The sequence below is a fragment of the Haliotis rubra genome, unplaced genomic scaffold (assembly GCF_003918875.1).
Source record: "Haliotis rubra isolate DU_JTF1 unplaced genomic scaffold, ASM391887v1 Scf155, whole genome shotgun sequence".
NCBI lineage: Eukaryota > Metazoa > Mollusca > Gastropoda > Lepetellida > Haliotidae > Haliotis > Haliotis rubra.
This window is the reverse complement of record NW_025765503.1, coordinates 1,537,441-1,609,529: the sequence shown is the minus strand read 5'-3', so window position 1 is coordinate 1,609,529 and position 72,089 is coordinate 1,537,441. Positions and strand designations below refer to the sequence as shown.

The 72,089-nt window shown below is 37.0% G+C and overlaps 10 protein-coding genes and 1 long non-coding RNA gene across 12 annotated transcripts in view; 3 read left to right on the top strand and 8 right to left on the bottom strand.

The window, feature by feature from the left end:
- Positions 1-4,264, bottom strand: part of LOC124270802 — an 8,642-nt gene extending 4,378 nt beyond the window's left edge. The window contains exons 1-2 of the mRNA XM_046705844.1: positions 3,949-4,264; positions 187-491 (exon numbers count right to left, since the gene is read on the bottom strand). Coding sequence (XP_046561800.1) covers positions 187-491; positions 3,949-4,264 — 621 coding nt within the window. The remainder of the gene's footprint in view (positions 1-186; positions 492-3,948) is intronic.
- Positions 4,265-9,042: 4,778 nt separating this feature from the next.
- Positions 9,043-9,507, bottom strand: LOC124270801 (keratin-associated protein 19-2-like). The gene has a single exon (XM_046705843.1). It carries the CDS (start codon positions 9,505-9,507, stop codon positions 9,043-9,045), a length of 465 nt encoding a protein of 154 aa, XP_046561799.1.
- Positions 9,508-16,157: 6,650 nt separating this feature from the next.
- Positions 16,158-17,077, bottom strand: LOC124270800 (keratin-associated protein 19-2-like). Its single transcript, XM_046705841.1, has 2 exons — positions 17,072-17,077; positions 16,158-16,763 (listed from the first exon to the last, which is right to left on the bottom strand). Exons 1-2 carry the CDS (start codon positions 17,075-17,077, stop codon positions 16,158-16,160), a joined length of 612 nt encoding a protein of 203 aa, XP_046561797.1.
- A 4,218-nt stretch (positions 17,078-21,295) lies between these two features.
- On the top strand, positions 21,296-22,147 carry LOC124270799 (keratin-associated protein 6-2-like). The gene is made up of 2 exons (XM_046705840.1): positions 21,296-21,301; positions 21,578-22,147. Exons 1-2 carry the CDS (start codon positions 21,296-21,298, stop codon positions 22,145-22,147), a joined length of 576 nt encoding a protein of 191 aa, XP_046561796.1.
- A 3,628-nt stretch (positions 22,148-25,775) lies between these two features.
- LOC124270798 (heterogeneous nuclear ribonucleoprotein A2 homolog 1-like) lies at positions 25,776-27,125 on the bottom strand. Its single transcript, XM_046705839.1, has 2 exons — positions 27,027-27,125; positions 25,776-26,279 (listed from the first exon to the last, which is right to left on the bottom strand). Exons 1-2 carry the CDS (start codon positions 27,123-27,125, stop codon positions 25,776-25,778), a joined length of 603 nt encoding a protein of 200 aa, XP_046561795.1.
- A 5,229-nt stretch (positions 27,126-32,354) lies between these two features.
- Positions 32,355-39,894, bottom strand: LOC124270797 (glycine-rich cell wall structural protein 2-like). The gene is made up of 3 exons (XM_046705838.1): positions 39,889-39,894; positions 38,959-39,342; positions 32,355-32,882 (listed from the first exon to the last, which is right to left on the bottom strand). The coding sequence occupies exons 1-3, from the start codon at positions 39,892-39,894 to the stop codon at positions 32,355-32,357; spliced, it is 918 nt and encodes a 305-aa protein (XP_046561794.1).
- A 4,000-nt stretch (positions 39,895-43,894) lies between these two features.
- LOC124270837 lies at positions 43,895-47,603 on the top strand. The gene is made up of 3 exons (XR_006896885.1): positions 43,895-46,155; positions 46,276-46,366; positions 47,498-47,603. It is a non-coding gene; the product is annotated as an uncharacterized LOC124270837 (long non-coding RNA).
- A 1,713-nt stretch (positions 47,604-49,316) lies between these two features.
- On the bottom strand, positions 49,317-51,378 carry LOC124270836 (actin cytoskeleton-regulatory complex protein pan1-like). Its single transcript, XM_046705893.1, has 2 exons — positions 50,211-51,378; positions 49,317-49,834 (listed from the first exon to the last, which is right to left on the bottom strand). Exons 1-2 carry the CDS (start codon positions 50,731-50,733, stop codon positions 49,824-49,826), a joined length of 534 nt encoding a protein of 177 aa, XP_046561849.1. The 5' UTR covers positions 50,734-51,378; the 3' UTR covers positions 49,317-49,823.
- LOC124270834 (zinc finger and BTB domain-containing protein 47-like) lies at positions 51,378-56,617 on the top strand. The gene is made up of 3 exons (XM_046705892.1): positions 51,378-51,469; positions 51,623-55,953; positions 56,140-56,617. The coding sequence occupies exon 2, from the start codon at positions 51,677-51,679 to the stop codon at positions 52,628-52,630; it is 954 nt and encodes a 317-aa protein (XP_046561848.1). The 5' UTR covers positions 51,378-51,469; positions 51,623-51,676; the 3' UTR covers positions 52,631-55,953; positions 56,140-56,617.
- Positions 56,618-61,805: 5,188 nt separating this feature from the next.
- LOC124270833 lies at positions 61,806-64,808 on the bottom strand. Of its 2 annotated transcripts, none has more exons than XM_046705890.1 (2): positions 63,907-64,808; positions 61,806-63,788 (listed from the first exon to the last, which is right to left on the bottom strand). In XM_046705890.1, exon 2 carries the CDS (start codon positions 62,995-62,997, stop codon positions 61,870-61,872), a length of 1,128 nt encoding a protein of 375 aa, XP_046561846.1. In that variant the 5' UTR covers positions 62,998-63,788; positions 63,907-64,808; the 3' UTR covers positions 61,806-61,869. The 2 variants fall into 2 exon arrangements, with proteins under 2 accessions (XP_046561846.1, XP_046561847.1); XM_046705891.1 differs by having other exon boundaries at positions 62,099-63,788.
- A 4,001-nt stretch (positions 64,809-68,809) lies between these two features.
- LOC124270796 (keratin-associated protein 19-2-like) lies at positions 68,810-70,024 on the bottom strand. Its single transcript, XM_046705837.1, has 2 exons — positions 70,019-70,024; positions 68,810-69,313 (listed from the first exon to the last, which is right to left on the bottom strand). The coding sequence occupies exons 1-2, from the start codon at positions 70,022-70,024 to the stop codon at positions 68,810-68,812; spliced, it is 510 nt and encodes a 169-aa protein (XP_046561793.1).
- Between the last annotated feature and the right edge of the window lie 2,065 nt (positions 70,025-72,089).

Here is a 72,089-nt window from a genome sequence, read left to right as displayed (position 1 = left end):
GCTGTGTTGTCCGTGCTAGTCGCCTCTACCCTGGCGCAACTTCCCCGTCGATCCGGATCTTTCGGTATTGCTGGAAACGGCTATGGCTACAATCCATACAACAGCTATAACGAATATGGCTATCATAAAGGCGTTGGCAACGTTGGTGTTGATGTTAAAGGTTATGGTTACAACTACAGTCCCTACAACTACAACAGCTATGGCTACGGTAAAGGTGTTGGGAACGTTGCTGGACATGGAGCTGGTCTTGTAGGACACGGACCTTTCGTCGGACACGATCGCTTCGTTGCTGGACACGGCCTTTAGTGACATGATGGCAGTTTCGCTGGTCATGGTCCATTTGGTGGCCAAGGTGTCTACGGGCATGAGGGTTTCGTTGCTGGACATGAACCTTTCGTCGGACGAGGAGCTGCTGGTCGCGGTGTTTATGGACATGGAGAACCGTTTGTGGGACAAGGATTTTCTGTTTCTTTTGTCGGCAAAGCCAGTCCCTACAATCACCATTAGATGCTGTGCTAGAGATGCATGATGTATGACTGTGTTTTATAGGGGATTTCCTCACCCTTTTATCGTTAAATTATCTCAAAGAATAAACACACATGTACCTGACAATATATATTGTTGTATTTACTTACGAATCTTTGAGTGAAATGGATTTAACTAAGCGTTGAACAGTGATATCACTGTTGGTCAACTTTTGATTGGAAAGAAAATCGGAATTGATGCTGACTTTGTTTAAACGTTTAACTTCGAGTAACACGGTTTCGATAAAACAAGAACGCCTAACATACGCACTTGCAAACCCCCTAACACGAACTCAACATAGAACATAACACATAACACGTAACAAAGAAACGAACAGAGGGGAAATCTGTCTCTGTCGTCTCTCAGAGTTGCGTCCACGTGGTGTGGACTGAAGACTGAAGACAGCGTTTGTACATACTGATCTAGCGGTTTATCCCGGCTGTTCCGACAATTGCATTTGTATATGAAGAAACGTTGTAACCAGATCCCCTTCTAATACGGTTCCGTTTACGCCAATATTTAAAGGGAACCTGCATGATAGGTTTTCAATTGGAGCTGAAGAAGTGAATGGCGTATGCTAACTAATGGCAAATGTAGCTTTACTGAGCGGTTTGTATATCAGCTTATGAAGCAGATGTTGAATCCACATAATTAAAAACTTAGGATATAGTATCGGGTGCTTGCAACTGAGCCACCAATATGAATGTAATCAAGCTAGGAAATGTCAGAAATTATGCAAAACCGTTCATAGATTGCTCCTCAATAAAAGCATTCAATAGAACATTTACATGTATCTGTGTCGATATTACACCTGCGTCTCTTTCAGGTAGTTTTGCCTTTGCGCTTGAAACTAAATATTTGAACTTACTACCCTACCGTAAAATCAGTATAGATATTTACAGTCTTTAACTTTCTCCTGTTTAGTTCATTGAATTATTGAAAGAAATAATTATTGAATACAATTGATGTGGAATCATGCAGGGTTTATTGCATTGCTAATGGGGTGTTTGTGAGGACATTCAACACTTCTTCATTATTCCTTGGATAACGGAAAGTACATGTAGACGAAAATTTAAAATTCGTCTTAATGGCGATCATGTTAAAGGAAATCGTGATAAAATCGTCAAAGTTTGCTCGTAGATTATTTATGTTCCTGAATTATTACATTTTTTTAAAACTAGTGGTTATTTATAAATATTGATCACTTAATTGTTGTGAGACTCGCGTTGCTCCAGTGATCATAGCAGTGTCATTGTCTTTGTGTGACAACAACGCTTCTCCATGCCTGTGGCAGTGTAATTCAAATAGTGGCAGTATAAAATATCTTTGCAGTGGTAACAGCAATATAGTCAATGGTAATAATACTCACCTTCAAGTGACTGTGGTCAAGCTTTAGAAACATTTTCATTAATGTTATACTTTCATTTTTAAGACTGGGTATCAAATTTTCTGAAACCTGGCATTGAATGCAGACACTGATGTACATGAATGACACTGTGATAGGTGTCTTTAATATACAAGTTAAATATATTTGGCTTTAATAGTATTCCTGACACAGAGAACACAGATATATAAGTGCGTCTACGCGCCGGCATGTGAGTGTGTGCGCGCGCGTGTATGTGCAAAATTTATGCCTTCTCCAAATTAAAATATAAACAGGAACAGGAACCATTGTTATATGCCAAAAGTGTATTACTGCAGTGGTGATAGGGCACACTTTCGTACCATGTAACGGTCTGTGTAATAGCACATTAGGGAAACTTAAATGAACAGTCAGCTGATTGATACTCTTTTCTATCATATTCAACCATGGTTTCTCACACGTTTCTCAAACCATTCATAGATTACCCCTGATTATTGCATTAATATATTATGTTGTCGAAACTTTGAACTTACCAGCTAGTTTAAATGTTTCAATCCAACAGTAAATCAGTATAGTTAATACAACCGTTAACTTTCTCCTGTCAGGCTCGCTGACTTGGTTGAGACATCTTCTCGTATCCCAGTTGCGTAGATCGACACTCATGCTGTTGATCACTGGATTGTCTAGTCCAGACTCGATTATCTACGGACCACCGCTATGTAGCTGACATTTCCGATAATGACATTATTTCGCATTTGTAGAAAAAGAAAGGTCATAACATATCTGTGATCGTATGACAGGATTTAGTTTGTGTGATTGCTTGCTGTTTAACGCCGCACTTCGACATCGATCTACGCATTTAAGACACGATGACATGTGTCAACCGGGTCAGCCAGCCTGTCCACCAGATCCCGTCATTCGAATTGGTTCTAACCCGGATCTGCACGGTTATCTCTTATGACAAGATCTCACCATATGTACATATGATATCTGAATGTAATGCAATTTACTGTAGATCCATAAAACCGTTTTATTTCGGTTCTGTTGATACATACATACATGCATGCATGCATACATACATACATACATACATACATACATACATACATACATACATACATACATACATACATACATACATACATACATACATACATACATACATACATACATACATACATACATACATACATACATACATACATACATACATACATACATACATACATACATACATACATACATACATACATACATACATACATACATACATACATACATACATACATACATACATACATACTAACACTTGTATAGCGCCGATATCCAGCTCAGCTCAGCTGCTCAAAGGCGCTTTGTTTTTCCCTCGTTCACTGGATGTCAATCTTAACGGCACATCGTATTATCAATCTCAACTCCCTGGGGATCATACAACTCTTGCAGCCACTAGGCGCACTGAGTTATTGTGGCATTCCCATCCTTACGAGGTACCCATTCACAGCTGGGTGGACTGGGACACATAGTCACAGTACTTTGTCCAAGTCTACTGCACGTTGCTGTACCCGCAACTGGGCGTTTGCGCGTATTCATGTGGCACCATCTGGTTGATCCAAGTATATGAAGGTTAAGGGGTAAGCATGTCCTGCGATTAATGAAATCTATTGAAATTATCGTCAGAATAAACCATGACATGATAACCATATACGGTAATTTAAGAAAGTCGTTAATCAAACAGTATAAATCCGGCTCTTTGAATGAAAACAATACATGTTGTCTACATTTTATCTATTTATTGACAATAAATCATTACAGTATAAAAACATTCACACTTAAAGTATTTTAGCGCATATATCTAATGGTAGTAAGAGGGACTAGCTTTGCTAACAACCCTATGACCAACGAAGGGTCAACCATGTCCATAAACACCGTTTCCGACGAAAGATCATGTCCAGCAAAGCTGCCATCATGTCCTTAAAGGCCGTGTCCAGCAATGTAGGGACCGTGTCCAACGAAAGGTCCGTGTCCTACAAGACCAGCACCGTGACCAGCAACACCTTTACCGTAGCCATTGTTGTTGTAGTTGTAGGGGTTGTAGTCGTTACCGTAAGCTTTTCCAGCACCAACGTTACCAACGCCTTTACCGTAGCCATAGCCGTTGTACCCATAGTTGTTGTTGTAGGGGTTGTAGCCATAGCCTGTACCAACAACACCAGCGTTGCCAACACCTATACCGTTACCGTATCCATTGTAGCCATAGTTATTGTATGGATTGTAACCATAGCCTTTACCAGCAATACGTCCATTGTTGAAGCCAACGCCGAAAGTTCCAGCTCCTTTACCAAGGAGAGGTAACTGTGCCATGGCAGAGCAGACCATGGCGGACAACACAGCGACGGTGAACTGACAACAAAGATAAGTCGAAAATACGATCACTCTGTTATGAAAATAGGAAAAATATTTTAAAATCATGTTCATGTTCCCAATAAAAGTATACATGTAAATGTGTCAGAATAAAACTATGATGAATGGATAATGTAAACAATGAAATCCTTAACCAGATTATAACACAGAACTAAAAGTTGGTGCAGGTATGATCGTAAATCTATCTCACAATTTGTATGTTGACAACCTGTTTACACAGACATAACAGGCCTTTCAGAGTCACCAATCCCCTCCAAATGAACGTTGAAATGTGATGGAAACAAAATGGAACGTTACCTTCATGATGAACAGAATTGACTAGACGGTACACCAGTGATGGGATGACTGATACTATCACTATGAAGTTGTCTTCATATATACTTATCTTCAGGGGTCACGTGGTCACTTCCAACACCATTATGTTATATGTGCACCACGTGACTGTGTCATTAGACGACCTCATGGAGAGTTACGGACATCGTTACTCACCCAGTCAGTTGGAATTGGACTTTGTTTAATGTAAGCAAATTGGGGATTTCACTTTAAAAACCAGGAATGTTATTATTCGATTAACTGGATAAAATATAAATATCTGATTGTAAACAAAGTTTGAAGTATGAACAGTTTCAATGCAACTCTCTCTATACTATCATATTGTCACATGGTCAACCTTTAGTTAACCAATAGCTTCTGTTAGAGCAATTACAAAGCAGCCAGTTGATTATTGAGGTAATGTGAGGGATGTTGTCAATGTTCCAATTATTTCAAGGCACTATGTACTTACCAAATACAATACTATTCGCTGCCATATTAATGTTTTTTCATGATAGATAGACCGCAAAAACATATGTGGTCACAACTGTCAACGACTAATGCAAATCTCAGTCAGATATGTCTTTCACGCTATTAAATTTGCTTTTCGAATAAGGAGCTTTGAAACCAAAAACTGTATATATTTCAAGTTGTTTTTGCATTCGTATGTTTCAATATGGAAGTATGTTTTCACTACAATGGCATGTTTCGGGGAAAAATTGAGGTATGAATGTCTATGCTCTTTGTTTCACAATCACGTTCTTTAATACATGCACTAGTGAGCACAAGTAATCCCACTTGAAACTCTGTTTCTCATAAACTTAATATCGCTTCGGCTGTGAACTCATCAATCACCACTGTTACCGTATATTTGGGATAAAGGGAATGAAGTTCATGTAATCATTGCGACAATCATTGAAACTGTCGAACTTAAACAATTTCTATTTCCCCACATGGCGCTAATGAGGCTAAACGACCGGTCTAACTGTCGCACAGGAATTGCTGCATTTTAATTTCTAAATAGATTAAATTGACATCAAATGAATATTTTACATCTGAATTGTATTGTTTTAATTACATTAGTGTATCTAATAATATTCGGTGTACAAAACGTGTTTTTGTTCATTTCGCTACTTATATTATACTGAATTTGTATGGATACATTTCTACTATTGACCATCGTGTGTATGAACTGTACATCTGATCAATATCACACGCGTAACAAAGGAGGTAAGAGGTAACATATATAAGTCTTATTTTCATCTTTGACAGTTGTAGAAACTGAAGGAAACAGTTCATTTATCAATCTGAGTGATCCACATTAGATCGTGATGCTTTTGAGGTTGTTTAAATGCGTTTGAACTTCGTATTGAGGTTTACTGTGTCAAATCTACCTAAACATCTGTGGTGTAATTTATATTATAATCTTTAACTTTCTCCTTTACGTTCATTGATCTACATTCAATTTGTGAGAATCCGTGACTGGAAGGACTAATAAATGCAAACGATGCAAACAGTTGTGTGGAGTCTTGCAGGGTTATGGCCAATGCTAGGGGCGTGTTGGGCAATGAAGACCTTCAACACTTCAGGTCAGGTTCCAGTCGTTACTAGGATATCGGAAAATAAAATTCAAATTAACACTAAGAAGTCATCTTAATGGTGATTACATTATACACAGTGATTTTATATCGCTAGTGTGTGTTCGTAAATCGTTTATTTTCGGGGATTATTTCAATGTATGTCTATATAACGTACGGCGTATCATAAATATTCATCAGTTTAACGTTATGAGTGAGACTGACTTATTCCCGACAGACAAGCCCTACTATCCTTCAACACCCGTGTGACGCAACAAAGCAGATCCTATGTCATGTCCATTTACCAATACATCATGGATTAACCTGCTCATATCACATAAAAAACCTTAACACAGATATGTGTTTGATCATTCCCTTAATTTCGAATCTGGTGGGCATCATAATTACCTAAATTTAGGCTTTGGAGACGGATATTATGAATATTCTATTGCACTAGGTAAGGGAAGACACATTCTCGATGATCTGATTGATTGTTCGTGTTTGTCGTTGATGCTAATAATCGATTCGTTGTTTTCTACACAGCTTCGTGATATGGATTTGTATGATGCTTGACGATGTCTTTTACAATGAACTATACTGATGTCCAGGCCATTGATATTACTGTATAAAACTGTCCATACGTTGCGCAAGACTACTATTATAATGACTAGTACTTTCCAGGTGCTGCTGCATTCATTTGGCGTGCATCATATCTGTGCAATAGAGCACATAACTATGGATGCGTGCGTGTATGTATAAAATAGGAACGGGAAATCAAATTCATATTTATAGGAAATCTCCGCTTTAACCTGCACATTGTTTTCATCAGTATTTGCTGGTGAATGAAAATCGAATAATACGTGACACTCACACAGGGGAAGATATGCAATGATATCTACTTTGTCAAACCCGCAATAGCACATTAGGGAAACTTTAATGAACTGTCAGCTGAATGATACACTTTTCTATCATATTCAACCATGGTTTCTCACACGTTTTATTTTATCATTTGAAACCACCCATAGATTACCCCTGATTTTTGCATTAACATATTATATTGTCGAAACTGCAGGTAATTGTACATTTATATGTATCTCTTTTAATACGAACCATTGCTTCCCATGTAAGGTTGTGTTGCTTTTGCGGTTCAAACTAAGCATTTGAACTTACCAGCAAGTTGAACTGTTTTAACCCAACTGTAAATCAGTATGTTGTTCACAGTCATAAACTTCCTCCTGTTTAGTTCATCGATCTTTATTTTGTGAGTATAAATCCATTAAAGGAAGAATAATTAAATGCAGTAGATGTTGATTCAGGCGTATGGACCAATGCCGGGTTAATGACATTGCCAAGCGGGATGTTTGTGAAGACATTCAACACTTCTTCAGTTCCTTGGATAACGGAAAGTAGACGTAAGATGAAGCCTTAGAATTTGTCTTAGTCATTTGTCAGTAAAGAAAATCGTGATAAACCGTCATAGTGTGGTTGTTAATTATTTATGTTCCTTAGTTATTACAATTTGGATCTATTAGCCTTTTTAAAACTAGTGGTTAGCTATAAATAATCGTCACTTTAACATTGTGAGACTCGTAGAATCGCTTTGCTTCAGCAATCATTGCAGTGTCATTATTTTTGCGCGTGACAACAACGCCTCGATATGCCTATGGCAGTGCAATTAACATGAATGGTGGTATAAAATAGATTGGCAGTTGTAATATCATTATAGTGAGTGTCAATAATATTGGAAGAGTGGCCTCCCTTGAGAGATGGGACGAGACCTCGATAAAAACGGACAAGAACATATGGGCGGCTCTCGAAATAACTCTTTTTGTTCTATCACGAACATGCTATTTTGTGCATAAGGAGTACCCTGAATATGAACTGAACAGTTCTGGGATTTCTATACTATATCACAATGTTTTCGTGAACGTAATTGTACTTCTAATACATTCCACACATGTAACTGTTATGCAGCGCTCCAGTGATTGCGGTAAGATGAGACAGGCTCATATTTTACTGATTCGTCACTGCATTCGTTTGGCATTACGTTATCCCACCAATGTCACGACAGGGGACATAAGAACAGATTTTCACATATATTGTACCTCAAAGGGAATAGAATTCCTGCAAAGTGGTGTGAAGAACTATTAAGAGACTTCAGCTCGCCATGATAGGATAACAACTTCTAAAAAACATCATGACTAGTTTATGTGAGAGTAAAAGTCATATGGCATTGCCAACTATGTTACTGAATGTAGGCCTACTGTGTTGTTATAGTTTGTGCATGCCACCATTTGAGTCCCAGGATACGATCATTAACACTTATAAATATCAGTTTGACCCTCCTACCTTAACATAGCAGTGTCGGGTATAATATTTCAATTGATGTCCTTTCTTTGCATTTGTACAAAAGGAAATGTGTCATAAAAAGTATCTTGTTACAGGAGCTCACCATATGTACAGATGCTTATTGATTGTAACACAATTCAGCAATTTTAGTTTCCTTTACTGTACTGGAGAACTTAAATCCATATATATGTGGATTATCAGAATAAAACATAACCGATATATAACCATAGATGGTAATCTAAGAAACTCGTTAATCATATATTGTTTTTGGTCTAGGTACACAGTATTTAACAGAACAAAAACACCCACGAATCCAGCTGTTTGAATAAACACAATACATAGATATTTGGGGTTCATTTTATTTATTCATTAATTACAAATCAATACAGCACAAAAGCATTCACACTTGAGACATTTCAGAACACATATCTAGTAGTAATAATAGGGATTGGCTTTGCTAACAACAGAAGCAGCAACTCCATAGACAACGAAGGGTCAACCATGTCCATAAACACCGTTTCCGACGAAAGGTCCATGTCCAGCAAAGCTGCCATCATGTCCGTAAAGGCCGTGTCCAGCAATGAAGGGACCGTGTCCAACAAATGGTCCGTGTCCTACAAGACCAGCTCCGTGACCAGCAAGACCTTTACCGTAGCCATTGTTGTTGTAGTTGTAGGGGTTATAGACGTTACCGTAAGCTTTTCCGGCACCAACGTTGCCAACGCCTTTACCATAGCCATAGCCGTTGTACCCATAGTTGTTGTTGTAGGGGTTGTAGCCATAGCCTGTACCAGCAACGCCAACGTTGCCAACACCTTTACCGTATCCACTGTAGCCATAGTTATTGTATGGGTTGTAGCCATAGCCTTTTCCAGCAAAACGTCCATTGTTGAAGCCAACGCCGAAAGTTCCAGCTCCTTTACCTAGGAGATGCACCTGCGCCATGGCAGAGCAGACCATGGCGGACAACACAGCGACGGCGAACTGAAAACAAAGATAAGTTGAAAATACGATAACTCTGTCATGAAAATAGGAAAGATATTTTAAAATCATGTTCATGTTCCCAATAAAAGTATACATGTAAATGTGTCAGAATAAAACTATGATGAATGGATAATGTGAACAATGAACGCCTTAACGAGATTATACCACAGATCTAAAGGTTGGTGCACGTATGATCGTAAATCTATCTCACAATTTGTATGTTGACAACCTGTTTACACGAACATAACAAACCTTTCAGAGTCACCAATCCCCACCAAATGAACGTTGAAACGTGATGGAAACAAAATGGAACGTTACCTTCATGATGAACAGAATTGATTAGACGATACACCAGTGATGGGATGACTGATACTATCACTATGAGGTTGTCTTCATATATACTTATCTTCAGGGGTCACGTGGTCACTTTCAACACCATTATATCTGTTATATGTGCACCACGTGACTGTGTCATTAGCCGACCGCATGGAGAGTTACGAACATCATTACTCACCCAGTCAGTGGGAATTGGACTTTGTTTAATGTAAGCAAATTTAGGATTTCACTTAAAAATTCTGGAATGTTATTATTCGATCAACTGGATAAAATATAAATATCTGATTGTAAACAAAGTTTGAAGTATGAACAGTTTCAATGCAACTCTCTCTATATTATCATATTGTCACATGGTTAACCATTAGTTAACCAATAGCTTCTATTAGAGCAATTACAAAGCAGCCAGTTGATTATTGAGGTAATGTGAGGGATGTTGTCAATGTTCCAATTATTTCAAGGCACTATGTACTTACCAAATACAATACTATTCGCTGCCATATTTATGTTTTTTTCATAATTGATAGAGAGCAAAAGCATATGTGGTCACAACTTTCAACGACTAATGCAAATATGCAGATATGTCTGTCACGCTATTAAATTTGATTTTCGAATAAGGAGCTTTGAAACCAAAAACTGTATATATTTCAAGCTGTTTTTGCATTCGTATGTTTCAATATGAAAGTATGTTTTTATTACAATGGCATGTTTCGGGGAAAAATTGAGGTATGACTGTCTATGCTCTTTGTTTCACATCCGCGTTCTTTAATACATGCACTAGTGAGCAGAAGTAATCCCACTTGAAACTCTGTTTCTCATAAACTTAATATCGCTTCGGCTGTGAACTCACAAATGACCACTGCTACCGTATATTTGGGATACAGTGAATGAGGTTCATGTAATCATTGTGACAATCATTGAAACTGTCGAACTTAAACAATTTCTATTTATCCCCACATGACGCTAATGAGGCGTAACGTCCGGTCTAACTGTCGCACAGGAATTGCTGCATTTTGATTTCTAAATAGATTAAAATGACATTAAATGAATATTTTAGGTATAAATTGTATTGTTTTAATTACATTAGTGTATCTAATAATATTCTGTGTAAAAAAACTGTGTTTGCTCATTTTGCTACTTATATCATACTGAATTTGTATCTATAGATACATTTCTGCTATTGACCATCGTGTGTATGTACTGTACATCTGATCAATAGCACATGCGTAACAAAAGAGGTAAGAGGCAACATATATAAGTCTCATTCTAATCTTTGACAGTTGTAGAAACTGAAGGAAACAGTTCATATATCAATATGAGTGATCCACATTACATCGTGATGCTTTGAGGTTGTATAAATGCGTTTGAACTTCGTATTGAGGTTTACTGTGTCAAATCTACCTAAACATCAGTGATGTAGTTTATATTTTAATCTCTAACTTTCTCCTTTACGTGCATTGATCTACATTAAATTTGTGAGAATCCGTGACTGGAAGGACTAATAAATGCAAACGATGCAAACAGTTGTGTGGAGTCTTGCAGGGTTATGGCCATTGCTAGGGGCGTGTTGGGCAATGAAGACCTTCAACACTTCAGGTCAGGTTCCAGTCGTTACTAGGATATCTGAAAATAAAATTCAAATTAACACTAATTATATAAGAAGTCATCTTAATGTTGATTACATTAAACACAGTGATTTTATATTGCCAGTGTCTGTTCGTAAATCGTGTATTTTCGGGGATTATTTTAATGTGTGTCTATATAACATACGGCGTATCATACATATTCATCATATTAACGTTATGAGTGAGACTGACTTATTCCCGACAGATAAGCCCTACTATCCTTCAACACCCATGTGACGTAACAAAGCATGTCACGTCCATTTACCAGTACATCATGGATTAACCGATGAACTTGTTTTCATCGCTATGTGGCTGTGATATTGCCGATGCGATGAAATTTTTTAACTCACGGATTAACCTGCTCATATCACATAAAAAACCTCAACACAGATATGTGTTTGATCATTCCCTTAACTTTGAATCTAGTGGGCATCAGGATTACCTAAAATTAGGCTTTGAAGTCAGGCATGATGAATATTCTATTGCACTAGGCCAGGTGACCACGAGGGGAGACACATTCTGGATGATCTGATTGATTGTTTGTGGTTGTCGTTGATGCTGATATCGATTCGTTGTTTTCTACACAGCTTCGTGATAGGGATTTGTATGATGCTTGACGATGATTTTTACAATGAACTATACTGATGTCGAGGCCATTGATATTACTGTATAAAACTGTCCATACGTTGCACAAGGCTACTATTATAATGACTAGTACTTTCCAGGTGCTGCTGCATTCATTTGGCGTGCATCATATCTGTGCAATAGAGCACACATCTATGCAAGCATGCGTGTGTATGTGTAAAATAGGAACGAGAAATCAAATTCATATTTATAGGAAATCTCCGCTTTAACCTGACTATTGTTTTCATCAGTGTTTGCTGATGAATCAATATCCAATAATACGTGACACTCACACAGGGGAAGACATGCGATGATATCTACTTTGTCAAACTCGCAATAGACTGACTGACTGAGTTTGGTTTTACGCTGCTTTTAACAATATTCCAGCAACATCACGGCGGGGGACACCATGTACCCATGTGGGGATTCGAACCCGGGTCTTCGGCGTGACGAGCAAACGCTTTAACCACTAGGCTACCCCATCGCCCCAAGACCGCAATAGAACATTGGGGACACTTTAATGAACTGTCAGCTATTTCCATCATATTCAACCATGCTTTCTACAACTTTTCATTTTATCAGTTAAAATCATTCATAGATTACCCCTGATTATTGCATTAATATATTATACTGTCGAAATTGCAGGAAACGGTACATTTACATGTATCTGTATCAATACGACTCACGCGTTCCATGTGAGTCTGTGTTGCTTTTGTGGTTCAAACAAATCATTTGAACTTACCAGCTAGTTGAATTGTTTCAACCCAACCGTAAAACAGTATAGTTATTTGCAGTCTTTAACTTTCTTCTGTTTAGTTCCTCGATCTTTATTTTGAGAGTATACATTAAAGAAAGACTAATTAAATGCAATAGATGTGGAATCAGGCGTACAGACACATGCCGAGTCAATGACCTTGGCTGTGGAGTGTCAACACTTCTTCTGTTCTTTGGATAACGTGAAGTAGACGTGAAATGAGGCTTTAGAAGTCGACTTAGTGGCGGTTTGAGATTTAGAGAATGAGATGGATGTAATCACTGTGGCAATCTTATAAACCGTTATATTTCTCCCCAGATGAGGCTAATGTCCCCAGAAATGTCACCGATTGAACACCTCTGCGATGCCATGGATCGGCGTGTTCGACAGCGACCACACCCACCAGCCAACAGACAAGAGCTCATCCAGACCCTTCAAGAAGAATGGCAACGTATACCACGTGACGTCAACAGACGACTAATTGTTTTCTGTGCGTCGGAGGGTTCTTGCGTGTATTGAGGCACGGGGAGGTCAGACACGTTACTACTGGTCCGTGTTTTAGAACTTGAGGGATTTTCCGTGTGCTCTAGCCCTTGTGCAGTTTTTAAACATTCGATTGTGACACCCCACCTCAATATGAGCTGCTGTGACAACATTATTAGACGGTGTATGAGTATCATTTCCAGTTTTCTTTACGTTGACATTGTGATCTGTTCAATCAATTTTCTTCCATGCATCTATCTTATGTAGTTTTCACTCCAGGTCTATTTCAATCTGTTGTGATGTTGTTTATTTTATTTTACGTCTGTTTATGCACTGCCACAGGCATTTCGAGGCGTTGTTGTCACACCCAAAGATAATGACACTGCAATCATCGCTGAAGCAATGCGATTCTACGAGTCCCACAACGTTACAGTGATGAGTATTTATAGCTAGCCACTGAAAAGGCTAATAGATCCAAATTGTAATAATTCAGGAGCACAAATAATTAACAACAAATACTTTGAGGGTTTTATCACGATTTTCTTTAATGTGATTGCCACTGAGACGAATTCTAAGGCCTCATTTTACGTCTACTTCACGTTATCCAAGGAACTGAAGACGTGTTGAATGTCTTCCACCAACACCCCACTGGCAATGTCATTAACCCTGCTTGGGTCCATACGCCTGATTCCACATCCATTGCATTTAATGGGTTTATACTCACAAAATTAAGGTCGATGAACTAACAAGAGAAAGTGAAAGACTGTAAATAACTATACTGATTTACGGTTAGGTTGAAAACGTTCAACTAGCAGGTAATTTAAAATGCTTAGTTTGAACCGAATCTATGAATGGTTTTATCAGATAAAATAAAACATGTGAGGAACCATGGTTGAATATGATAGAAAAGAGTATCATTCAGCTGACAGTTTATTAAAGTGTCCCTAATGTGCTATTGCGATTGGCAAAGTAGATATCATCACATATCATCCCACGTGTGAGTGTGACGTATTATTCGATATTGATTCACAAGCAAATGCTGATGGAAACAATAGACAGGTTAAAGCGGAGATTTCATATAGATATGGGGTTGATTTGTCGTTCCTATTTTACATGCACGCGCACGCGCACGCATGCATGCATGCATGCATGCATGCATAGATGTGTGCTCTATTTCACAGATATTATGCAAGAAAATGAATGCAGCAGCACCTGGAAAGTGACTAGCATAGGCGTAGGAACAGTTTAAAAGTTGGGGGGGGCAAGATTTCGAAATTGATAACGGGGGTGGGGTGTGGGGTGGAGAGAGGGATATATGAAAAGGACAGACGAGTTCACTTGCTTTGCAATTTCTCCACAAAGAGTGTCCCAGCCCTTGTCTGCAGCTTTAGAATACTTCACAAGAAGGTCTTTATAACAACTTATTCTCTTTATATTTGGTCTTAAATATCTGAAAAATAAGAAATTGGAGTCACTGTAATTTTTTTCTTTATGATAATCATATTTTGGGTGCTGACAAATAGAACAATAGGGTACTGAAAAACAATAGTTTTATACTATAAATATATTATAATTACATTCAATAACAAGGCAGAAGTGAGCACAGCTCACATACCCCCGCTTATAGTCTGATCGCCTTCAATACCATTATTGAATACCAAAATAATATTTTAGGAAATCTTTCAATTTTGGCATCATGCAATTGAAAGCCAAAACCCATAATGGCAGCATAAGGGTAAGTTCCATGCCAAATTTGAAGTTTGTAAGTGGTATAGTTTTTGAGTTATGCTCAGAGAAACCATTCCGGACGCACGGACACACGGGCGGACGGGCTGAGCGCTATATACCAGCGACTACGTCGTAGCGGGGGTATAATAATGCAGCCATTCTTATTTCATACATGAATTCGGCTTTCAGATAAAACCAGCTCTCTCACTGCCAATGTATGAGTTTGAAATCGTGTCTTATTGTTATTGTTTACATTTTCAATAAATAAATCAAACAGCACCTATTATACTTAAAATATGGCTATTACTGTAAACTAAATGTTACTGTATAGACTACACTGTAATGTCAATGTATGTTGTCAACTTACCGCTGATTCGAATCCATGTTTGCTGTTAATAACAGCCTGACTGCCTCTACTTTCACTTTTGAGTGACATGAATTAAAAAATTTGGATTCTATCATTAGCGGAATTTTTTTTTTTGATCATGTTATTTTTTTCGACGTTACCAGAGGCTTGAATTCGTGTTTAATTCTCTATTATGGTCCCTACAAAAATTTCCAGCTTGAAAAATGGGGCCCATATTTTTCTAGCTGCCCCCCCCCCCAGTTCCTACGCCTATGACTAGTCATTACAATAATTGTATTGCATTTGTACAAAATTAAATGTGTCATTAAAAGGTATCTTGTTACAGGAGCCCATCATATGTACAAATTATTATTGATTGTAGCATCATACACTATTATTTTAGCTTCCTTTACTGTACTTGTGTGGGGATTATCATGAGAATAAAACATGACCGATATCTAATCGTAGATAGTAATCTAAGAAACTCGTTAATGAAAGATTGTTTTGGGGCCAGGTGCACAACATTTAACAGAACAAACACACCCACGAATCCGGTTGTTGGAATGAACACAATACATGGATAGTTTGGGTTCATTTTATTTATTAATTGAGAACAAATCAATACAGTATAAATACATTCACACTTGAGGCATTTCAGCACATATATCTAAAGGTAGTAATAGGGACTGGTTTTGCTAACAACTGAAACAGCAACTCTATCACCACCGAAGGGTCAACCATGTCCATAAACACCGTTTCCGACGAAAGGTCCATGTCCAGCAATGTTGCCATCATGTCCGTAGAGGCCGTGTCCAGCAATGAAGGGACCGTGTCCAACGAAAGGTCCGTGTCCTACAAGACCAGCTCCCTGACCAGCAACACCTTTACCGTAGCCATTGTTGTTGTAGTTGTAAGGGTTGTAGTCGTTTCCGTAAGCTTTTCCAGCACCAACGTTACCAACGCCTTTACCGTAGCCATTGCCGTTGTACCCATAGTTGTTGTTGTAGGGGTTGTAGCCATAGCCTGTACCAACAACACCAACGTTGTCAACACCTTTACCGTATCCACTGTAGCCATAGTTGTTGTAGGGGTTGTAGTCATAGCCTTTACCAACAACAGCAACGTTGCCAACACCTTTACCAACAACACCAACGTTGCCAACACCTTTACCGTTACCGTATCCACTGTAGCCATAGTTATTGTAGGGGTTGTAGCCATAGCCTTTACCGGCAATATGTCCATTGTTAAAGCCAACGCCCAAAGTTCCAACTCCTTTACCAAGGAGAGGCACTTGGGCCATGGCAGAGCAGACCATGACGGACAACACAACGACGACGACCTGAAAAAAAGAATAAGTTGAATCTAAGATACCTCTGTCATGAAAATACGAAACATATTATATAATCAGGCACATATGAAGCTGCCAATAAATGTACGTTTTCATAATGAAACCATGATTTAAACAATCAACGACTTAACGGGGTTATACCACAGAACTGATACACATATGATAATACATCTGTCTCATAATGTGTATGCTGACAACCTGTTTTCACGGACAAAGCATAATATCTTTCAGAGTCAGCAATCCCCACCAAAAGAACGCTATAAACGTGATGAAAACAAAATGCAGATCGTTTACATTACCTTCATGATGAACAGACTTGACTAGCCAATACACCAGTGATGAGATGACTGATTCTATCACTATGAGTTTGCCTACATATATACCTATCTTCAGAGGTCACGTGGTCACTTTCCACAACATTATGTGCACCACGTGACCGTGTCATTAGACGACTGCAAGGACATCATATTCATCCAATCAGAAGGAATCGGATTTTATTCAATGCAAGCAAAACGAGGATTTCACTTTGAAAATACTAGTATCGTATGAACTGCATAAGTTATTAATCTGATTGTAATCAATGCGTTAACAGTTCCAATGCAACTCTCTATATATTATCATATTATCACTTGGTCAACCACATTTAGTTAACAATTTCTGGTAGAGGAACAGACAACAGCCATGCAACAGCAGCCTGTGAAATAGGCAGTTAGGAAATATGAGGTCATCATGTTCAACGGCTTATGCAAATCTGTCAGATCTGTCTGTTACACTATTAAATTTGAATTTCGAAAAAGAGCTTTAAAACCAAAAACCTTTGTTTTCAAAGTTGCTTTTGCATTCGTATGTTTCAATATATGTAGGATATAATGAATGTAAAGATAAAGCACAAGTGAACCAAAGTGCTTTCCACACTGTTTCTAATGCACTTCAGGTAAAACATGAGGTTTGACTTTTTATGTTCTTTGTTTCACATTCACGTTCTTTAATAAATGTACTAGCGAGCACAAGTGGTTCTCACTCGAAGCTCTGTTTCTCATAAACTTAATTTCGCTTCGGCTGTGAACTCATCAATCACCAGTGTTACCATATATTTGGGATACAGGGAATGAAGTGGATGTAATCATCGTGGCAATATTCTAAACCGTCGAACTTTAAGAATTAAATTTATCCCCACGCGAAGCTAATGAGGCGTAACGACCGGCCTAAGCGTCACACATAAATCGCAACATTTTAAATTCTAAATTGATCAAATTAATATTATATTAACAGTTTGCTTATGTTTTGATTCGTGCCTAATTACATTACAATATTAAATAATATTCTGTAAAAGAAACTTGTTTGTGTTCATTTCGCTGGTAATATTACAATGAGAGTTTACATGTGAATATGCCTCATTGACCATCGTGTGTATGTACTGTACGTCTGATCAACATCACGCGCTTAACAAAGGAGATGAGAGGTAAATATATAAGTCTCATTCTAATCTTTGACAGGTGTAGAAAATGTAAAACAGTTCATTTATCAGTCTGAATAGGAGCTAAGCGATTCACATGAGGTGGGGTCGCTTATGAGGGTATGATTATGCATTTGAACGTAGTAACGAGTTTACCTGTGTCAAGTCTACTTTTAACTGAGCTGCTTAATGTATAGTTTAACTTTTAACCTTTTCCTATACGTTCCTTGATCTATATTATGTGAGTGAGTATTTATGAATGGTAGGACCAATTAGATGCATCCGATGCCGATTCAGGTGTATGGAGTCTTGCTGGGTTATTGGCTCTCTCCAGGGCTTGTTTGGTAACAGAGACATTAAATACTTCTCCAGTTCAATCTGTTGCTGGGATATCGGTAAATAAAATTAAAATGGATGCTTTGACTTCGTCTCAGTGGTGATCACATTAAATAAAACCGTAGTTTTATGTATGCTCTTTGATCGCTCAAATGTGTCTCTGTGTAACTGTTAATTAATCGTTTATCATTTTAAGGTTGTGTGACTCACTTTATCCCGACAGACAAGTCAAATCATTTTCAGCACCAGTGTGAAATATTCGGATTGTACCTGGAACAATACAAGTTCAAGTGCACATCATATAAAATGTAAAACACGTTTGCACTCATTTGGCTTGTTATGAGCTAACTTCTTAGCAAGGTGTGAAATGGAATAATCATTTTCTAAATTCACCCAAATCTGTATCCAATCATATAACATGGTTCTCAAATAATGACACCCCAAAGTGAAATTTCAAAACATAATGGTTGACCTCACTGTATTCATATTTCTGTTTTGACATAATACAGATGAATATGTTTTTCGTTTTGTTTAATGTTGTTTTTTTTATAAATGCGACGTTTAAGTAAACAACCATTGAACCGGTGACAACGTCAGTCGAACGAAAATGATTCCTCTTAGGTTCTAATTTTGTAAGACCTGTATTTGTGCAGGACGAACGAACAAATCAAATCCTGAAGGAAACTGTATGGAGTTTCCTAACATCGAGATGAATACCATTCATTCGCATTCACATTGTGTGTACGCATTTTGAGAGTTTTCAGTTGTTTGTCTGTGTCCATGAAAATTACCTCAGATGTGCGTTCAATTCATGTCAGCCAATAGTCTTGCATTTGGCAAATACATACTGCCTTGAAATCATTGAGAACATTGACAACGCCGCTCACTTGACCTCATTAGCCATTGGTTTTTTTTGTTGTAGCCTTTTTAGTTTCACTACTACAAGTTTTTTTTGTTTCTAAGAAACACTCTTAAATCATTCCAAAACGTCTGTACATATTCACAAGAGATGAAAACATGGACAATATCTTCAGGTTCTGTTTTGCAAAATGTACCAATATATTTATCTGCTAATTTCATTTTCATTAATTCGCTCTTGGTATATATAATCTTATGAATAAACCTGAACTGGAAATCAAATACCTTAGTATCACGTGTACAGTTTCTATAGTTAGTGAAAATATTACTACATGGTAAAGGGATAATAATCAAGCTTTCCCATTTACCAATCACCTCGGATAAAACATCAGTTTTTGTCAATTTGTCATAAAACATTCTACAACCTTTGGAAGCTACAATAAGACAATGTACAGCATCATTGTTTACTAGATGTTGGTTTACGAATTTATGATTACCAACAGCATCTCTCCAGAACACTGGAATTTTTTTTATCACCCAGTTATAGTCTAAGAATGTTCCCCTTACTGGATTTCTGGTCTTGAAATCATCAAACGACAATAGACCACTAGAGTTACAGAGGTCCTTTATGTCTGTGATTCCATTATCAAACCAGTCCTTTATAAATAGGGATGGATCCGAAAGCTGATGATTGAAACAGAGCGGTTCTGCAAGTACTTGGAAATGTCATTCTGATCAGTTATAAAAAGACCTCTATATCTCTTCCATGCTTGCAGGGCATCTTTCCAAAATGGATTGTCCACATTACAATATTGATCTATTTTAGCCCCAATACTCGCAATTTGTCCGATTGGAACATTACATGGGTTGTTATAACTTACATTCTTAAAACATCTCTTTATGGCGGAAATTGTTAATGCATCAATAAAGGACTTTATATCAATCATTCTAATTGCGACAAACAAAAAAAGGTATGGTGAGTTAGGGTCCCCCTGCCTGCAGCCTCTATTGTTTGGAAAGAATTCAGATAGATGCCCATTTTGTATAATACAGGAGGTAGCATTTTTAGTGAGGATTGAGATCCATCTCATGATATGTGGGCCAAATCCAAGTTTTTGTAACACCTTATTTACAAATGATTTTGAAACAGTATCAAATGCTTTTTCGAAATCAATCAACAATAGAAGGCCTGTTTTATTTTGTTTACTGGTTTCAAACAATACATCATGTAGTAATCTGATATTTTCACTAATACATCTCCCTGGAATAAAGCCTGTTTGGTTTTCATGAATTAAATAGTCCAGTGAACGTTTCAATCTATTTGTGATACAGGTACTTATTATCTTATAAATAGAGTTTAGTAGTGGTATGAGGCACCAGTTCTTTAGGTATTTTCAGTTTTTCCCTTGTTTGGGTATGCAGGTGATAACTCCCCTATTGATCGTCAAAGTTAGGTAATCATTCACGAAAGCTCGGTTTACATATCGAATAATGTGAACTTATTGCGGCTGACCAAATGATAATTGGACAATCCGAGAGATAAATATAGATTGAAACTGTTAATACTTTAAACACTAATTACATTCAGATGAATATTTTATTCAGTTGATGCAATAACACCATTCCATATTTCTGAAGTCAAATCTTCATTTTGCGTAGATTCAACAAATCAGTATCATGCCGATTGATTGGGTGAATGATGATGTTCGTAACTCTTCATGCAGTCGTCCCATGATACGGTCACGTGGTGCACATATAACGGCATGGTGAACGACCACGTGACCCTTGAAGATAAGTATATATGGAGACCACCTTATTGTGATAGTATCACTCATCTCATCACTGGTGTGCCGTCTAGTCAAGTTTTATCATCATGAAGGTAATATAAACGATATGTTGTTCTATCACGTTTAAAGTGTTTTGGGATTGAATTTGGTGTTTTGTCAGTGAAAACAGATTGTGGGTATACAAATTAAGTTCTGCGGTATAACTGCGTTAAGTCGTTCATTGTTTATTTTTTATCCATCCATCCATCAATCAATCCATCGATCCTGGTGTGATCCTGACATCATACTGTTATTGGGAACATCTTATGAACATGATTTCCGTATTTTCATAACTGAGTTATTTTAGTTTGAACTTATTCTGTTTTCAGTTCGTCGTGTCTGTTTTGTCCGTGATGGCCTGCTCTGCCATGGCCCAGGTGCCTCTCCTTGGTAAAGGAGTTGGGAGTTTCGGTGTTGGCTTCAACAATATTGCTGGTAAAGGCAATGGCTACAACCCATACAATAACTATGGCTATGGCGGACACGGTTACGGTAAAGGCGTTGGCAAAGTTGGCGTCGTTGGTACAGGCTATGGCTACAACCCCTACAACAACAACTATGGGTACAACGGCTATGGTTACGGTAAAGGCGTTGGCAACGTTGGCGTCGTTGGTACAGGCTATGGCTACAACCCCTACAACGGCTATGGCTACGGTAAAGGTGTTGGCAAGGTTGGTGCTAGAAAGGCTTACGGTAACGACTACAACCCCTACAACTACAACAACGTCTACGGTAAAGGTGTTGGCACATTCGTAACTGGACACGGAGCTGGTCTTGTAGGACACGGACCTTTCGTTGGACACGGTCCCTTCATTGCTGGACACGGACTTTACGGACATGATGGCAGCATTGCTGGACATGGACCTTTTGTCGGAAACGGTGTTTATGGACATGGTTGACTCTTCGTTGGTCATGGAGTTGCTGGTTCATTCGTCAACAAAGCCAGTCCCTATTACTACCACTACAGACATATGGTTGAATGCCTCGTGTTTGAATGTTTTTGTACTGTGTTGACTTGTTCTTTATTTCAATAAACTGGATAAAATGAATACATTTTATATTGTATTGTGTTCATTCAAACAACCGTATTCCACATTAACTATATTGTGTGCGAAATGATCTGGATTTACGTATTGTGCAATTGGAGTCGAGGGGACGTTCAGGTTGAAGCTGAAGGAAAATCAATGTTTTGCTAAATTACGAGAGTTTTAGTAGATCATCATCTACTATTAACACGAAGATCGCATATTTTCCCCTGATAATCTTAATATATCTGCTGTCCTTTCGTAGCGATACACATAGTTTCTCCTTTAGAAACACACATGTAAGTAATATCTAATCATGAGAACAGCTGATTCAGTATTTACAAGAACATATGTGAAACTCCTAAGACGAACGCACGCACACACGAACGCACGCACACGCATGCATGCTCTCTCGCACATACAACGTTTTCAGGGATAAACTGACATTTGACATTGAGTGATCACGCGGTTAGTGCTTGCGGTATAAATAGACATGATACTGTCAATGATATTTTCTGTAACATTTGCGTTTTTAGGTAAACTGGAACCATGAATATACAATGTCGTATAAAAAGTGTTCCAATGTAAAATATGTAACATAACTATCCATGTTTGTGGAAGCCGCGGTGGCAAAGTGAGGTGGTGAACTGACTTTGTGTGCTGGCGATTAGCTATAGGTACCTGACTCTTACTGTGTGAGTTCGAATCCCGAATGGGTCTCAACCAGCTAAAATACAAAATAATCTGTTCTTCACAGGGGAAGTGTAATCCCCAATATAACATATGTTACAAACAGTACCATCTTTGTTACCGATACACATTAGAGTATCCTTTGAATCCAAGTCAGTGTTATAACAGGGAATAAGCTCATGCGGGGATAAGGTACGCCATGCCAATTCAACTCCCATTCCATCACTATGTACTTTCACTCTTTTGAATATTTCAGCCATACCGTGACTAGAAACGTTTTGCATACATAATATATGCATGTTGATATAAATTCCATCATCAAAGGACTGTAAAATAACTAGACTATCACATATAATGTGTAAAGCTAGTATGAACCATAAAATATGTCTTTATATCTTACAATACAACATGAAACCGGGCTATAAATCGGCAGCAATTAAAAGGGAGATCACTTTACCGGGGATAATTTTGAAGAAATAGTAAAATTTCGTTAATGGCATTATGTGGTGACTATTTTTTAAAACTTAATTCAATTTGAAACATTGACACCCGCTCTTTATAACTTACATATTTAAATAATGTTAAGATTTTCAAATATAATTATACAAATCCCAACACGATTCATAAATTTAGTGGGACAGTATCTTTATTTTGTATTTTGTCACTGTCATCTTACTGAAATATCATGCATGATGGAACCTGCTCGTATCCGTATCACACCAAAAACAGTCAATAAATATGTTTTGTTTTCCCCTTTTTACGTGTGTTTTTTTTTGGATTGGTGGGTGGGTGGAGGTGTTTGGGGGTGGGGGTGTCATCAGGGTTATCTAAAACAAGGTCATCAATTCGGGTATGATTAAAATGATTTGCAAGGGAAGGCAAATTCTCGACCTGATTGATGTCGGCATTGCTTTTGCTCATAATCCATAAATGATATGGCTGGCTTACGTTCTAACAGACCACCGTTTTACTGCCAATTTACAAAAAAAAGTATAACCGATTACGATTACAATCCAAGTGGTTTCCCTGAACGTTTGACAAGTAAGTGTACTGTCTCGATCATTTTCTGAATCGTGTTCTGATTTCTTTTAAACTTGAGATTCATATTTGAAGTCAATGGTAAGAATGTTTAAAATTATGTTACTATATAAGTCATAAGGATATTATACCTAATACATAATAATGCAATTAGGTTTTTAAAAATGTTAAAACTTAAAGACGTTTAAGATAACGGTTTAAGATAGTCTAGTTATTTGACAATCCTTTGATGACAAGAATTTACAACAACATGTATTGCTTGCGCTACGTTTCATGTCACAGTGTGTCTGAAATACTGCCGATATGACTCACTCACTCACTCAAAAAATTGAAAGTAAATAATGATGGACCGGGCGTGAAACTGGTATGGCGTATCTAATCATATCACCCCTGGATGGGCTAATTCTCTTTTACAACGCTGACTCGGATTTAAGGTATACTCTATGGTATGGTAACACGTGATATATTTGGGATTACACTTTCTCAGTAAAGTACAGATTGTAGTACTTTTGGGGGTTCCATCTGATTCAGGCACCTAATCGCCAGCACAAAAAGTCAGTGGTCTACCCAACTCAACCACCACAGCTTGCACAAAAAAAGAAGTCTGGCATTTGGTAGTCTAGACAGCATTGAGTACTGTATGCAACCCCATGAATGCGCAATGTGGTTTAGAAAAGGGTCAAATGTAAAATATGTTACATTTGAAATTCCTCACTTTCTCACTTTTTCATATTTTCGAGGAAGCCGCGGTGGCTAAGTGAGTAAGCTGCTGACTTTGTGTGCAGGCGGTTAGGTGACCTTCCTGGGAGGGACTCAACCCCAAAAGTACTACAATATGTTATATTTGACCACTGTGTGTTTGCAGAAGGGAATACAGAAGAAACCAAATGCTATAGGAAATATCAATATCATGCCCAGTTATATCACAATCACTAACCAACTTGGAAACTGTAAACGGTGTATATATGCATTGCTATAGCAACAGCTTGATTGCCTTATGACACAATTTAGTGAATGTGAACGCAAATAGCACTTTGTTACAGAATGCTATGGTCTTATATTCACTGCACGAACTCTTTGAGTAGCATATCAACTGTCAGTTTATCTCAGATACAGTTGTGTGTGAGTGCAGGCGTGCGTGCGTGCGCGCGTGTGTATGTGTGTGTGTGGGTGTGTGTGTGTGTGTGAGGAGGCGGATCTTAGGACAGGAGTTTCACCTATGTTCTTGTAGATACTGAATCAGTGGTTTGCTTGCCTGGATATTACATACACGTGAGGGGGCGGTGGGGTAGTCTAGTGGTTAAAGCGTTGGCTCGTCACGCCGAAGGCCCGGGTTCGATTCTCCGCTTGGGTACAATGTGTGAAGCCAATTTCTGGTGCCCCCCGCCGCGATATTGCTGGAATATTGCTAAAAGCGGCGTTAAGCTAACCTCACTCACTCAATCACTGTAAGGAGAAGACTTGTGATCTTCTTGTTAATCGAAGATGATTATCTACTACAAATCATTGATTTTCGTTTACCTTCAATCTGAATGTTCCCAATTGCAAAAGACGTAAATTCGAGATCAATACGGACACAGTATAGTTGACGTGGAATACGATTGTTTGAATGAATACAATACACAACGTACATTTATCCATTTTATTGATAAGGAGAACACATCAATACAGTATAAAACATTCACACATAAGGCATGTACGCATATGTCTAGCGGTAGTAATACGGACTAGCTTTCTTGACGAATGAACCAGCAACTCCATGACCAACAAAGGGTCAACCATGTCCATAAACACCGTTTCCGACGAAAGGTCCATGTCCAGCAATGCGGCCATCATGTCCGTAAAGGCCGTGTCCAGCAATGAAGGGACTGTGTCCAGTAACGAAAGGTCCGTATCCTACAAGACCAGCTCCGTGACCAGCAACACCTTTACCGTAGCCATTGTTGTTGTAGTTGTAGGGGTTGTAGTCGTTACTGTAAACCTTTCCGGCACCAACGTTGCCAACACCTTTACCGTAGGCATAGCCGTTGTGGCCATAGTCGTAGGGGTTGTAGCCATAGCCTGTACCAGCAACTCCAACGTTGCCAACGCCTTTACCGTTACCGTTACCGTATCCGTATCCGTTGTAGCCATAGTTATTGTATGGGTTGTAGCCATAGCCTTTACCAGCAATGTGTCCATTGTTGAAGCCAACACCGAAATTCCCAACTCCTTTACCAAGGAGAGACACTTGGGCCATGGCAGAGCAGACCATGGCGGACAACACAGCGACGACGAACTGTAAACAGAAAATAAGGGGAAACTGAAATATGAAAATAGAGAAACTTTATTTACTGTTTTGATTTAATGTTTACAATAGTAATGCTGTATGACCGATGTTCGACAGACATCCCTGAATGCAGTTTTTGTGTTTGCATCATTTTGAAAGATTCGAAACTAGCACATCTTCATGCACATGAAAAAAGTAATGTGCCTCTTGAAACAAATTGTTAGCAGTCCGAATAAGCCGTGTGAGAATTGTCAATTAAAAAAAAAAAAGATAATAATTGTACAAATTGTATGAAAAAAGAGCTGTAGACCATGTACTCATGTACTTAAATAACGTTTAAAAACCCTCTTCGTCAACCTTTTATTGCTATAATCGCTTCTACTTTCACGTTCATTGATACATCCATCGCAGATAAAGTACGAAACTGTCCGGACTTTCCTTTTCGTTGGATACTCTTATTCATTAAAAGTTACTCTAATTTATCATATCAGATTTGCAATGTCCACAGTTTTATGACACATGTCATACTGGGGACAAATAACACGTGTCCGTTCATAACAATAAGGCCGCTGTTTCACATGGCATTCATTGAGTAAAGAAGTTCACGACTTACGTATGATTGTATATGTATCTCATAATTCGGAGATTCAACCCTGTTTTCCCCACCTTAAGAGTCCTCCTAAATCTCAACAAATTACACTTAAGAAAATAAAATACACATGCAGATCGTTTATATTACCTTCATGATGAACAGACTTGACTAGACGACACACCAGTGATGGGATGACTGATACTGTTTCTATAAGGTGGCACCCATTTATACTGATTCTCAGTGGTCACGTGGGCACTCGCCATGCCGTTACATCGTTAAATGCATACCACCTGACCGTATCATGTGGCAACCGCTTGAATAATTGCCTACATCTTTATTTGTACGATCACTCGGAATTGAATGTAAGGGCATCATTTTTTTAATGTGTTTCACGTAGCTACCAAATTCTGAATATGGGTCGGTCGGTCGGTCAGTCGGTCGGGAAAAAAAAGAAAGACAAAATTATCCGAATAATGCACTTGATTCTCATTTATTATAATTCTTATTACAATTTACTTGGACTTGCAACTGATTAAAACATTTCAGCTAGATAAATATTTTGTATGACCAGGCGGTACGTTTTGGGTTCGAGTCGGGGGTGTTGGAATGAAAAAAAACATCGTTTTTGTGGGGCGTCGGCAATACAATTAGAAGGGTCGGTCGGGAGATGAGAAACACAAAACTTAGAAATGCTGCCCTAAGCAAAACAATTTCATAAAAACGATGTATCAATCTCTTGGATTATCACGTTGTCATTTAGTCAGTCACTTCCCAAAGAAGGGTAAAACACGTTCCACACAAATGAAATCCTGTTTACTATTGCTGTCATGTGAGCGGTGTTATCAATGTAAAAAGTATGTCAAGACACATTGTGTATTCGAATTTAATTGTCTAATAGAAAAAAAAAAGAGCACGTCAGTGCAAAAAATACCCAATATTGACTATCCTCAGAAAAACAAATTCTGTAAATGGGTAAATGGAAATTGTATTAACTATACCACTGAAAATTAGGTGTTCAGGTGTATGCATGTCCTGCCCTACAAAATGTAAATGTAGCACCCCCCATTCACAAAATTTCCCGAAAAATGGAAGTATAAAAGTAATGTTGTTTGACAATGGCAATTTTTTTTACCAGGGACAGTGTTAAAGTACTGTTTTTGTTTCGTGCTTGTTCAAATAGAGACGAGACTTTACTTTGTGTGTAGATTAAATATATGTTATGAAATTTTCAGCTGTTGGTCAAGAAATGTTACAATTTTGAAAGCGTTGAATATATTTTACTTTAAGCAAATACCGACGTTTGATGTATAATGCATGGCAGTGTGTACTGTCGCTCATATAGGATGATAATAAGGCTGTGCCACACGTATGCTAATGAACAGGTCACAAATAAACGAATAATTTACTTTGGTCACTATCGATAACATTATCATTTTACATTCACATTTTATGCAAGTAATATTTCGACTTCATATATTACTTTTGCATTGTTATGTGAAGGAAATAGCAAAACGTCTCTTGAAAAGTGTTTAAGTTTGTTCGATTTATGCTGTTTATGTTACCTGTGCCTTAGTATTAAAGCATATCTTCAAAATAGGTTTCCAATGCATTTCATGATGAGTGCAATGGGCAGAAAACACTCACCTTAACCTTAATTTCTTTCACGTTAACTTCTCTCAGTTCAAAAGCGTTTATAGATTAAAGCGTTGCATTAAGTGCTTTATGTAATTCTAGAAACTGAATGAAACAATCAGTTTAAGTATCACTTTTATGTAATGCAACCCATGTGATCCATATGAGATCCTATTTCCTATTACGCATTTGAACGTACTGCCTCAAGTCTACTTTCAAGTTAGTGAAGTAAATTACGATCTCAGCTTTTCTTTTCCTCTGTCGTGTCGATTGACCCATATAATATGAGTAAGAATCCATGAATGGAAGATAATTAAATTCAGGTTCAGGGGTATGGAGTCTTGCTGGGTTGTTTACTTTGCCAAGCTCTTGGGTTTTTAACATTGCTAAGAGCGTGTTGGGCAATGGATATATTAAACACCTCTCTCGTTCCTTCCGTTACTGGGATATTGGAATGTAAAATTAAAATGTACGCTTTGAATTCATCTAAATGGTGCTTACAACAAATAAAACCCTGGTTATATGTCGTCGATGTATGCTCGTAAATAAATTACATTCGAAGATTATTTCCAATTTGAGCCTCTATAAAACTGATGGTAGGTCATAAATATTTATTACTTTCACGTTGTGAGACTCGTCGAAACGTACTGCTCGAGTGATCTTTGTGACGTGATTATCTTAATGTGTGAAACGCCCACAATCCATTCATTTCATCCTCACAGATCTGGTACAGGAAAATCACCATCAACATTCATGTGAATCTATTTGCATGCTCTTTCTATTTATTTGAATTTCTTTGAACTTGCTCGTGTCACTGCCAGAGCATTTTCACTAATATTTAGTTTTTCCATTTCTTAAATTTTGGATTTCATTCAGATGAAAATCATCTATAATCAAGTCTCCATGCCTGGTAGTGGAGAATATGAATGGCATCGGGATAGGTATCCAACATAGAAGGAACACTCTCTATTGTCATTTTGTCCTGACTATGTGTCCTAGTGTGAATTACCACTGACCCATTGTCAACTATGATTTAGATATTCTTCACTCAGTCGTTCACTTGAATTTAGGATAAGTGAATATACAATAGTTTGCATTGTGAATATCCCGAACATGATGTGAATAGTGCTGGCATTTATATTATATTGTACTTGACGATGTTCTTTGGTATTTGGTGATAAGTCCGAGCTTGTACATGTACTATTATCAAATACTCCACTGCTTGTTGTAAGATGAGATAACCAGTCGATGGCTAAACAGTGATGCAGTATCTGGGTACAAAGTTAAAATCTTTAGACAATTAAAATTATACCCTTATGTGCGTAAACGCAAAAGAATATTCACTCTTGACTATTCTCAGAATTCATTTGTGGTCAAGAACAAAATAAATGTAGGTGTGAAACTTGTGTGAATGAACCACTAAAAAACAGTCATGGTGGCATCTGTCATTCACACTACGTGCCTTAAACGCAGTTAAATAGTGTAGATAAATAGATCAGGCAGTTGGGGGTTTGTCAACTAAGACATAATTTCTATTTGTAATAATTTCTTGTGCGAAAATGTCCTTGCCATCAGACTGTTCTGTTTATAAAAAATATATTTTACGACGCTTTTAGCAATGCTCCAACATTGTTACGATCCAGAGAAAAGGGAATTACCCATTATACCCATTAGAGGAATCGTACCCAGCCCTTCGGCGTGACAAGTGACTTCGGTTTTAACCACAAAGCTATCCCACTCTCCACACTAACAGACACAATGACATCAACCTTTCTCGTTTGTATTTTGAAAGTGATTTCTACTCGTTCTAAGCCGTTTCCGAGCTCTAAATCGGGCAGAAAGTAAAAAAGTATTTGAGCATGTATTTTTCCTGAAGGCAGAGCATTTGGATATGTTAATTTCACTCAACACAATATTTCCAATTAACTTAATTTCATCGGCTCATTCATCGGCATTGTTGCATTTGAGGCGGTTATGAATGCTTCTCGTCAACAAACTGAAGCCACGAACAACGAGTACAATAAAGCGATTCACGCCGGACCTAAAGGAGGAAGACAGGGAATGAGGTAGACTCAATCACTACATGTATCGCTATCGTATTCACCATCGCATATAAATCTGATACCTCTGAGGTTAATGAGGCGTAGCGGCGGCTTTTCCCGAATCGCAACATATCTGAAAGCGTTTTCTCTTTCTGTCTAACTTAGAATTCAGCAATATTCCCAGAATACTTTTAAATGATCAAAATGTCGTAAATTATAACCTAACTCTAAACTTGCCCCTGTTGAGTTCATCGATCTAAACTGTATGAATAAACATTCTATGAATGGAGGGACTAATTAGATGGATCCGATGCGCATTCCGCTGGATGGAGGCTGTTGACTTTTCCAAGGGCATGTTGGGCAGTGGACACATTCATACTTCTCCGTTTCTATCAGTTATTTCAATATGTGTTTCTCTAAGCAACTGAAGGTTAACCGCAAATTCTCGACCTGATTGATTGTCTGTCGTCATTGCTTTTGCTCATGATTTTTAGATGACATTAGATGGCTGATATTCTTACAGACCAATGTTATATTACCAATATCCCCGACTGTGATTATAATTCCTTAGACAAATAAGTATACCGTCTTAATCATTATATGAAACTTCTGGATTTTGTGTAGAAATTGATATTCATGTTTGACGTCAATCGTAAAGATTATGTTATATAAATAAGTAGCAAGGATCGGGTATCAAAATGAGATTCACTATCTATTCAAAAGATTGACATTGCATAATAATGGATTGGAAGTTGAATAGCTATGGCATATGTGATGATATCACCCCTGGATGAGCTGATTGACTTTTGTCGTGAAAACCTTTGAAAGATTGACTCAGATTTAAAGAACATCCTATTGTGTCTGTGTGTAACAAACATAGTAAAATGTTTGGTTTACAGTACAAATAAAAATGCTATAAAAATATCAATATGATGTTAAATTATACAACAATCACTGAACGTGTACCCACTCCCAGCATGGACTAGTTTGGCATGTATGAGTTGATACGTTTTTGAAGGAATTTGTTTTAAATATTCAAGCAATATAATGACATGACACACAAGGAAAGACATCCACACACGTATCCTCACACGAATCCAAACCTTGATTTCGCGAAAAGCGAATGGTTTCAGCACAAGACTACTTCAGCACACCTCGGTAGAATAACAACTTTGAAACTGTAAAAGCTGTATCTATGTTTTTATGCAGCAACAACAACATGTCTGGCTTATGTATAAAACACATTAAGTAAGTGTAACACAATCAACGCTTGTTACTGAATGTTGTGGTCATATATTCATTTTTATTTGAGTAAGATATGAGCATACAATCATCAACTTTCAGTTTGCATCCGACAATTAAAAGTGTGTGCAAGTGCGTGCGTGGCTATGTGTCTGCGGAGGCTTCATGTAGGAGTTATATGTACTTATCAACACGGAATCAGTGATTTTAGCAAATAATTGTTAGCTTTATTTAATCAGCCTGTTACTGTTTTCATTGCTAGATACTACATACAAGTGTGTGTAGGTTAAGGGGTAAATATGTGATGCTATGAATTCCAACAGATACATTAAAACTATCATGAGAAAATGCGTGATCTGCGTTAATTGTTGATGATGAGCTGCTAAAACTGATAGAACGCCAGTTACGTGTAGTCCAGATCAGAACGGACAAGATATAGTTGACATGGAATACGGCTATTGGAATGAATACAATACGATGGTGTGCTAGATACATTTTATCCATTTTATAGATGTAAAGAACAAATCAATGCAGTATAAAAAAACATTCACACATAAGGCATTTGAGCATATGTCTCTAGTGGTAGTAATACGGACTGGCTTTGTTGACGAATGAACCAGCAACTCTATGACCAACGAAGGGTCCACCATGTCCATAAACACCGTTTCCGGCAACGTTGTTTCCAACGAAAGATCCATGTCCAGCATTGAAGGGACCGTGTCCAACGAAGGTTCCATGTCCAACAAGACCAGCTCCGTGACCAGCAACACCTTTACCGTAGCCTTTGTTGTTGTAGTTGTAGGGGTTATAGTCATTACCGTAATCCTTTCCGACACCAACGTTGCCAACGCCTTTACCGTAGCCATAGCCGTTGTACCCATAGTTGTTGTTGTAGGGGTTGTAGCCATAGCCTGCCCCAGCAACACCAACGTTGCCAACACCTTTACCGTTACCGTATCCACTGTAGCCATAGTTATTGTATGGGTTGTAGCCATAGCCTTTACCAGCGATATGTCCAACACCGAAACTTCCAGCACCTTTTCCAAGGAGATGCACCTGGGCCATGGCAGAGCAGACCATGACGGACACCACAGCAACGAGGAACTGAAAACAAAGAATAAGTAAAGACTAAAATAGCCGCTAGTTGGGAAAATGCAGAAAATTGTGTTTACATGATGCTTCCAATAGTAACGCTATTTGACTGATGTTGGATTAAACCATGGCAGACAGATAGCCTAGAATGCAAGCTCTTGGTGGATGCAACATTTGAAAAGATTCGAAACTGGCATCTGTTAATCTGCACTACACATAACAATATATGCGTCTCTGTGAACAAATTGTTAGTAATTCGAGTCTCAGTGGGAATCGCGTGATTAAATACAAAAATATATAACAACTCTATAATCTATATGAGCAAAGACCTATAGACCACCTACATGTACTTCATTTTGGAAAACGCTATTCATCAACTTTTTCCATTTGTACGGCTATAACAGCTTCTAGGTACCCATTCATTCATACATTTATTGCAGAAGAACAACACTGTACTTCCTTTTCATTTAAAAAACCTCTTAATACTCTCATTTATCATATCCGATTTTCATTGTCCATAGTTCTAAGACACACGTCGTTATGTCATTTTGCGTCTGTCCACATGACCTTGCATTAAGTAATTAATTAAACCGCGATCGACTTAACGATATTTCACCACTGAGCTGTATGTTTCTAAATGTGTCGCAGGTTCAAGCATTGCTTTCATCAACAAATGAGTCATTTTCAAAGTCGTTAAATTCCAAAGACGTACTCTCCACATAGCATGAAAACAAACCATGCAGATCGTTTATATTACCTTCATGATGAACAGACTTGACTAGACGATACACCAGTGATGAAGATGATACTACAACACTAAGGTGGCCTCTATATATACTTATCTTCAGAGATCACGTGGGCACTTTCCATGCCGTCATATGTGTACCACGTGACAGTATTTTCAACAATTACATACACCATTATTCATACAATCAATCGGACTATAACTTGATAGATTTAAGCAGACATGGATTTCACCACTGGAATACGAAACGTTATATGTGTAACACGTGACCGTTTCATGTGACGATTGCTTGAACAATTATGTTCACATTTATATATGCGCAATGACTTAACGAATGAAGGCAAAACGTGGATTTCACCACTAAAATAACAAAAACGTTATTGTTTTAACAGTTTCAACACATTAATATCCCGAATTATCATATTGTCGTTTTGGCCAGTCACTCAAAGTAAACACATTATCTACATCAGATGATAAAACACACCCCACGCAGCTCCAAAACTGTTTACCATTGAAACCATATGAGCGGTGTCAATGTTCCAATTATTTCAGGAGAGTATGTGTTTGTCAAATATAAGACAATTCACTGAAATGAATTTGATACACGCTTGTAGTGTTTCTCTGTTACAAGTACCAACATGAAAATAACAAATCTGAAAACGCGTAAGCAAACGAAGCACAATCAAATGAAATTGTGAATGAAAATGAATGCCACTTACTTTGATTAAATAATTTTCCGTAATGGAAACCTGGTCGTAATTTATTTGTTGTTTGTTAATGCATTCATGATGAACTAGTGCAATGTGACGCAATGGCTTTTCAAATTGCTCCCTAGAGAGATCATTGAAATATTATTTCAATAGACGTTTTCATATGTTCAAAATTGTTGAAGCAAGCGTCATTACGTATTTTCTACAGACATTACATTTTTAATAATGAGCCCGATCTGTCACTTGACATGAAACAGAGTTAAGAGACACTTGTATCAATACATATACACCGTTATTATTTTTAAAGTGATATATGAAGACATTGTTGACAAAGTATGTTATCAAACATGACCTATTGTGTAATTGTTCACAAGGGAAAGGGCTACAATATTGTCTTTGTTTAGCTTCTGTTTTTTGCTTGTTCACATAGAGACCAAACCTTTTTTTGTGTGTAGATTTAATAGATGCCATGATATTGTCAGCCCTTGCACAAGTGATGGTAAAGCTTTGTAAATATTGCATGCATTTTACTTTAAACAATTACATGTTCAAGTGTTTAGTGCATAATTCATGGCGGTGTATACTGTCGCGCATATAGAATTAAGGCTGATATGTCGGCTGTGCTACACATATAACAATGAACAGGATCACGAATAAACGAATAAATTACATTATTCCTTTACATTCGATTTCTATGCATGCTATATATTCATATGTTAAGGCAAAAGTAAACCAAATGATTTTACAGTGTTTCTGATAAACTCAATTTCCGTTCTGCTGTCAACTCCTCAGTCGCCACTGTCACCCAATTCATGCGTTTATGCATGGTTCTTGAGAACAGATTGAAGGTTAACGTAATTCACGAATACAATAAAGTCATTCACAACCAAATGAGTTTATGGATGCAGGGAATGAGGTGGATGCAATCACTTTGGTAATCTCTTAAAAGTTAAAACATTTAATTTATCCCCACAGGTCTAATGAAGTTTAGCTACGGGCCTAGCTGTTGAACCCGAATGGCATGGAATGAATATTAACTTATCTATATTTTTATTAATATGTTAATTACGATAAGCATTCAAATATCTAAAACAGATTTTTTTTCAAAACACACCATTACAAAAGGAAGCTAATTATGAGATGATGTGCCAAATATATTTGCATCATTTTGTTTGTTGTAAGTGTGAACTGAAGCTGTTGTAATTTCTTTATGTAAGAAAACAAATCCCGACACTCACACAATATATTACTTTCGCATCATTGCATATAAAGGAAATAACATGTAGACTATGTTTATTGAACTGTTTATTAATTCAACTTACAGTCCAGTCTTGAAAAGCGTTTTACATTTGATGGAAGGTTTATACTGTTCATGTTGCAACTTTGAAAACAGTTACACGTTCTTTAGTATAAAAGTATGTCTTCCGAATTGGTTAAGTGCATTAAGTGGTTTTAATTGCAGAAACTGAAGGAAACAGTCAGTTTATGTGTCACTTTCAACACGGCCCATGTGGTCCATATGAGATTTTGTTTCCTTGGGGTTTGTAATTACGCATTTACCCGAACCAGCGAGTTTAACTGTCTCATGCCTACTTGAAGTTAGTGAAATAATTTACGAGCTAAGGTTTTCTTTTCCTCTGTCGAGTCCATTGACCCGTATCATATGAGTAAAAATCCATGAATGGAAGGACCCATTAAAAGCAGCCAATGAATATTCAGGGGTATGGCGTCTTGCTGTTTTATTGTCTTTGCCAATGGGCAATGGATATATTAAGCACTTCTACGTCCCTTCTTTTGCTCTGATACCGGAAAGGGAAAATATAGGCTTTGAAGTCATCTTAGTGGTCATTGAATATAACACTTTTTGTGAAACTCTTAAGTACGTATTGCTCAAGTGATCACTGTGAAGCGATGACCCACAAACCCTTCATTTCATCCCCACAAATCCAGATGAGGAAATTCACATTCAACTTTCATGCGGATCCTTGTGCATGTTCTTTCTGAGTGCCTGTTTGCCAACATTTGTTTGAACCTGCGCGTGTCAGTGCAAATTATTTTCACTACTATCATGTTTTTCCATTTCCTTAATTTCGGATTTTACTCTAAGCTGCATACTGATGTTAATGAATGGCACCAGAATAGGTATGCATCAGAGAAAGCCAACTCTCTTTTGTTATTTTGACCCTAATCATGTATCCTGGTGTGAATAACCACTGATCCATCTCGATTTCCCTCTCAAGAATACGGCTTAATTAGTCTACATTTTCCTCGCAGATTCAGGACTGATGTATAGAATCCTGCTTGGTTATTGTCTTTGCCAAGGGCGTGCTGTGCAATGGTCATGTTAAACACCTCTCACGTTCCGTTCACGCGTCACACCACTCTTGCTCAGAAGTTGTTTGATCAAGGTTTCAACATTCAAGGCCTCAGTAAAGCTTTCAAAAAGTTGTGGAGGACATTTCGAAATTTGATGTCTGGTGCAATTCCCTATTCTTGTTCCATGCGTTCCCAGGTACGGTATTTCAGATGAACAATTGCCTAGACTTTGCATATGTTTATGACGGGTGCCACTGGTGGGGCAGGATACGCTCACCTTTTCGCGAACACCTGATATCATCACTATTTCATAGTGAATCATACACCCTGTCATCGTATCGCATGGTGACAATCACTGGATTGTCTAATCCAGAGTCAGTTGGTTTACAAACAGCATCGCACAGCTGTAATATTGCTGAAACAAATATATGCTCATGATATAGTTGCAATTGTACAATCGACTATGCTTTCAGCAGATAATTTTTACGAATGTGGAAAGGTTGTATTTTTGTTGCTTTGTCTTCATCTTAGTGGTAAAAACACGTAGCATAAACCACTGATTTTATATCGTCGATGTATGCTCGTACATAATTTACATTCAGGGTTGATTTTAATTTAGACATCCATTAAACTGATGCTAAGGGAAGGCCTAAGTCTAAGTGTGAATTACCACTGATCCTTCAGTGTGAATTCCAACTTCTAGAATGCCGATCAAACAATTAATGATGTGAATAGTTTTGACTATCCTCAGATTTCATTTGGGGTCAAGAACAAAACAGCTGTGAATCAACCACAGAAAATCAGTGATTATACTGGGTACTCCCGATTAGTGTGTAAACATGCCCAGTAGCACCCGCTTCTTGCCTTAAATCTCACTTAAATAATAGTGAAGATAAATAGACCAGGCAGATGTGTGTTTTTCAGCTAAATCTCAAATTGTTATTGTAATATTTTATCGTATGAAAATATCATTGTCATCAGTTTATTCTATTTATAGAAAGATATTTTATGACCCTTTTAGCAATAATCCAGCAATGTTACGACCGGGAATAACACATTATCCCAATAGAGCAATGGAGCCAAGCTCCTCGGCGTGATAAGTGAAATTTTTAACCACTAGGTTATCCCATGCCCCTCTCACAGACGCAGTGGCATCTATCTTTCCTTGTCATATTTTGAAATTCATTTCTAATGTTAGCTGTTTCCGAATCTCTAAATCGGTACGAAAGTGAAACAATATATGAACATTCCTACATAACACCGTTATATTAAATATTAAAAATGTGTAAACAAAATCGTTCCGTCAGTGGTTTACTTGAACGCAGATTTAAAGTATACTCTGTTGTTCCGGTGTGCAAGACACATGGTTCCGTTTTACAAAACAAAGCAAATACTACAGAACTTAATCAATAGCATGTCTAATCATACCGCAATAACCGTGTACTCACTCCTTGGTTGGACTTGTTTACTTTATTGCACCTTGATTTCGCGAAAATCGAATGGTTTCAGGAAAATCCTACTTGAACACAACTTGACAAAGAAACAGTTTTGAAACTGAAAAGGTTTATATAGGTTTTGCTATAGCAACTACATGCCAATCTTATGCCGTTAATAGTAAATGTAACACAATCCACACTTGTAGGTGCACGTACACGTGTATGTGCATGCGTGCATGCCTGGGTGCGCGGGTGCGTGAGTGGGAGCGGAGGCTTGGGGAAATCGATCTTAATACAAAGGTTTCAAACATTTTAGCATTCTTCTCAATACTAAATATTACATACGAGTGTGTGTAAGTAAATATGTGCAGTTGTGAATGGCAACAGATGCAAAAAGATAATCAGGAGACGTTCTATGATCTTGGTGTTAATCGTTGATGTTGCTCTACTAAAATACTCAGTATTATAGCATTGATTTTCCATCACCTTCAGTCTGTAAGTTCCTTCGAACCTTAGTGAAACTTAAATTGTAATTTACATGGAGATTCAGATCAAAACGGACGCAATATAGTTAACGTTGATTGAACACAATACGTGGATGTGCTAGGTACATTTTATCCATTTTATTGATGTAAAGAACAAATCAATGCAGTATAAAAACATTCAAACACAAAGCAGGTACGCATATGTCTCTAGTGGTAGTAATACGGACTGGCTTTGTTGACGAATGAACCAGCAACTCCATGACCAACGAAGAGTCAACCATGTCCATAAACACCGTTTCCGACGAAAGGTCCATGTCTAGCAATGCTGCCATCATGTCCGTAAAGGCCGTGTCCAGCAATGAAGGGACCGTGTCCAACGACTGGTCCGTGTCCTACAAGGCCAGCTCCATGTCCAGCTACGAATGTGCCAACACCTTTGCCGTAGCCATTGTTGTTGTAGTTGTAGGGGATATAGCCGTTTCCGTAAGCTTTGCCAACACCAATGTTACCAACGCCTTTACCGTAGCCATAGCCGTTGTACCCATAAATGTTGTTGTAGGGGTTGTAGTCATAGCCTGTACCAGCAACGCCAACGTTGCCAACACCTTTACCGTTACCGTATCCACTGTAGCCATAGTTATTGTATGGGTTGTAGCCATAGCCTTTACCAGCAATATGTCCATTGTTGAAGCCAACGCCGAAATTTCCAGCTCCTTTACCAAGGAGAGGTACCTGGGCCATGGCAGAGCAGACCATCACGGACAAAACAGCGACGACGAACTGAAACCAAAATTAGTTGAAATTAGAATAACTCAATTGAGGAAAATTTGTTGGTATGATGTGTCCAATAGTAAGCATGTTATTTGACTGATGTTCGAATAAAAAAAACCATGACAGACAAGTAGCCTTGAATACAGTTCTTATATTATTATCATTTTTTTAAATATCCGAACCTGGCTCATGTTAATCTGCATCAAACAAACCAGTAATGTACTTCTGTGAATAACTTGTTAGTAATCCAAGTCTCTGTGATAATGAAGACAGAAAATGAAAACAGTTCAATAAATTTGTCTATGACACATGTCGTTTTGGAGACAATTGATATGTTCCTGTTCATAAGAAGAATACCGCCATTTCACATGGAATGGTATAGAGTAACCAGCAATCGACTAAACGATATTTCATTACTGAGCTGATTCACGTATAATTCTATGTATCTTATCATTCGATGGTTTTCATCAACATAAGAATCATTTTCAGAATCACCAAATTCCACCAAGAAACACTTTCCTCATAAGATATAGAAACCATGCAGATTTGTATTACCTTCATGATGAACAGACTTGACTAGACGATACACTAGTGATGAAATGACTGATACTGTCACTATAAGGTGGCCTCCATATATACCTATTTTCAGGGGTCACGTGGGTACTCCGCGCCGTTATACCGTTTTATGTGTACCACGTGACCGTATCAGTGACGACCGCTTGAACAGTTACTTACAGCATTATTCATACCATCAGTCGGAATCAACCAAACAATGACTTGAAGAAACAAAGCGCATATTTCACCACTGAAATAGGAATCAATCTTATTGTTTTGACAGTTTCTCTCTGATTATCACGTTGTCATTTGGTCAGGCACATAATGTTAACACTCTCCTATATTTACAAAGGAGGTCAAAACACATTTCATATGAAGCACCAAACCTGTTTAGTATTGATCGGTGTTATTAATGTTCCAATTTGTTCAAAACACTACATATATCAAAATATATAGACTGTTCACTGAAAGGAAGTTGACACACATTTGATGGTATTTCACTGTTGGAGGAGACATTTACCACAAATCCACTAAAATAAAGATATGCGAAAAATTATAATCAGAGGTAAGCAAAAAGAAAGTGACACATGTGAAAAAGCGTATGAAAACCAAGGACAATTAGATGAAGATGTGAATGCAAATGAATGGTGCTAACTTTGATGATCAGAAATTGAATACATTTTCCCTTAGGGGTTCTTGATTGTTAATGCATTCATGGTAAATGTGACGCAAATAAAGGACAATGTATTTCGAGAAGAAGACATTAACCTATTTTCTTCTTATTTCTAGAAAACGCCATGACGTATGTTGTACTGATGTCATATTCTTTTTAATGAACCTGAGTCTGTCACATAACATGAAACAGAGAAAAAGACAAAATTAAATGACACGTATGTCAATACTTATAAACCTGTATTGCTTTAAAAGTGAAATATGAATATAAAAGTAAAGTTTTCAAACAAATATATTGTTTTACATGAGAAATTATTGTGCTTATTCAAACTGAGACCAAACTTTATTTTGTGTGTACATTTAATAGATGTCATTACATTTTCAGTTCGTGGTCATGTGATGTTAAAGCTTTGAAGATATTGAATATGTTTTACTTCACGCAATTACAAGTGTTTACTAATAGCATATAATGCATGACAATGTGTACTGTAATTTAGAATTAAGGCTGATATATCGACTGTTTTACACGTATAACAATGAACAGAATCACACATAATGTACTTTTATTACGACTTAAGACATTATTCTTTCAAAGTATTTTTCGATCTTTTATCCAGATAATAAGATTTGATATGGTCTCTGGTTTAGAGAATGATCAAATGATGTTCGAATAAGAGCTTTGAATCAATGGAATTGTTGATTTTGCCTTGCTAACTAATAAATGTTGGTTATAAAGCACCAGTTAGCCCAAGTGATTTCCAAAATGTTTCTCATAAACCCAAGTTTGCCGCTCATCATTCGCCACTATTACCCACATTTTGCGTTATGCATTATTCTTGAGATAGATTAAAGACTAATATAAATAACGCATACAATAAAGCGATTCACACCCCCTACTGAGATAAGAGATATAGGGAGTGAGGTTTATGCAATCCTTATGACAATTTTATGCACCGTTGAAGTTAAAATTGAATTTATCCCTACAGGAGGCTTAAGAAGCTTAGCGGCGGGCCTAACTATCGCACACGAATTGCAACGTTGTGAATTCGAAAAGAAACCCCAACAAACAATGAATGAATAAGGTATTTTCATAATTATTATTTCAGTTAGCATTGTAGCTACATTCAAATATAGTTAACACGTTTTGTTTTCATTTCACTACTTTTATTATGTGGATACTTTAGTAGATACGTGAAGATGCCTCCTATTAACCCCTGTGTTTATGTAGCGCACATCTTATCCAAATTACTCATCAGTCTCATACCATTCTCCTCTTCAACAAGCTTCTTCTAAAGCCTTTCAGTCTGAATGTGAGAACCGTTCACCTTATCTTCCAGCTGAAAACGTGAATGTAACTAAAGACAAAAGGGAAACTGACATGCCTGACGGCGAACTATTCATTGAACAAGGAATTTAACGCAGAATTATGTGCTTCGAATATTTAAATAACAAAATTTAAAAACAAACAAACAGATATAACAAAACGCAACTGATCAGGAGATGTCGTGACAAATGTATTTGCAGCATTTTGTTCCTAATCCTAAAGTGACTCTCTTTTAACTAACCATGGTAGGAACTGACATTTAGGCTATTTATATTTAAATCCGAGATACAGTTAAAAAGTTGTTTAAGTTAGCTAGAAGATTTGTACTGTTTATGTTACCCGTGACTTAGTATAAAAATATAATATTCCAAAGAGGTTTCCTTTATTCTTCTTCGTTCAATACATTTTATGATATTTGCAAATACAGTATAACTTATATGGAGGTAAAGGCATGGTTAATTATTTGAATGATCATATATTCTGAATATATGTTCTACATTAATTTCTTTCACGTTTACTTCTATCACTTCACAAGCGTTAATAGATCAATCTAAAGTTTTCATTGCGTGTATTATATAATTACCGAAACAGTCAGTTTATGTTTCACTTAAAACTTAGTGTTACCTTTGAGTATGCAATTGTGCATTTAACCGTAACAGTGAGTTTTAATGTCTCAAGTCTACATTAAAGTTAGTGCAATAATTTACGATCTAAGGTTTGCCTTCCCGTGTCGAGTCCATTGACCCATAGAACATGAGTAAGAATCCATGAAATTTCATTTTGAAAATTTCAGTAGTAAGAAAGTACACAGTCATAGCCACACAATGGAAAATATGCGCTACACAATAGCATTCCAAGCTAAACAATAGCATTCCTGAACCCAACAAAAGACATTCCATCTCCCAAACAATAGCATAACTGTGGAGCAGTGTGGAGTCGTGTAGAGCAGTGTGGAGCAGATGCTTGCTCCACACTTAAACAATGGAAATATTTTACATAACTGTGGAGCAGTGTGGAGTAGATTGTTGCTCCACAATGAAAATACTTGGCATAACTGTGGAGGTAGTATGCTGTCATGATACAATAACATTCCTTTCCAGTATACATTTAAATCCAGGTATTCCAACTAGGTAAGCGTGTCAACCAATCAAATAATAACAGTTCTACTCCACGTGCAATGACATAGCTCATGTTTTACTCAAAGTTGCGCCTTTCAAAATAAATCGTTTTAAACTAATTAAAATGTCACCTAATGTGGAGCTTACTCTTGCTTTATGTTTCAAATAAATATATTCCTGTAATCAATATATGTAATTCCATACCCATCAAAATAGATATACATTTCAAAGTAAAAGTAGAAAAGTCAAACTTACCTAAAGTTGCACGATGCATGGTTTGCAGTGTAACTTTAATATTTCAGTTTGTATGTTAATGTGTTTTAGTCTTATCACACATTCACCACACTGCCTTTGCTCCTTTTCTTTCTCTCTTTCTTCTCTCTCTCTTTCCTCTCTCTCTCCTTTTTTCCTCTCTCTTTCTTCTCTTTCTTCTTTTCTCCGCTGTCTTTCTCTCCTTTGTTCTTCTTTCCTTTCTTTTTCTTGAATGATCTTGTATTCTTTTCTCCACCTTATTAGTCTTTTTCTTTTAAAATTATCCAATTCTTTTCTTTTATCATTTATTTTTACAAGTCGAAGTCTTTCCAAAATGTCTATCTGTTTATCAGTTAATATTTTTGTTTCTTTAATTAGTGGCTTATTTTCTGAAGTACTCAATTTAGTTACTGCGTTTAAACCTAAAACTCTCAGAAACTCCTCTTGCGACATCGTTTCGTCTTCTCTCTACATTCCCAATATTTCGTCAGGTTGTATACCGTTATTATTACTTCTCATTCAAACAAAATAAACACGTTTATCCCATTCATCAAGTCACACCTTGCATTATCTATTCATCTGTACATCACGTGTAACTATTATCTTTCAGTAGTACCTTCATCATCTTTTATAAAATACATTTTTTCTCACGGAGTTATCTGTATATCACATAGCTAATGCATAATAACGTTGGGAAATAATTCAAATCTACGCTTATAAATGTACCCTGCCCTATGGGCATTCAAAACACTTCAGTTGTCACCTTCAACACAATATTCCATAGAAATACAATCATTTTCAGTATTTACTAACCTAACGCAAATGAAATATCTAACCTTGTTCAAATCAAATGTCTGTCACCGTTCACCTACTATCTAACTTTGTTCAAATTAAAGGCCTGCCACCACTCACCTCTTCTGCAGCATTTTCTTATAACATTCATATTTTCTTTAGAAATATCCCTTTCAATGCCATAATCAATGAATTTAAAAATAGCCCCTATATACACCTCAACTTAGAGTATAGCTCTGTTCATATGCTATGGCGCTCTTCGATATCCATCAAACTTCCACGGTTCCAAAATTTTGTTTTATGAGCAATAACACTGAAATTTTCATTTGTGAACACTTACGAAAGAAATTCAAAAATATTCTAAAGTATATTTTGTCATGTCATAAATTATACCTCGAATTTAATCTAGAACCCAACTTTAACGAAAAAAAAATAACCTTTTGTTTAGGCAAAACATGCCAGTCATGTTTTAATTTTGATGCAAAAACGGAACTTTTAGATATAACTTTTCAAAATTCTATGATAACAATTAATCACCGAGCCATTAAAGCCATTATTTCGGACATCATAAGTTGGGAGTGTGAATCGCAACAAGAGGAGCTCCACAGTTATACAAGCCTCTACTAAAGGTTAGTAATTATCTGTAATATTCTAATTATATGTAATCACTTTATTTTTCTGTTACCTATTTTTGTCTTTTAATTCTTTCATTTACTACCAAACACATTTTGAAACAGGTTTTAATTAAATGTAACATTTTCTCTAATAATTCAACTTCTCCTTAGGTAAGCCTTTTATAATATTGAATCATTGTTTTAAATAACTTAAAAATATATATCTTGTCTTACTCTTTTACATGCGCATAAAACATATCAGGCCTTTGAACCATTGCTAATATTTTATATACTTACATATACACAGTTAGGGCGTATCTTTTCATATAGTGCTTGTCCAATCGCAAATCGCGTTCATCTTTCACTCTGATGAATTTATTCTAACAGCTTTATAAGAGAACATGTTCACCTCTCCAACTTCAGCATTTCGCTATGAATGCTTATCTGAGTTATTCGCCTATTACAGAACATTTTCAAATTTCTAAATCCGGAAAATCCATTACATTTTGTTCACATTTTAAAGCTTCCGTACTGAAAGAAACTTTTAATCATTTAGTTAGCACTATTACAAATTTGGAAGACAGAACTTTGCCTTATTCTCTAAATTCATTTTTTTTGTTTTGCGAGCGTCTTCCTTGCGAAATTAATTTTAATTATTCCTCTAAAACATCATCTGTAACAATAACTCAGATACATTCCGATAAAGCAGTAGTATTATCGAAATTGGAAGTTATTCAGATCTTGATGATGTTAAGCACATACTGCGTTAAGCGGCATTAGTGGTGAGTATAATTAGAAGTAATCTATCCATCTATAAAGTCATCTTTAAATTCTTTATAATTTTGTAAATATCTTATGTATTCATCACAATATATGTCACTATCTCTCGTAACATGTTTATAATATTTGTCTCACTATATTCGTCTAAGCACTCAGGTCAGTGTGTCATCATCTTATCACACACAATGCTGACCGCGTGTCACACTTGTCAATTATCACCTCATTTACTATTTCCTAATATTGTTTTGGCAGAAATTGCCCCGACAACATGGTGAAAAGTAGCAAGTCTCTTTGACCTAAATTATAAACTTATTGTTATCATAATATTGTCAAATTCTTCCCATTATATCATATTCGTTCCCTTTAACCTTTACACTCTCGTCCGCACGTGCAATCCATGTGACAATCATTTTCATTGGTTAACAGATTAATTTGGCACAAATACAATACGCGACGGTTAAAAGGTATGATCATGCGTCAAATTGCGCTCGCCATGAGAGGGCTTCTTGTCATTTCCATTTTATGTTGTGTTGTTTCTGGCAATGAATTTGCCGAGAAATGTATAAGCTCTGGAGTTACCCTCGCTTGTAAATCTGCAGGCGGGGGTACATTGACCCATCTATCAGGCTCTCCCTACCCCACAGTCCGAGTCATTCATCTAATCGGCACCGCTGATCACCTATTGATCAGTGCCTCTCTGTTCCCAAGGCTTTTGGTGAGTTAATATATGTTCTGTATTTGAACTTATAAAAATAGTTTTAACTTATCTCAAATCAATTTCTTTGTAAAATAATACCCTTATAATTATAAAACTTAATATAACTTAATATTACAGCTAATACGTGGAGGATTAGCTACATGTCGTAGTGTTCTAACCCCACCCAAGCATGGAATCACTGTCAACGGGGAACGTTGCAACGTGAACGGTAAGTACTGAATGAATGTTTATGCATGCTTCAACTGTTAGTGCAGCGGTGCCAACCCTTCACAAATAAAATACATCACGTTTCTGCTATGACAAGTATCTTCCGTTAGAAAAATGCTAAATGTCTGTTTACATATGTCACCATAGATCGTGTTGATAGTAGCTTAAAACCGGTTTCATTTAGTTAGGCACAAGCTTAAAAAAACACTCTGGCTTCTTATGCAGTAAATCACTCAAGCGTAACCTGATTTCAGATTACTACCACACACGGTGTTGACACGCAGTGTCAAAGGTCAGCCATAATGCTCTCATGCAATATAAACAAAAATATCCATATAATCGAGTTGTCGCATGAACTGCTTCATTGATTAAATGAATTGATAAATGAATCCTGCGTAGCTTAATAATATTTTTTTTTATATATTTATTTAACTATTACAACCTTCACAGGGATCATCACGTTGTATATTTCCTCTCGTACTTCCTGTCAAACAGGCTCACAGACACAGACTCTGGTAGTTTTGAACATGGAGGTGCATATGTTATATCTTTTGCCATGGGTGTCATCTAATGCTACTATACTCAATAATTACAGTAGTCTAATTTACATCAAACATCGTCACGTGGGTGGTATGCTGTCATCACACACAATGTTTCCGTGTATGCTTTTGCAACACAATGTTATGTTTTCGTAAAACACAACGGTATAATTTTCGCGTGTAGTTTCCGGTCTTTTTTTATCACCACAGTCGTAGAGGTAAGTGAAATTTGTGCAGTAAGCTATACTGGAGGGTTGGCATCTCTGTATCACTAACACTATGTTCTGAGTTGATAGTTTTATCATAACTTTATACCTTCTGTTCATCATGTTCACAACATTTACCTTCTGTTGTTGATAATGCACCTTTTTTTGTTTTTTTTATGAATGAGGCATTATCATTATTTGTGTACAAAAGTTTGAGAGCTAAAATTATATTAGTCAGTACAATATTAAATGCCATTTCAAAGAAAGATAATGCACCTTTTAATATTATGAATGTATATTTTGATTAGTTATTATTAAATTTCAGTTGTAAAGTTGTTTTAATATGAAATATAACTCTTAAGTATTACTAACTTTCTCACCTTACAGTGTCTCAACCTTCTGTGCCCACACCTATTCTCCTCTCAACCTCATTACAATCAAACTCATATTACCTCCACCTACCCTACACAAAGCTTACACCTAGTCTAACTATCAGTCTCTCACAACCATAGTCTAGAACCATCCACCTATAACCTATCTTTACAACATCTATTTACACACATATTGCACCTACCCCCTCCACCTACCCTACCCACACAAAGCTTACACCTACTATCACTCTGTGCAACCAGAGTCTTACACTATGTACAACATCTATCTACACACATACTGCACTCAATACCCAATGGCACACCCCCTACCCTACACCCCACCCTATCTACACTAGTTCACATGTTATCAGAACAAATCCTAATCATACCACTGCAGTTACATCTACAGTTACACCTTCTTCACACAACTATACTTCTATACATCACTCTCTCCCAACTGTTCCCCTTAATTCCACTTCTACTAAGTCAGCTAACAGCGCTGTGATTGCCAGTTCTGTAATAGGTACTTTTATTGTTATTGTTATCTTTATACTAATTTTATATCATAAATATGTTAAATCTAAAAAGAAAGCAAAAAAAGCATTTGTTCTTATGGATAATCCAATTTACAAAGACACTGTTTCCCATCTATAAGTTAATATTTGTGTTCTCACATTTTCTATATTCAATTTTACATAATCCAATTTCTATAAGTTAACTTGTTTCTCATCAATTGTAATTTCTATTATAATATAATTTATGTTAGGCATCCTATCCTGTTAACCTTTTCCCCTCCTCTCTCCCCTTCAGATCCTTTCCACTATTTTTATAATCATGATGGTGAAGATGATGATGACGATGTTGATGATGCTGCTGCTGCTGCTGATGATGATGACGAAGACGATGATGGTTATGACCCCTTTGCTGGTACGTTTGTAAACATTTTATGCATGTAAAAAGTAGCAAATTAGGCAAAGACCAATAGCGAAAACTAAGTAAGTATAATTTTCAAGTGAAATAGCAAAATCCCAAACCAACTTTGTATTAACTTAACAAGAATCCTTGGTATAACTATCTGCTTTTTTTACTTTTTCAGTTACCACCTTTGTCATCTTGCTAGTCGCCTTTGTCGGAGGAGGCACTGGCTGGGGGCTTTGGAGGAGGAGACAAGGACACCGATTAGGAGGAAGGCGGAGGCAAGCACCACCAAGACAAGTGTGTCTTGAAATGACACAATTAAGACAGCACACTCAACCAGCCCCCCTAGGAGTCTTCAGCAGCAACAATGTCCTGAAATGAGGCAGGCAGCAGTTCAGTTCAACCAGGAAAAGGAACAGCTCAGTACCTCCACCACCACAGTGCTCAACAAACCCAGACCTCCTGGAATGTAATTTAGACAAAATTCAGAGATTATTTTATAGCAGTGGCATGGGTCATCAGCAACTGTAGAGGCAACCTGCCCTACTATTTTTCATCATTAAACAAAACATGTAAACTCTACCTCTTGTATGTCCATGTAATATATAGTCCACCATTGTCATCATATGTGAAAAATGTAGCAAATATTATTCATTAGCTACATTCCACATCTTGATAGCATGATGTTGTTCAGACAGATATTTAGCATGATGTGGAATGCAGCAAATAAACTGCAATATAGTGTTGTATGTTCATGTAATATTATATTGCTACATTCCACCGCTTTCATCATATGATGTCACTGAAACTGATTTTTTTTATCACAGCGGTGAAGTGTAGCAAATATAATATTCTCCTTGTAATAAATATATTGCATTGTGTATGTTTATGTTCACATTATACTACATTCCACTACTGTGATCATATGACGTCATTGAGACTGATGTTTTTCATCACAGTGGTGGAACATATCTTTGTAATAAATAATTATAAATCTTCATTTGCATTGTGTATGTTTATGCAAGTTGAAGTCATGGATCATACTGGTCACATCCTTAGACAAAGTCATCATGAGCTGATTTAAGGTTATTTTTAAAAAATTTCATGAATCTTATACAATTTTAGTTACCAAAATATGTTACCAAGTTAGCTCATGGTGACTTTGACTCGAAGAAGTACACAGGGCTTGTTGAACAACAGGCGTCATCAGAATATAACAGGCGCAAATATCTATCATCCATGGATACACGATTTTAGGTTTACTTCTCAATACACCAGAAACACATAACCAACAAATGTATTGAAGTTCATCTTTTTTTTATTTGAACAACCCAGCATGAAGTCACATCCTTCACATCGGAGCCAGCATCACATCCATCATAGGTTACACCCTTAGTGACAGACACAGGAGCACAGCTCTCACATTACTTGTTCCCTGTAAATACAAACAACAGTATATTATGAATTTTGTTAATGACAATAGTCTTCTCTGATGTAAAAGAACATTAGACAGATATACTAAAACATAACAGTCAAAGTCATAGATATAACCACAGAACAAAAGTCGCAGACTTAGATTAAAAAATATTATATTAAACACACAAAACAAAGACACAGATAAATTTTCAATACCTATTTTTCGTAGGTCAATTTACTTGCTGCGAACCTTTTATTTTATTAGCTCTAGAATTATCAATATTGTAAAATAGAAATATTCTTTTCTTGAATATGCTATGAATACTACTCAGAAGCAATTAGACATCATACTGCAATAAGACTTCACCTGACAAGTAAATTTTTAGTAATCTTACCTCTTGAATAAGGTGTGGGTCTGCTTGTTCCAGGATAAGGCGGTGGCTGTGTCATTGGAGTGGGAGATACTGGTCTCACTTGTCCAGATGGAAGGCTGACTGCTTGCCCAATGGGGTTTCCAAGTGCAGCTGTCAGTAGCACTGTCTGTGGAGGGCTTGAGACGATGGGGTTTCCATGTCCAGCTGGTACTGGTGGTGGCGGTGGTGGTGGTAGCATCAACTCAGCTGGAACAGCTATTTCCGGTTCAGGAACATCCACTGGTAGGTGTAGTAGCTCAAAGTCTTTCACTTTTTCAGTGTAGTCTGATCCTGAGCTCATGAGCAGCTTAAAGATGTCAGCTGTCATGGAAATGCTCTTTTTTGCTCCACGACTGTTCCAATTCGTGAGGTGGACATACACCACACCATTGAAGAAATTTACTGAGAGATAGTGTCTCTCAGCAAATTGGTAAGTATCGTTCATCTTTTCTTTCGGCAGCAAAGGAAGAACAGCAGTGTTAAATGAAGATTTTGCTGCTTCCATTTTATATAGTTGCTTCTGGTAGTCACGTGTGTTTTCATATCGTGAGAATTTTTACTTTCCCACATATTCCTATCCTTTTGAAACACCAAAAGCAAATGTGTTACTCTTTGTGTCAGCACATTTCTTTCTTAATCGAACTTTGTCATGACTAACCGTTTTCGTAAATTCCTTTTATGCCACTTCTTTTATAACATACTTAAGAAACAGCAATGTCATGAATGTGTATTTACTTAGAAAATATGAAACACTCCTCTCACTCATGAAAGAATGAAAAGTCCCAATTATATGAGCGATCTCATGATGCTGAATCACCATCACATGTCACCTCCTCCACCTGCAAGCACCAACTGACATAGTCAGATATAACATTTTAGCAAATAAAAAAATAATCTTTTTTAACTACACCCTCTACTCACCATTGAAACCTGTTGATAAGAAGAACCTTTTATTGACAACACCTTGAACATAAGGTAGCTCTTAGTATGTTGACTAAGACATCGGGCTTCAGAGTCACTTATTCAAAATCTCCCTTATGGTGTTTGTTTTTCTCATCATGTTTAACCTCACCCTTCTTTTGACCAATCATCAGTAGTAGCGAGTGCAAAACTTTTTAATGGTATTAAACTTTACTCCACCGTGCCGTTTCATCATTCAAAATCAAGCTGCAGACAAGACACTTGTGGCAGATAGAAAAATCCACTCAACTTTCCCATTTGAAGCCTTGCACTTTCAAAAGGTAAGATTATTATTTTTGTATAATTTTAACGCATTTAAGGAAAAGAGGTTTAGGAAAATTACTTCTGTGAAGGAAAGCACACTTTTGCATTTTGTGAAACAGTTTATACAATTCCTATATTCATGTTTAACAAGTTATTTCTCTCTTCCACAGGTTCCTTTACATTGCAATCTTTACTCTTTCATGGCTGAATAACCTTGATTTACAATGTCGGATCATACCACCTGTTTGATCTTTACATGTGAACATTGTCATCAAAATTTTAAATATAAACGGAACTTAGTTCGTCATCAAAAGTACTGTGCTAGAGAAGGTGCATTGTATGCCTGTCAATATTGTCAAAAACAATTTAACAGAAGAGACAGCTTGAAAAGACACAGCAAAATATGTAAGCAAAAAGTTGTGTATTGTCGTCAATGTCCACATTGCTTTCTGTATTTTAGCAATGAAATTGACTATCAGATGCATCCATGTGCAACAAACAGAGCTTCAACATCAAATAATGCTTCTACTCATACTTGTCAAACATGCAATCAATCCTTTCAGACATCCAAAGCTTTGAGGTTACACAAAAATGAAACTAACCATGGTATGTTAGGGAGAGGGAAAGGTAAAGCTAGTAGGCAAAAAACAAAATCAGCCACTGTGACTGTACCACATCATTCACCTCCAGTGTTGTCACCAACCACTTCTCACCCATCTCCTCATACTTGTCAAACATGCAATCAATCCTTTCGTACATCCAAAGCTTTGAGGTTGCACAAAAATGAAACTAGTCACGATATGGTGGGGAGAGGGAAAGGCAAAGCTAGGCAAAAAACAAAATCAACCACTGTGTCTGTACAGCAAGATTCGCCTGCAGGGTCACCTCCAACCACGTCTCATCCATCTGCAAATGACTCATCAGATGCTTCAAAACCATGTTCTTATCAAGCCTTAAATGGTGATGTAAGAGAATATGACATTCAAGAGGGAACTGCTACTGATGCATTGGAATTTCTAGTCAGAGAACAGAATAGTGTTATTTCAATGCTTGAATTAGAAATAAAAGAAAAAAGTCAATTAAATGGTCACTATGTTTACATATCAAGATGGAGAAACCAGGTGAAGGTGGTAATGCAAATTATCATGAAGCCTATTTTAGAAGCGAGATGCAGATAGCTACTGAAGGAAGTGATTTGATTGATCAATACTTGGAAGCAATGAATAAAATGTTGCAAACTTTAGATGATTATGAAGGCGTTCATTCTGGTTTAAATGTCAATGCCATTGTCATGATGAAACTCACTGTGGTGAAATTTAAACCATTTAAAGGTGGTAGTTACATGCCTTTGCCTTCAAGTTTAGCAAAACACCAGTATTGTATCACAAATGTCAAAAATGAAAACAATAATTTATGTTTTGTTTTGTCTATTCTTGCCAAATTGTATCCAGTGACCCAACACAAAGAACGAGAGACACATTACCTCCCCTATCTAAATACACTCAATTTGGAAGGCTTTACTTTTCCTATGTCATTGAAACAAATTCCACGTTTTGAACAAGTGAACCATTTGTGCATCAATGTTTTTGGCTTTGAAGACAATACCTTATATCCAATGTATATTTCTGATAAGTCGCATGTAGATGAAAACAGACAAATCGATCTTCTATTTTTGTCAGAGGAAAGTGAACCGGATGATTTTGAAGGGATATTAGGGTTAGAATCTCAGGAGGAAGCCATGGATATAGACATTGAGCTAAATACACACTTCTGTCTCATCAGTAATCTTAATGGATTAATCAGAAGCAGATGTAACCAAAACAAATCCTTTGTTTGTAGGAAGTGTTTATGGTCTTACTCATCTGAAGAAAGGTTAGAGGCTCACAAAGGGTATTGTTATAAGAAGGCACAAAGAGTTGTTTTACCTGAACCGGAAGAAGCATTGTATGAGTTTGGTTTAAGATCACAAAGCAAAACCGATCGAGCTAAATTCATCATATTTGCTGATTTTGAAAGTTTATTAATTCCAGAACAAGGTCATTCTCCTCGTTTGAATCGTCATGTGCCTTGTGGGTATGCTTACAAGGTGGTATGTACTGATGAGCAATATACCAAACCTGTTCAGACTTTTGTTGGTGAAAATGCAGCTGAACACTTCATTGAAAATATTTTAAAAGAATATGATGAGATTATGAATTTATTTGATTCAGTCAAACCTATGCAGCTTACCAATGACAATAAAATACTCATTAACAATACTACTCATTGTGGTTTATGTGGAGAACTTCTTGGAAAAGATAGAGTGCTGGATCATGACCATTTGTCAGGTGAATTCCGCCAAGTCCTGCATAACAAATGCAATCTTAACTTTCAACTAAGAAAAAAGGTGATTGTGATGTTTCATAATTTGGAACATTATGATGCTCATCTGTTGTTAGAAGTGGCACAAAAGTTTGGTGATCGAGAGATTACAGTCATACCTCATACCACTGAACAATTTCTGTCCTTTACTATAGACAATAAGTTAGTTTTTTTGGATTCATACAAATTTTTACAAAGTTCTTTGGATGCATTGACAAAAAATCAAATGAAAAAAGGTGTAGATTCTTTTAAATATTTGAAAGAAGAATTTCCTCACCATGTAGAGGTCTTAACACGAAAACTTCCATTTCCCTATGAACATATGAGTTCATGGGAAACTTTAGATGAGACCTCTTTACCACCTCAGGAATCATTCTACAGTTCATTGTCAGAAGAGGGTGTTAGTGATAATGATTATTCCTTTGCTCATGAATTGTGGGAAACATTTGAATGTCAATCTATGACAGATTTTATGACATTGTATGTCACAGTAGATGTGTTGTTGTTAACAGATATTGTTGAAACCTTTAGAACAGGCTGTTTAGCTGACTATGGGTTAGACATTTGTCACTATTACTCCATGCCAGGTTTCTGTCTGGATGCTGCTATGAAAATCACTGGCGCAAAACTGGATCTGTTCACCAACGTAGACACTTACAATTTCATTGAAAATGCTATTCGTGGTGGGGTGTCAGTCATTGGTAAAAAATATGCGGAAAGCAACAATGAACACATGGTTGATTTTGATCCGGACAAAGATACTTCATATTTGAATTATTTTGATGTAAATTCGCTTTACGCCACTGTGATGTTAAAACCACTTCCTATTGGTAATTATCAGTTCATTGAACCTGAAGAATATAATCAAATTGACTGGAACAGTGTAGATACAGAAGGTGACACAGGCTATATCTTGGAAGTGGATTTGTTGTACCCCAATCACTTGCACAAAGCTCATGCTGCTTTCCCCATGGCTCCAACTCACGATGATATTCCATTCCACGAATTATCTCCTAAACACAAAGAGTTATTAGCCCATTTCTTAAAACGTCCCGTTCATAAACTTCCAAAGAAATCCTCTGGCAGAAAGCTTTTTTGTACCTTGAAAAATCGTTTACACTATGTGGTTCATTTCAAAACATTACAATTGTATTTAAGACATGGTTTGGTTTTAAGCCAAATACACAGAGTGTTGAAATTTCGTCAAGGACCATGGTTAAAATCTTATGTTGAACTCAACCTGAGAAATCGAAAAAATGCAAAAGATGATTGTGACAAAGACCGTTACAAATTGATGAACAATTGTGTTTTTGGTCGTTTTTGCATGAATAAACGCAAGCACAAAAAGGTTCACTTGGTGACACAAAGACCAAAACTTCAAAAACTTACTGCTAAAAGCAACTTCAAACATGTCAAAATTTATTCAGAAGAGGTGGTGGCAGTTGAACTGGAAAATACAAGTGTACATTTAGATCAACCCATCACTGTTGGTTTTACCATTTTAGATTTAGCCAAATATGAAATCTATGACTTCTACTACAATGTGATGCAAAAGCAATATGGACATGAGCATTTAGATTTGCTCATGACAGACACTGACAGTCTTTTTATGCAAGTTCATGCCCCTCCACATGAACCACTTCTTGATCCCTATGTGTTCATGAAAGAAAATTTGCATTTATTTGACACCTCCAATTATGCACCTACAGACCCTAAGGAATTATATTCTGACCAAAACAGAAAAGTCACTGGCAAAATGAAAGATGAAGCATCTGGAAACATTATTTTGGAATTTTGCGGCTTAAAAGCAAAAATGTATTCATATTTGATGAAAACAGACAAAGAGGTCATTGAGAAAAAAACCGCCAAAGGCATAAAAAAATTAGTTATCAAGAAATTTCTTAGACATAGGATGTTTAAAGAGTGTCTATTTCACAATGAAGCTGTCTCCTGTTCTTATTTTCTGATTCGATCCTGCAATAATACTCTGTTCACTCAAAAAGAACAAAAGATGGCTTTGACTAGTTGTGACAATAAACGTTATCTGCTAGAAGATGGTGTTCACAGTGTTCCTTATGGTTATTCACCCATAGAGTGAGTCAAGGAAAAATAAAAGAAAGAAAATAAAGTCTCTAGCAAGGTATGGACGTCTCAGTAAAATTCATCATTTAACCTGTTAAAGATATTATTAACAATTTTCTTTTGGATTGCTAATAATCATTATACTTATAATAATTTTGAAATTCTTTTGGTTTCAAGTTTGGAAATTTGAGAATGTATGTTCATGTATTTTGTGTTAATACATGCGTGTTTGATTTATTTACAGGACAGGATGAATGAAGCAGCCTACATGTGCACAAGGTGTCATCACTTCCTGTCAGTGGATGCAAATGGGGAAGATGATCAAGGACTCTTTACATGTGTCTATTGCAATACCAAACTGAAATACACCTATCACAGGTTTATGACGCATACAGACACTTGTGCTGTGAGGAGGAAGGCGATACAGAAGAAGCAGAAAAAGAAGCCACGTATGTGCACTTGTCATACACCACAATGACTGAAGGAGTTATTCATCCTCTGTGTGTATATGCGCACTATGATGTGCTAATTGCTCTATGAGCAACTGTGCAAAGACAACAACAATAAAATGAGCAACGGTGCAAAAACAACAACAATAAAATGTAATTTAAGTCTTTATTGAAAAAAGCATGAAAACTACAGAGCGTCTAATGCTCTTATTTTTGTTGTGCCGGGCACACCTTTCGCTGGTTTTCTTTTCATGTATAAAATATTTGAATGTCTTTCGTCTTTTGTTTTTCTTCTTTTCAAAAGTTGTTTAGGTGCATGTAAACGTTTTAACAGTTTTAGAAACTGCTTATAACCTGCAGGTGAGCGCTTACTTCGTGGTGACAGGATGAAATATCGAATCAAATCTACTACATTTGAATTTTTCACAACATTACCATTTCCCAAAACAAGTTGTGAATTTGAATCTACATTTAATTGTTCCTTTTCAATCTTGTCTTTCACAAACATCCACATTGTCATCAATTTACCAATAGTCTTGGTAGAAGAAATGTCTCTGATTAATTGTTCGGGAACTTGAAAAAGGTGTTCAGGCTTCTTGCTGCATACGAGTTGTGAAGTGTCATCCTTATCTGACTCACTCACTTTCTGAGGCTGAGCTGTCTGATGAGGTGTCTGTTGTGGTGTCTGTTGAGCTGTCTGATGAGCTTTCTCTTCTTCTTGTTTTGCCACCAATCTCTGGTAATTCTCTCTTGTCAAAAGAATCATTGGCTTGCTCATCTTGTATAGTGGTTATATAACTCCTTATGCAAATAGGTAGAATTGAATGGTGTAAGATGATGAGTGCACGTTTTCTGTGTCTGCTGACACCCTTGTTGGCTAACATGCGAATGACCTTCTTGCGACGAGACAACCAAGTTTTATCTTTTTCTGTCACCTCTATGTTACCCATGAGAATATTATACACAAGAGTAAGAATTGATAGGAATTGTTCTGAAGAAGCATGAGACAGCATAGCCTTTCTCTGTGCAGGGTTAGCTTCTGCTAACACTGTTAAGAAACTAACATGATTTTTTATCAATCCACTCATGTTGATGCTGTAGGGTAGCTGTTCCACTTTCAAATGAAGAAACACATCTTTAGTTATTGTTATTTATCTAGAAACAAAAATTCGCATCTTCTTCATTGTCATCGTCTTCGCACTGACTACAATCATGAGGAGGATCTCTTTGCCAACTTTCCAACAAATCTTCACCCTTAACAGACACAGAGGTACTGTGTTTTGAGTCTTCGTAATCTTGTAAAGACATAGCATTTCGAAAAATATTATTAGCAGCTGCTCGTTCGTTTTCGCTACTGAAGCATTCGTAGTCTACCTCTCCATCTGTCCATATATCTTCATCCAATATGTTGGGACACAGTCTGTTATTCCACAACAAGTCTTTAAAGACTTCCGTCCATGAGTCATAGTCATTTTCTATATGTAAAGCAGCGTAATCGTCTCCCCACACTGACACTGTAAACAACATTCGAGAAGCTGTTTCTTTCAGTGTTGCATCATTCTTTCTGTGTTTTTCGATAATGTTGATCAAACAAGTCCTTTCCTTCACTGCATACATTTTGTTTGCTGTAGGAGAGCTGACTGTAGAATGACTGAAGTGAAGTGGATTGGTTGTTATAGAAGGTTGTCAGTTTTGAAAAACTATGATGATTCATATTTATTTAAAGTTGTATGTTTTGGAGCTGCTATCATGTTGATATAGTTACAATGAGGAGACAGTCTAAAATGTTCAGTCATTGGTTCATCTTCTGATATCCACTGTGATGCATAAAGTTTACACTTGAAGCAGTAGACCCTATCAGATTGTCCCGTGTACATAAATCCAGCTTCAGCCATGGCTTTAGGTGATTGTTTGATCTGAGTTGGCCAAGTCTTAAATGAAGCCAGTCTATCAGTAAACTTTTGTCCATCGGGAGAAGTATGTGTGACACCAACACAATCTGCTTCCACGTAAGGAAAATGTTCAAACCGTCCACATGTATCCATAGTTCTGTTCAGTTCAGAGGTTGTAAGTGAAATGGTGTATCACAGGCATCTATGTGCATATTTAAATCATGCTAAGTTATTTCTGCGGTAGGTAGACTGTGCACATCCCATCATCAGTAAATATGTTGGTGCGTAAACGACCGTACTGTTCATCAGCATAAGGTGACACATCTAAGACAAGATAACCATATTTCTTTCCTCCTACTGCATCTTGAAACGATTCAGCAAAATACTTAGCTTGACCTGGAAATACTTGTGATGCTAAAATCTTATATTCATGTGCTGAACGTGGATTAGACAACAGGATAAAGTAATGTGTGTTCAGTGACATTGTTCTTGCACATTCACCTTTTGGGTACACACTTTGCATAATGTTTATAACTGTAATTCCGAAATGATGTGATAGTGTGGTATACAGATCTAAAAACAAAGAACTTTTACAAATTTGTTGCATGTAATCATCCAGAACAAGCAAACATTTTTTGTCAGATTCATGTGAATAAGATTTCAGTTCCTCTTCAGTAGGCAAGTGATCTTGAAATCTAATATTGCAAACACTTTTTTCAAGCTCTGTATAAATGTCTTGCCAGACAACATAACAGTAAATAATCAAGTTAGGTGCTGGGTCAAACATGGTATTCGCTTGATTTATGAGACGAGCAGTCCAAACACTTTTACCACTAGAGGATCCTCCTGCTACAGAAATTGTAGTAGGTGCATGAAAGGGTAACAGACATAACCTTTCTTCCATGGTGACTTGCACACTTCACTGGTGTATTGTAGTAGTGAGTTAAAACCTCACATGACTTCTTTTTTATACAAATACCAACCACAAAATTTAAACTAAACTAATTTTTATTGATTTTTTTCTTTTCCATGCAAATATGATACATATTTTCATTGACAACCAAAACAGGAAGGAGTACAATATTTAAAATAGTGACAAATATATTGAGATACAAACATATCATTCCAATTGAAGTTTTTTACATCAAACTGTTGATAAAAGTAGTGAAAAGTCCAGTTAGCTTTAAATGTGCACAACAGATAATATAGACAATACAATCCACACACATTTGAATCTACTGATTGTAAACGTATGCTACTGTAGGTGTAGGATTGAACATATGATCTTAAATAGCTGTCAAATACATCATCTACATGTTCAGCTAAACTGTCAAACAGTTCTGCTCTATTTCCTTTAAGATACATGACAATCCAATGACGTCCTTTCTTGTGAGCAAAGTCTGTATTTACAATAAGCCCAACCCCTCGTGTTAACATAGTCATTGTCAGTATAGGTAGGCTGTCTTTAGCAAACACACCTAAGATATGTGTTTGTAAGACAGAGTCACACTGAAGGGCACATGTCAATTCAGATGCTTTCATCTTCTTTACTTGATGTAAACATTCCTGGCTTTATCCACTTCAATGATTGAGTTTCTTTCGCTCATGATAATACAACTCAATGTGTGAGTCAAAGCAGATTTAAATTCTATTTCCACTCTCACATTTCCTGATTTTACAAGATTAAGATACTGAGTACCTATTTCATCAAGATGATAAACAAACAGGGCACTACCAAGCAAGAAATCCTTTCTTGAAATAAAGTTTCCCCTGTCTTGTCTCCAATATTTCAAATTATCAAATAGGTTGAGATAGGTGTCTACATCATCCACCTGGGTAGCTCTCCCAGGGACACTGACACCGTTCACATACAGGTTCACAGTTTTAATCATGCTGGATTGAAAGTTATAGGGGTTCCCAGCATACTTCCCATTGAAACTGCTGCTGTCTACAAATCCAATGGTATACCGATTAGCAATAGGGTTTGAGACATTGTCAATGGTATGAGTTAACTGTGAGATGGGAATACTAGTGACTTTCACCTCAGACTTAATAAAAGGGTACAAAGCATTAGAGTTGTTGTCAAATAAGGTGTTGTGAGCCAGGATGAGTGCTGGATTGACTTTCAGTCTGCAGATTTTGAGATAAACATCCAACAGCTTAATACTGTACTCTTTATCAGCTACCCCACTCATGAGACAGAAGGCAGGAGATGATCTGAAGAATTTCAAATTTAGGTCAACACCATTAATTAAGTGTCTGTTCATGTCAAACACATCTTCAAAAAGATTACCAGACATGGTCACTTCCTGACTTTTGGCAATAAACTCTCCTCGTTCCACAATTCCGCTGTTAGCACCTGTAACTGGATCTGTAGATTCAATATGATCATTATCATCTCCTGTATCTTTGTAGAACAATTGTGACGTCAGTTGAGATGATTTTGCACCAGCTCCATAATTTATCAATGCTTTCATCATACTTTTGTAAGCATAATGGTTATTTGTGGACGAGACCAATTGTCCATTGAAATAAACAGTCAGCGAACTGAAGATGCTCTGTAGGAAGAGGTTCACACAGGAGCAATGTTCATCTGCAGCTAAATCTGTTCCGTCTGCATGAGTGACCATAAGTTTCACATGTAGTCTTGTCCTCTTCAAATCAATGTAGTCACTTCCTGAGTTGGAAACATGGAATTCCAAAGGTGCCAAATCATTGATTTGGCTGAGTGGACGTACATTTTCATAGTAATGTTGTTGAATACATGTCTGGAAGGGTGGTAGAGTAAATAGGTTTAAAGCGTTCGGAACGATTTCTTCAAAACTTTTACTTGTCAGTAGCGCCATAATGTTAACTGAAGATATCCTTTTCTTTCACAGGGGTACACCTCAGGACTCTGGCTGTCTTTGAAGGAATGCTGCTTGTGGGACGTATCTTTTTGGTTGTGGCCACTTGTTCACCTGCAGCTCTTTTTAAGGACTTGTGGCGCTTCTCTTTGGCTTCTGCTCTCTCCACCTCACTTTGAGGCTCAGACATCATCTGTAATTTGACTTTTGTCTTTTCTTTTGATGAGTCAGGTGAATGTGATGCAATGACATTAGGTTGAGTTTTCCCATTCACAAGATGAGAACTGTTTGTCATGTGTCTTTTAAAGTAATTCTGCCATTTGTTATAATCAGGTACATAAAGAGGTAAAGACTCCATGTCAGTTGGTAAAGGGGTAACGTTGAAGGTGAAGTGTTAGTTGTGTTTCCTCTTTTAAGAATGACAGAGGTGTTCCATCACTTGCTTTTATACAGATTTCAATGTCTGGAGATTCTTTCACCATGACATGAATGTTGTATTCATTAGGAAATTTAAAATTAGGTCCCTCTCTCAAGTCAATTCGCCTCAACAAAGGAGCTTGAGTGTCACCATCTAGTGAACTGTCACATATGTTACACAGCACATCCACATAAGAATTGTTCATGTGAGTGAGATCTGTCTTTCCAAAATTCAGTTCAGTGAGAGAAACAACCCAGAATCCATCAAAAACCAATCTCTGATTCAGTTTCACTCGGAAATGATATGGAGTGTTCTCTTTATAATATTTACTTTTGGAGTCTGAAGACTTCAGAAAGACAAATTTCTCCATTACATGTCTTTCAGCTGGCTTTCCTCCACATAAGAATCAAAGGAACTAGGCCAACCTAACCACCGAACCAAAACATAAGTCTTCCCATTCATTCGCTTCTTCTTTAAAACCTTTTCCACCTGCCACTGAATATCCTCATCTTTATCAACCTTCTGCAATTCACCAGTGTAAAAAATACCTTTGATTATTTCATCATGAAAATCTTTGATTTTGTACAGAGGAATTTCCTGTCTCTTAAATCGTTGAGCTACTTTAAACAATTCTTGTGTCCACTTCAAATCAAGTTCCTTGCTGAATGCTCTCTTGAGATATGGAATACGAACAATGTCACCTACTTTATATTTGAATTTCTTCCTAGAGTGAAGATTTTTCAGTTGATTCATGAAAGGTTTGACATATAGATGTTGCCAAACTTTCAATTCATTGGTTTTATTTACTTGTGCAGGTGATAATTCAGGCAGGGAGGAATGTTGAGTATGATTGTAGTTATTTACAAGGTTAGGTAGAACATCTAGATAGCGTTTGGTGTTGTTATGAGTCATGTATCGTGTGATCAAAGATTTCAGGGTTCTGTTGAAACGTTCCACATAATTACTTTTAATGTTTTCATTGTGTGCAATGGTATGAGTTATGTTTTTCCTCTTTAAGAATGAGTGAAATTCTGCTTTGAATTCCGATCCATCATCTGTACGCACCTTCTTTGGTTGACTAGTATTAAGTATTTCCTTGAAAGCTTTGAACACTGATTCAGGTTTTTTATTTGTTAAAGGTAGAACAAAAGCATATCTACTTAAGATATCAATAGCCACCAGCAAATATCTTATCCCATCATTCTCTTTGCTAAATCGTGAGAGATCTGTAAGATCCACATCAAACATTTCATTGATGGAATTAACTCTCACTTTCAATCTCTTGAACTTATGCTTAACTGGTTTATGTAAAGTATAAGCATCTTGATTATTTACAAATCGTTTCACCTTCCTCAACTTGATTTTGTGTTGCTTGTTTTTCTTCAATTCATCACGTAATTTTGATGGACCAAAATATGCCCCTGGATTTTGAGCATTAAAATAATACTTTTCTAATGCTTTCTCTTGCTTACTGCTCTTGCTCTTACGAGAACTCATGATGAATTAAAACAAAACATGTTTTCCAATCAATATATACCATGACAACATACATTTTCCACTGATTTATTTGTAACATATATACATACATAATGATATGATACATGTTTTAAGAGTTGCTTGTGCACACTGTTTCACATTGAACAATCATGAGGTGGTTCATCACACCAACTTTCATAAACTTCTAAAATTGAGAAATCCAATCCTGGGAAAGGAGCAAAGTCATTATTAATATGCTCTCTATTGTGTGTGCAATGACACTGGCTTTACACTTATGAGGTTACAGACGGTTATTCCATAATAAGTTCTTAGTCATGTACTCTATTCTCAACCCATGTACCTCTTCTAATGTTCAATATTTTCTAATATACACAGAGATGATGTCTGTTCTAACCACTATTGAAATGACAATGATTAGAATTCAAACAGTAAGGATATGTCCCTCAAAGTCTTGTGTTACCATGTCTTCCATCATCCCCTCAGGATCATGATAACACAGACAGTTCATAAGATCCATACAACACACATGACACTGAACCTGTCCACTATTACAACTCATATGTCTCAACATATTATTGTGGAGACATATGCTACAACCTTTTTGAAGAGGTGTCAGTTTTTCTTGTTCGAATGGGTCATTTAACAAAGAGTTGTCTAACCATTTACCATCAAAGTAAAACACATTTGGATTCCAGCCATCCAGCGAAGGAAGTGTTATGGATTCTGCCATAAGTGGTGAAGTTGACTGAGTTGACATTAAATTGTTGGGAGGAGTATTTACATCATCCACACTGTAAAGAGAAACAAAATGTGACAATATAGTTTGTGGAAAATACGAGACAACTGTTAACGAATAGAAATTGACGAATTACAAAGAAAGACATAACCTCGAAGGAGAAAAGCACTTACTTTGGTGGAAAATTGATTGATGCAGCAGGAGTTGATTTCTCTTTTTGTCTCCTCTGCTTCTGTGTAGCCTTCTTTGGATTCGAATGTATCGATTCTTTGGTAGTGTGTTGTTTCTTCACTTTTCCACTTTTCTTAGCTTTAGGAAGAGAACTGTCAGAAGGTTTAGCATCGGTTGAAGCAGTGACAAGTTTTGTATAATCCATCATCAAATTCAGAAGAGCAGGGGATACTAAGGGAAGCTTCTCTTGTAAAGTTTTCATCTTCTCTGTCATGTGAGTGTAAGTTGATTTGTACAAGACACTTGTTCTCATCATGGTTTCATGCAAATGTACTTGATCATTCATGATGTCCTTCACTTCTTGAAACACAGTAGTAAGTAACTGATCTGTTGAAAAGTCCAGATTTGGAATCTTCTGAGCCATACTGATTATGCGCACAGATGCTTTTCTCAATCTTGTCTGGTTGATAGTGACAGGGAAAGTGATTATGAAATAACTTTTAAGTTGAAGGTGCAACATGGGATTGTGTACAACGTGAGTTGTCTCATTGGACATGGAGTAAAACTCCTACCATTTGATTGGTTAACAATGTCCATGTTTGGGATGGAATACCTGGATTTAAATGTAGAATGTATACTGGAAAGGAATGTTATTGTGTCATGACAGCATACTACCTCCACAGTTATGCAAAGTATTTCCATTGTTGAAGTGTGGAGCAAGCATCTGCTCCACACTGCTCCACACAACTCCACACTGCTCCACACGACTCCACACTGCTCCACAGTTATGCTATTGTTTGGGAGATGGAATGTCTTTTGTTGGGTTCAGGAATGCTATTGTTTAGCTTGGAATGCTATTGTGTAGCGCATATTTTCCATTGTGTGGCTATGACTGTGTACTTTCTTACTATACTAGATGTCAAGACATTTTCAGCTCTTGCACAAGTGATGGTAAAGCGTTGCAAATATTGTATGCATTTTACTTTAAGCAATTACAAGCGTTTAGGCATAACTCATTAATTCATGGCGGTGTATATTGTCGCTCATGTAGAATTAAGGCTGATATATCGGCTGTGCTACACATATAACAATAGACAGGATCACGAATAAACGAAAAAATTACATTGGTCACGATTAAAAACATTATTCCTTTACATTCGATTTCTATGCATGCATACTCGTATTTTCGAAATATTCACGAATACAATAATGTCATTCACAACCTAATGAGCTTATGGATACAGGGAATGAGGTGGATGCTATCCTTTTGGTAATCTCTTAAAAGTTAAAGAATTTATTTTATCCCTATTGAAGTTGAGCGACGGGCCTATCTGTTGCACCCGAATGGCAACAGTGTGAATTCAACAAATAAAATCAACATGGAATGAATAAATTACATCTATATTTTTGTTATGTTAATTTCGAAAAGCATTCGAATATCTATAACGGAATCTTTTTCAAAACACAGCGCAACAAAAGTCCGCTAATTACGAGATGATGTCACAAATTCATTTGCAGCATTTTGTTTGTTACTAGTATGAACTGAAGCTGTTGTAATTTCTCGGAGTAAGAAAACAAATCCCAACACACACAACACTTTTGCATCATTGCATGTTTATTAATTTAACTTACAGTTCAGTCTTGAAAAATGTTTGACATTTGATGGAAGATACATACTGTTCATGTTGCAACTTTAAAAACAGTTCCACGTTCTTTAGTATGAAAGTATACCTTCCAAATTGGTTAAGTGCATTAAGTGGTTTATATAACTGCAGAAACCGACGAAAACAGTCAGTTTATGTGTCACTTTCAACACGGCCCATGTGGTCCATATAAGATTTTGTTTCGTAATTACGTATTTACCCGAACCAGCGAGTTTAACTGTCTCAGCCAATGAAAATTCAGGGGTCCGGCGTCTTGCTGGTTTATTGTTTTTGCCAATGGGCAATAGAAATATTAAACACCTCTCCCGTTCTTTCTGTTGCTCGGATATCGGAAAGTGAAAAAAATATGCTTTGAAGTCATCTTAGTGGTCATCGCATTGAATGTAACACTTCTTGCGAAAGTACGTATTACTCAAGTGATCACTGTGATGTGATTAACGACTAACACTTCATTTCATCCCCACAAATCCAGATGAGGAAATTCACCTTCAACTTTCATGCGAATCCTTGTGCATGTTCTTTCTGAGTGCCCATTTGGCAACATTTGTTTGAACTTGCTCGTGTCAGTGCAAATTATTTTCACCACTATGATGTTTTTCCATTTCTTTAATTTCGAATTTTACTCGCATTAAAATCACGTAAAACCGAGACTCTAAGCTGCATACTGATGGAACCGAATGGCACCAGAATAGGTATCCATCAGAGAAGGCCAACTCTCTTTTGTTATTTTGACCCAAATCATGTATCCTGGCGTGAATTACCACCGATCCATCCCGAATTCCTTAGGACTTCTTCATTCTTAATTTGCTTCGCAGATTCAGGTGCATAGATTCTTCCTTGGGTATTGTCTTTGCCAAGGCGTGCTGTGCAATGGACATGCTAAACACCTCTCGTGTTCCGTTCTACCGTCACACCACTCTTGCTCAAAAGTTGTTTGATCAAGGTTACAATATTCAAGGCCTCAGCAAAGCTTTCAAAATGTTGTGGAGGACATTTCGAAATTTGAGGCATCAGTGGCAATCATGATGTCCGGTGCAATTCCCTATTTGTGTACCATACGTTCCCAGGTACGGTATTTCAGATGAACAATTGCCTAGACATTGCATATCTTTATGACGGGTGCCACCGGTGGGGCAGGATACGCTCACCTTTCGCGAACACCTGGTATCATCACTATTTCATAGTGAATCATATACTCTGTCATCGTATCGCATGGTGACAATCACTGGATTGTCTAATCCAGACTAAGTTGGTTTACAAACAGCATCGCACAGCTGTAATATTGCTGAAACAATATATGCTCATGATATAGTCACAATTGTACAATCGACTATGCTTTTAGCAGAGCTTTTTTAATGAATGTGGAAAGGTTGTATTTTTGTTGCGTTGACTTTATCTTAGTGGTAAAAACACATAGCATAAACCACTGATTATATATCGTCGATGTATGCTCGTACATAATTTACATTCAGGTTTATTTTAATTTAGACATCTATTAAACTGATGCTCAGGGAAGGCCTAAGTACTAAGTGTGAATTACCACTGATCTTTCAGTGTGAAATTCAACTTCTAGAATACCATTCAAACAATTAATGATGTGAATAGTATTTTGCTGTCCTCAGATTTCATTTGGGGTCAAGAACAAAACAGCTGTGAATCAACCACAGAAAATCAGAGATTACACCGGGTACACCCGATTAGTGTAAACACATCCAGTAGCACCCGCAGCTTGCCTTAAATCTCACTCAAATAATAGTGAAGATAAATAGACCAGGCAGATGTAGGTTTGTCAGCTAAATCTCAAATTGTTATTGTAATATTTTATCGTATGAAAATATCATTGTCATCAGTTTATTCTGTTTATAGAAAGATATTTTATGACCCTTTTAGCAATAATCCAGCAATATTACGACCGGGAATAACACATTATCCCAATAGAGCAATCGAGCCAAGTTCCTCGGCGTGACAAGTGAAAATTTTAACCACTAGGTTATCCCATGCCCCTCTCACAGACGCAGTGGCACTTTGAAATTTATTTCTAATCCTTCTAAGCCGTTTCCGAATCTCTAAATCGGTACGAAAGTGAAACAATGTATGAACATTCCTACATAACGCCGTTATATTTAATATTAAAAATGTGAAAACAAAATCGTTCCATCAGTCGTTTACTTGAACCTTTGACAAGTATACTGTCCTAATCATTATATGAATAGAGGATTCTTGTCTTGTGAGTTATTGTGTTTTTGACAGTGATATTTGAAGTCAATCGTAAATATATCTTTATACACTGACGCAGATTTAAAGTATACTCTGTACAGCCGGTGTGGAAGAAACATGCTACACAAGAAACAACAAAGCAAATGCTACAGAACTTAATCCATATAATGTCTTACCATACCGTAATAACCGTTTACTCACTCCTAGATTGGACTAGTTTACTTTATTGCAGATGTTTCAATTTCAACATTCAAACAACACAACGGCATGGGACACAAGGGAAGACATGCTTGCATGTACCCGAAAGGATGGCTTTAGCACAAGACTACTTCAACACACCTCGACAGAGAAACAGTTTGGAAACTGTAAAATGTGTATATAGGTTTTGCTATAGCAACAACATGTCAATCGTATGCCAAACATTAATAAATGTAACACAATCAACACTTGTATGTGCATGTATACGTGCGTATGTGAATGCGTGCGTGCGTGCACGCGTGCGTGCGTGAGTGGGAGCGGAGGCTGGGTAAATCGATCTTAATACAAAAGTTTCAAACATGTTCTTGTAAACACGGAATGGATTTTAGCATTCTTCTCAATATTACATACGAGTGTGTGTAAGTATATATGTGCCGCTGTGAATGGCAACAGATGCATAAAGATAATCAGGAGACGTTCTATGATCTTGATGTTAATCGTTGATCTACTAATCTATTTAAATATTCAGTATTAAAGCATCGATGTTCCATCACCTTTAGTCTGTTAGTTCCTTCGAACCTTAGTGGAAATTAAATTGTAATTAATATGGAGATCCAGATCAGTACGGACACAATATAGTTAACGTTGATTGAACACAATACGTGGATGTGCTAGGTACATTTTATCCATTTTATTGATGCAAAGAACAAATCAATACAGTATAAAAACATTCACACACAAAGCATGTACGCATATGTCTCTAGTGGTAGTAATACGGACTGGCTTTGTTGACGAATGAACCAGCAACTCCATGACCAACGAAGAGTCAACCATGTCCATAAACACCGTTTCCGACGAAAGGTCCCTGTCCAGAAAAGCTGCCATCATGTCCGTAAAGGCCGTGTCCAGCATTGAAGGGGCTGTGTCCAACGAAAGGTGCGTGTCCTACAAGACCAGCTCCTCGTCCAGCTGCGAATGTGCCAACACCTTTGCCGTAGATGTTGTTGTAGTTGTAGGGCTTATAGTCGTTACCGTAAGCTTTGCCGGCACCAAAGTTACCAACGCCTTTACCGTAACCATAGCCGTTGTACCCATAGTTGTTGTTGTAGGGGTTGTAGCCATAGCCTGTACCAACAACACCAACGTTGCCAACACCTTTACCGTTACCGTATCCACTGTAGCCATAGTTATTGTATGGGTTGTAGCCATAGCCTTTACCAGCAATATGTCCATTGTTGAAGCCAACGCCGAAAGTTCCAACTCCTTTACCAAGGAGAGGCACCTGGGCCATGGCAGAGCAGACCATGACGGACACCACAGCGACGACGAACTGAAACCAGAATAAGTTGAAATTAAAATGACTCAGTTAAGAAAATGCAGAAAACAATTATTGGTATGATGTGTCCAATAGTAATCATGCTATTTGACTGATGTTCGAATCAAACCATGACAGTCAAGTCTTGAATACAGTTCTTATGTTATTATTATTTTGAAAAGTTTGTAACTGGCTCATGCTGATTTGCACTAAGCAAACCCAGTAATGTGCTGCTGTCTCTGTGATAATTAAATACAAAAATTGAAGAACATTTCTATAAATTTGTGTGACAAAAGAGCTATAGACTCTCAATCACATTTTGTCCATTTGTATGTCTATTATCGCTTCTTGGTTCACGTTCATCCATAAACGTATCGCAAATAAACAACAACAGTTTACAGCCTTCCCTTCCATTTCACGAAAACCCTTACTCTCCTGTCGTGTCTGATTTGCAGTATCCATAGACCTATGACACATGTGGACAACTGATTATGTGCCTGTTCATTACAAGAAGACAGCTATTTCACATGAAATTGCATTGAATAAACAGCACTCGACTTAACGATATTTCACCACTGAGCTGATTCACGTATGATTTACAATGTATCTTATAAATCGGTGGTTTTCATCAACATAAGAGTGAGTCATTTTCAGAATCACCAAATTCCACCAAGAAACGCTTTCCTCATAAGATAAAGAAACCATGCATATTTATATTACCTTCATGATGAACAGACTTGACTAGACGATACACCAGTGATGAAATGACTGATGCTGTCACTCAAAGGTGGCCTCCATATATAGTTATCTTCAGGGGTCACGTGGGTACTCCGCGCTATTATACCGTTTTATGTATACCACGTGGCCGTATCAGTGACGATCGCTTGAACATCATTATTCATACGATCAGTCGGAATTGACTAAACAATGACTTGAAGACGCAAAACGCACATTTCACAACTGAAATAGGAAACAACGTTATTGTTTGGAAAGTTTCAAAATAAGGATGTATTAATCTCTCAGATTATCATATTGTCACTTAGTCAGTCACATAAAGTTCAAACTCAGCTAGATTTACAAAGGACGGGCGAACACATTCCATATAAACCTGTTTACCCTAATTTGCCGCTCATCAATCTTCACTATTACCCTCCTTTTGCATGATTCTTGAGAAATATTAAAGACTAATATTAATTACGAATACAATAAAGCGATTCGCACACAATACTGAGATAAGAGATACGGGGAATGAGGTGGATGCAATCCTTATGACAATTTTATGCACCATTGAAGTTCAAATGAAAATTAATTGATCCCTACATGAGGCTTAAGAAGCTTAGCGGCGGGCCTAACTATCTCACACGAATTGCAACATTGTGAATTCGAAAAAAAACCCCAAAACAATGAATGAATAAGGTATTTTTTCATAATTATTTTTCAAATATAGTTATCACTTTTTGTTTTCATTTCACTACTTGTCTTAAACTGAGACTATAGTAAATACGTGAATATGCCTCCTATTAACCCCTGTGTTTATGTAGCGCACATTTGACCCAAATTACTCATCAGTCTCGTTCCATTCTCCTCTTCAACAAGCTTCTTCTAAAGCCTTTGAGCCTGAATCTGAGAACCTTTCATCGTCTCTTCCAGCTGAAAACGTGAATGTAAAGACTAAGGGAAACCGACATGCCTGACAGTGTTAAAAGTGTGACCGTATATCAATATACAATAACCATAACCTATTCAATAATTTTCTCTTAAAATACTCTTCAACCTAATTTATTCTGTCATGGTCGGCCTGACGTGGGTGATTGCTAGCCTAGTGGCTAATGAGCGTTCGTACTCGTCACGCCGGAATAAATGGATATGGCACGACATTGACTAACTTGACATTCCCAATCCGTGCAAATAATCAAGGTCCGATACTCAGTGATTAATATCTATTCTGATACATTATGAAACGTTTTGCTGTATTGAAAATGGGCACAATGTGTCGAAATTTAAAAACAAAATTGTTTTAGTCATTGCTGGGAGAATTATAACTGTTGCGACTCCGAGCTTCCGGAAAGTTGTTTTAGTTTTCTTTATACTGTTGCACCCTTTGCCTTAGTATTAAAGTATATATTCCAAAGAGGTTTCCTTTATTCTTCTTCGTCCAATACATTGTAGGATATTTGCAACTGCAGTATAATTGCTATGGAGGTAAAGACACGAATTATTTGAATGATCATATATTCTGAATATATGTTCTGCATTAATTTCTTTCACGTTTACTTCTATTACTTCACAAGCGTTATTAGATCAATCTAAAGTATACATTGCGTGCATTATATGATTACCGAAACAGTCAGTTTATGTATCACTTAAAAATTAGTGTTAACTTTGAGTATACAATTACGCAATTAACCGTAACAGTGAGTTTTAATGTTTCAAGTCTACATTAAAGTTAGTGCAATGATTTACGATCTAAGGTTTGCCTTCCCGTGTAGAATCCATTGACCCATACCATGTGAGTAAGAATCCATGAATGAAAAGGATTCAGGTGTATGGAGTCATGCAGGGTAATTTACTTTGCCAAGGGCGTGATGGGCAATGGGCACACTAAACACTTATCCCGTTCCTTCTGTTACTGGGATATCGGACAGTGAAGTTAAATGTACTCTTTGAATATCCTTGTGGTGATCAGATTAAATAGAAACTTGATTAAATATCGTCGATGTAGGCTCGTAAATAATTTATATTCTGGGATTATTTTCAATTTGGGCAACTATAAAACTGATGGTAGACCATG

Excerpts from the sequence above, each read along its gene's own strand:
- LOC124270836 (XM_046705893.1), bottom strand. The coding sequence starts at position 50,733 with ATGGAAGCAGCAAAATCTTCATTTAACACTGCTGTTCTTCCTTTGCTG.
- LOC124270798 (XM_046705839.1), bottom strand. The coding sequence starts at position 27,125 with ATGGCGAGTGCCCACGTGACCACTGAGAATCAGTATAAATGGGTGCCA. Across the intron at positions 26,280-27,026 it reads CTGGTGTGTCGTCTAGTCAA|TTCGTCGTCGCTGTGTTGTC; the intron begins GTCTGTTCATCA and ends TTCTGTTTACAG.
- LOC124270834 (XM_046705892.1), top strand. The coding sequence starts at position 51,677 with ATGTCGGATCATACCACCTGTTTGATCTTTACATGTGAACATTGTCAT.
- LOC124270801 (XM_046705843.1), bottom strand. The coding sequence starts at position 9,507 with ATGGTCTGCTCTGCCATGGCGCAGGTGCATCTCCTAGGTAAAGGAGCT.
- LOC124270833 (XM_046705890.1), bottom strand. The coding sequence starts at position 62,997 with ATGAGTTCTCGTAAGAGCAAGAGCAGTAAGCAAGAGAAAGCATTAGAA.
- LOC124270797 (XM_046705838.1), bottom strand. Across the intron at positions 32,883-38,958 it reads CTGGACATGGAGCTGGCCTT|TTCCTCGTTGCTGTGGTGTC; the intron begins GTAGGACACGGA and ends CTTTGTTTTCAG.